The sequence below is a fragment of the Lathyrus oleraceus genome, chromosome 4, assembly GCF_024323335.1.
Source record: "Lathyrus oleraceus cultivar Zhongwan6 chromosome 4, CAAS_Psat_ZW6_1.0, whole genome shotgun sequence".
In the NCBI taxonomy this organism is placed as follows: Eukaryota; Viridiplantae; Streptophyta; class Magnoliopsida; order Fabales; family Fabaceae; genus Lathyrus; species Lathyrus oleraceus.
In genome coordinates, this window is record NC_066582.1 from 407,557,027 (window position 1) to 407,629,115 (window position 72,089).

A 72,089-nucleotide genomic window follows, 5' to 3' on the forward strand; every position below is an offset into this window, starting at 1 on the left:
GGGGTGGTAGCTAATTCCCATGGTGAGGAATTAGTGAGTGAGTCACTATGTCTCAAATGAGTGGGACTAGTGAGCTTGGTAGCCGTGCCTGGATTTGGACGGTGAGGTTGAACTATATGTTCACAAATAGTCGGTACCGCATGCATAGAGTCTCATTGCATAATAAATGTATGGCATATAATATGAATGGATGTATTCCAGTATTATATGTGTGTTGTGTGTTGTGTTGTTGATGTTGAGTATGGTTGAGTTTATATATATGCTATATGTTATTGTTGAATATGATGTTTGAACGGATACTGCCGTTGCTGAGTGTGTAGTCTGGTTAGGGTGAATTAATGTGTTAATTACTTAGCATTACATGTTGTTCTATAATGCTTGTTATATTGATTGAGGAACTCACCCTTACACCTATTTTTCAGGTAACGAGAAATGAGTTGAGTAGAAGCTAATGCTTGGAGTCTAGAGTAGTTCTTATGGGTCATGCTCTGATAGATGTAACATCGGGAGGGGATGTCTTAATTGATTTGATATTGGTTGTTGATGATTTACATGTATTGTGTTACATGTTTTACATTGAGTTGAATTTTATTCCGCTGCGAATTATGCAAAGAACCTTATTTTGATTAAATAAATGAGCATGACAGGATATTTTAATGATTTTTGTGAAATGATTGTGTGACACCCTTCGGGGCATAATTACTCTGATGAATATATTGTTATTTTAATTATAATAATTTGGGGTATTTAGAAGGGTGTTACAGGGTGAATTGGGGACGGTATAGTTTCCCAAATTGAGTCATTGAGTCGTTTTGGAAACGAAGCAATGGTTCATGGGGCGTACTATAGTGAAACAATGGTTGGGTGTTATGTTGATGGGATGTTTGGGTGGTTATTGATGGGGGGCTATGATGAAGTGATCCATATGAATCATCTGGGCTATAGACGGTTGTGGTTGCGGGCTTTGATTCTTGGTATTGTGTTTGGGTGGGTGGTATGAATCGATTGCGACGTTGGATGGTTGGTTGTTGGGTGGATGACATGAACGGGTTGCGAGGTTGGGTGTTTGGTTATTGTGTGTATGTGGTAGGTTGATGTTGTGTGGTTGGTTATTGGGTTTGGGTAGGTTCACATTGGTGTTGGGTGGGGAATTATTGTGGGGCGTACGATGACAAAGCAAGTTGGCGTGGATCCATCAAATATTGCGGCTCAGATACAAATTGTTGAGTTGTTACTGACCTAAACCATGCCATATAAGTTGAGTCGGTCTTGCACCATGGATGACTGGTTCGTTTAAGATGTGTTGTCGTCGATTCCTCCATTGACGATACATCTCTTTTGCAAAGTCTCTCCAATCAGAATAATCCCATTGTGCATCAACCTTTTTTTGATACAAATTCCCCAAACACGTGGGAGATTCTGGAATCTATTATAGCATGCCGAACTGCAGTTTGACCCGGTCACTCTGGTGCATTTCCACCGTAGTAAATCGGATCATCGGTGTCTTCGCTGTCCAAACTGCAGCATCATCATGGTTCACATCATGATCCAGACCCATATATGGCCTCCAGGTAAATTGTAAAACAATACGAAACGGTTAGATGTAAAATAATTTGATAAGTATTTTTAAATTAAAATATAGTTGTGTAGGATTATTACATCGCCATGTCCAATGTGGTCTAATAGATTGCGATAGACTACAATAGCGTGTTTCAGACACCTATTGTAGTTCATCCCCCTTACTGACCACCTTAGGTAAAAAAAAGTTAAAAATACTATTTACTGTTAATTATAATATAAAATATAATTAACTAAATGGTAAAGTGTTGGACTTACTTGGTTGCAAATGGGAACACGAATGGGTGCTCGTTTATTGGGGCGAACGACGACATTCTTGACCAACCCCAAGCTTGAAGCAAATACGCACATGAAAAAAAGTACAGGTATTCTTTTTTACAGTTTTACACATTGCACTATATAGATGGGCCAACATAGCTGAACCCCAACTATAAGTGTTTACCTTATTAATGTTATGTAATAAAGGTAAATACATTATATTTACAGAATTACTTGTACTTTCTGGAAACAAAAAATTACCAAATAAAATCATAATATAACACCGAGCTTTTATTATTTTCTCGTACTCGGTTGAATCTTCGGACAATACTATATTGACATAATGATGTTTAAGGTATTTTAAATTTATACCTTGCCCCCTTGCTTGACCAGATGTCTCTCCCTCAGTTTCGTCGTCTAACAAAGGGTCACCCAATAATTCATTGCAGATAGAGTTGTTTTGGTTAACTCTACCATTCACGGCCTTTCCATCTATACGGAGACCCAACAACATGTACACGTCCTCAAGTGTGACAGTACACTCACCAATCGGAAGGTGAAATGTGTGGGTCTTGGGTCTCCACCTCTCCAACAAAGCAAGAATGAACTTGTAGCCCATCGAGTACGAAACAATGTTGAGTAGATTTCCAAATCCACGTCCTCTAATATATGGTTCTATTAAAGTATTGTGGGGTACATATTCATGTACACGACATCTAAGACGCTTCGGATCCTAATGACAAAAAAGTAAGAAATGCAATAAGAAGAAGAAATACATAATCAACAAAGACAACTCTATAAGAAGTAAGAAAAACATAGATAACAAAGGTATAAGACTAAAAATGGAATAAGTAAAAAGAGAGAGATAACATGCAAATGCCGAGATATTCTCGAGTGTGCCTCTGTGTTCCATTAGAGGACAATCTTGAAGGTTTTCATTTGAAAATTGAGTTTCAAATCTCCTTCTGTGTTGAGATTGAAACACCAAGAATCCAAGCCTTTCCTTGATCCAATTCAACTTCTGCAAGCTTCTGAAGTCAAGCCAAGGCCAATTGGAAGCAAGATCAAGCAAGTTTCAAGCTCCTTCGAAGGTGGTTTTCCAAAATTTTCATCTCTTCAATTCTCTCTCAATTCTTCACCATTCTTTGTGATATTTGGTTGGTTGAAGTCCTACCAATGTAGGCAACAAGATTGAGTTGCTTTGAGGTTAAATCGAAGCAACTCAGTTCATGATCCTCAAAATTCAAATCCCTATATCTTTTTATATACTTGGAATTGGAGAAAATTGAGGCCAGATTCGTGATCCTGAGCATTTTCTCTTTGAAATACTGTCCTTATTTTTCATTTTTCATTGAGATGAAGTTAGACCAGTCCGGTGGAGGTCACCAGAGAAGATGACCGGAGCCCTAGCTCCGATCGTGTGTTGTCACACTTCTTGGCCATGTGATCATGTTTGAATGTTCTAATCTGGACCTTTGGTTTGAATTACCACGCGTACAACACGTTGACTTGAGTCCACCATGGAACGCGCGCGTGTGGCGATCAGATTTGCCACCTCAATTAATGAGGGAGATCAGTTGGCCCTTGTTTTTTCTTATTCTATTTTAATTTCTGATTTTATGTTTAATCCTTTTATTTTGTTTAATTCATATTAATTTCATTTTTAATCCAAAAAATATAGGACTTTCACACAAAAATTAAATATTTTTCTATTTTATATTCTGAATTAAAATTATTTTTTGGATTAATTTTGATATTTTTCATGAATTAAATGTTTTTGTGCATATTTTTAATTGTGTAAAAATACTTCTAACTTTTCGAAAATCATGAAATTTTTTGTCTAAGGTCCTTTAACCTTGTTTGACCTAGGATAAATCTCTTGGCCATTTGTTTGGTGTTTTGAAGAGATTTTAGGTTTTGACCATATTAAAATGTATTTTAATTCATTTTTAAATAGATTTTTAAGTGATTAAATGTGTAAAAATTATCTTAGGCCATTTTTAAGGTCTTGTGATGTTTGACTTTCTGTTTGGGTCTTGCTCAAGGTTGATTTGACTTTTGTTGGATCAAAACCATTGGATTTAGGGGATTGATGAAATGTACATTTCATCTTCCAAAATGAATGAATGGTTTTTATTTGATAAAATCCTCCCTTGGTTAATTTGTATTTCTATCTTCCCCTCCCCCTTCATCTTCATCCATATTCTTTCCCATTCCCTTATTTGACCAATGAAATCTCTAATGTCTTAAGGCTAATCGGTTCAGCAATAACCTTGTGTCAGATGAACCAATACAAGTATGACTGAGATAGGTCCATCCCTCTTGATCTTTTCTTTTAGTGTGTGATATGTTTTAGGAGTTTGGTTCTTCATACCAAATCTCTAACATGCGTTAACACCTAAAATTTTATTGTCCGGCCTCAGATAGTTGTGACTTCTACATAAGTCCAATTACGATTGCTTAACATAGAGCTAAATTTGACCTTAATGGCATAGCATCCTAGTAAGTGAGATTGTAAGTCTCCCATTCTTCATGGTATTGTGTGGAGACTTGACTTTTTTCCTTTCATGAGAGCTAGTGGCATACTTGTTGAATTATCCAAGTTAGCGCCCTTCTCATGGAAGATGTCTTGGTTTAAGGATTCATACTTGTGAATGGATGGTTGAGTGTTCTCAAAAGAATGACTTAATCAATTAAATAAAACACCACTAACACTTGACTAACTTTTGACTAACTCTTGTTAATATTGTTTTATTTTCAAGCCATTTACTTTATGCAATTTAAATTTCAGTCATTTATCATTCATTTCCATTTACATTCCATTTAACATGTTTATATTTATGTCATTTTCATTTTGCTCATTTGAGCCATATCTTGTGATTGTATATATTGTTTGTGCATTTTGGTTTTGTTTGTGGTCTTAGGACCTTAAAATACTTAATAACAACAAAAACCCTAAAAAAAATGTTTGGTGGATTGTTGATCTTGATCTGAACTATTGGACTTATGATTAGGCAACATTCCCTGTGCAAAAAGGACTTAACCAATGCCAACATTTTGAGACGGAGCTATTGTGAACTAAGCCTCCATCTGGTGCAAGCCTTGGATCTTGTTTGAATTCATCTGCTACCTTGTCTTTGTGCTAATTGTTATTTTGATCTTTTGTCTGATGATTTGCTTTGAGTTGATCAAGGAATATTTTATCTGATACATGAGAAGACAAAGAAGACAGCTATCTTTTGGGGTTGCTTGCTTGGATGTGGCTATCTTTATTTGATGCCTTCATATTCATGATGTATGGATGTTGCTAATTAATCATTGATTATTGCTTGATTCAAAGTCCAAAGGAAAAGTGGGTTTTCTATATGACATTATTGTCTGTTGGATTGCATCCCATTAATCAGATCTTTTCAACTCTTAACTTTTAATTTTGTGCTTAGGATAATCTCTTCATCTCCTTCCACTTCTTAAATTTCAAAATCTCTCCCTCTTTACAAAAACTTTCTTTTCTTCTGATTTCAAACTTAGACCTTACTTTAATGGTTAGAAACTTTGGCCTTATGCCAATGAATTTTCAAGTTCTTTCTTAAATCAAATTTGTAAATTAACTTAATCATATTGACTTAAAATTTCAAAAAAGACAAAAAGAACTAATAACTCCATTCAAATTTCTGCACCTTTTTGCCTTCTCATTTAAACTTTTATTAAAAGCAATTCATCAACTTTGAAATTTTTACCACGAACTATGAGGTTTTTATCCCTCATTTTTATGTTGGTACGTAGGCACAAGTCTGAAGATCTTGTCAAACATTGAAATATAATCAATAAATTCTTTTATCATCCCCACTGTTTACCAGTGATTTCTGATAAACAACAACTAGTCTTCCAAATTTATACATTTTTGGTAACTCACAGGATCGACTAGATTGATCCTAGGACATATGTCTCAAGAACTATTATTACGGTGATTTGACTCATGGTTAAGTTTGTTTCTGGTTTATGGACAACGAAAAGTGTTTTGACAACAATTCTAAACGAAACTTATGACTTTATGAACAAAGTAAATGACGATAACTTTGTAGTAAAATGTTTCTTAAAGATAACGAAAATACTTGGAAAGGGTAAAGATAAATGACTCGAAGTAAATGCTTTAAGTTTTGAGAAAGTACTGGAAATGAAGACTTGGCGAAATGTAAATGCAAAAGTAAAATGCTAAAAATAAGGGCAATTCGACAGAATAAAAGGCAGTGAATAACTTTAATTTAAATGACTTGTATGAAATAGATAACATGAACGAAACTTATGGTGTTCTTCATACATACATTTTCAGCGTAAAACTCTTTTCTCTCGCTCTGGTACTTCGAGTATATTTTTGCGAATTTCTGTATATCTGTTTGAACACCTCTTAAATCTAAAACTAAGACCCCTACTTATAACAATTCGACCCTAACGGCCTCTACATAGATGACTGCCACGTTCGACTTTTCAAGCATTGCATGTCTCAGATGTTTCCACGTGTTGGTCTGACGAAACTGCTTCATTTAAATTTCAAATCTTCCCGCTTAAGGCTTCGACTCTGTCAAAACGCCTACGTCGAAGAGAGCTTTGTGGAAATCCAAAATCTTCTATGTCTCAGGTTTCGACAATAAAGAATTGTTCACCCACGAAAAGAATGAAACAGCTTCGACATAGCCATCTTTTATTTATTCTCCAAAATGCAAAAATTCCAAAGAGCTTCAACTATTTGTCGAAATCACCAGTTAACAAATTGCCCCCAATAAATGTCTATTTCGAATCAATGTAGAAATGAGCATTTTTTGTAATCACCAGATTTCGACCAGAGACCTTTCATAGACGTAAAAGTCCACATTTGTTAGTTAATCATGATTAACTTTTTCAAAATGTCTCATCAGAACGTGTGCGCAGTGATTTGTCATCATGAATTTCAACTTCCAAGAAAATGAAAAGTAATCCCTGTACCCTTTTCTCAGAAAAACCACCACGTGGCCCACTACCTTGGTAAAGCGTAACCAGTCAACTTCGTAGGTTGATACTATAAAAGCTCACTTGTCATTTCTTTCTTTCTTTTTACGAAAATCTCCATTTTCCACCTAAGTTCATCTTTTACAACTTCTTTGAAAACGCTTCTTCTTCCCTAAAACCCTAATCCTTCAAAATCTCCAAAACCCATTACAATGTCTTTTGATAAACAGCAAAAGCAATCAAAGAACATCAAAGGTGCTGGATCCTCTAAAAGTTCTGCTTCTCAGAACATTCCAACTAGCACAACCGTCACTGTTGGGGATCGGGAGTACATCACCGTTCCAAAACTCATGAAAGAACAAAAAGCAATTTTTGTTTCTCAGGTAATCGTTCCTTCCTTACTTTCTGGAAATGCTTTAGGGTTTTTAGGCCCACTAGTTTCTGAAGAACACTTAGAGAAATGTGCGAATTTTTTCCTTGTTACCATAATACCAAACCCATAGCCAACAAAACCGTTTCCTCCATAAATAATGAGGATCCAGTCCAAAGAGAGGTCTTTCAACTGGATTTTATTATTGATAGTTTCAGACCCTTTCGATCTTGTCCAACTCTAGACAAATCCTATCTAGCTTGGTTAACTAAAGTTGAGAAGAAGAAAACTTCATTTTGGAAAGAATTGGGTATTTTTGACCTAATCCAGATGTCGAAACTGGGGTTTAGTTACTGCCAGCCTTTATTATTATCCAGCCTATATTTCTGGGATAGCACATATAACACCTTTCATCTCCCTTGTGGAATGATGACTCCTACGCTTTTCGACGTAGCTGCCATCGCTGGACTTCCTACGACAGGAGACACCTTCGACCCCTACCAAGACTGTGAAAACTTGATTGACTTCAATGTCAAGAACGCTTCGTTTAGTACTTACATTAATCTATATCACGCTGATGGGGAAGAAGTTTCTGATATAGAACATATAGCATTCTTAGGTTTATGGTTGTCTAAGTTCTTCTTTTGCTGCAAATCTCTGCAAGCTGCAAAGAGATTTTTAACACTCGCTAACTAATTGCATGCTAGTCGAAGAGTGTGTTTGAGTGAACTCTTATTGGCTAGTTTGTATGAAAGTCTAGGATCGGCTAGTGCTAAGTTAAAGGAGTATGAAGCTGGTACTAATTTATTACTATTTGGGCCTTATTGGCTTCTTCAATTGTGGCTTAACGCCACTTTCGAATCCTTTTTACCAACACGACAAAACGTCGATGAAAGTGCCCCAGAGATAATAAATCGAAGCATTGAGGGCACCAGACTCCTTCGACTGACTCCAGCTGGTGATGTTGACAACTTACAAACTTCCCTCACCAAATACACCTTGATGTTCTCGAAGCGTCACCATTTCCTTCCTTCGATGGCTCCTTTCGCCAGTCGAACCCATGGTCCTTCCTGGTTTACTGCCTCGCTCGAAGATGCTGCGAAGAACACCAACACAGAGATCGAAGAGATATGGCGTGCCTTCCTCTTACCAAGGTTGCTTGTTTCTAGGATCCTGCCAGTAAAGAGTCATGTGTGTCTGTTGGCTTATCAACCTAATTTTGTCTCTCGACAATTTGGGTTGTGTCAACTTATTCCTGTTTCTTTATTCAAACGAAAGCACGAGATCTGCTTTGCAGGGACTGAATGGAGCGCTCGAGATATTGCCATCCACAAAGAATTCCATGCAAATTTTGCTGAATTCCAATTAATAGCCTATCAACCGTCGTTCTACTCCACCAGTGGTTTTGCCACTTGGTGGACAAATTTCTATTCCCAGAATATGTTTTCTACTGCTGAAATCAAAGAACGTCTAACGAAGGCCTTTTCATCTTTATAGGAAAATGTCCACAAGGGTAAGCTTACTCATTCTGAAGAAATCCAAGCATTCCAAAAGTACTTTGAAACTGTCTATAACCCAACCGACCTTGTTCGAACCGTTTGTGAAGCAGCCCCAATTTTAAAAGAGAAATTTGAAAAGCAAATATTCAAAAGAAAATCTCTTAAAGCTATAAAACCTGAATTTAAATATGATTTGGCCTTTGAGTGTGAACCACCCAAATTTCCAAATTTACCCAATGCAGATTTTGCTTTGTCATTTTTCCCCCTTACCCAAGCTGGTTCATATGTGGGGACATTTTTCACATAATAAAAAATGACCAACAAAAACCTGCCAAAAGAGTAGTTGCAACCAAACATACCTTAGACAGTTTCAAAGGCTTCCTTCACTTCGACTTAGATGTAGTGAGAATTACTTCTCCGACATGTGAAAGTGTGGAATGTTTGGATTTCTTGGTTTTACAACTCTCTTTCATCTTTTTGCCAATCTTTTAAACATTTGCATGTTTCGACTAACTCACATTCTTCTTTAGTTGTCGAAAGGAAGGTGGCGAAGAAAGAGAAGCCTGCGGAAAAAGCTAGTTCGAATATTGCTTCTAAGCCAACCACCTCTTCAAGCCAGGGAGTGCCTTCTCGTGCTGCTCCAGAGAAAACGAAGAAGAGTTCAAAGATATTACATCAAATAACTTCTTTGTCTCTTTCTTATTTTTCTAACTATGTATAATTTTCTTTTTCAGAGTAGTGGCAAGCCTCCTTTGACGCCCAAGAAAAGAAAAGTCTCCATTGCTAATATAATTCTTGTCGAAGATGATGAAGAAGATACTCCTCCGACTCCACTGAAGAAAAAGCAGAAAAAGAATAAGGCAACAGTTGCCCCTTACCAAACAAATAAACAACAAGGCGTCGAAACCAACATTCTCCCTCCTCTTCCAAAGAAAACTCAATCCCAACCCTCTAGTGGCGCAGCGCTGGAGCATATTGGGAGCAATGCTTCTAATCCTGAGGCTCAATAGGTAGACTTCGACCTTGAGTGTTTTATCTTTCGACAAATTTACGCTTTATTCTAACACTTTGCTTTCAGGACAAACCCAACACTCGCCTCATTTCTACCGCCAATCAGAGTGATCCTTCGAGCGGCATGAATTCATCTCCTCCTCCGACAATCAGCGGTGCTGTCCAAAACAAAGGATCTTCGACCGGAGCTCAAAATCTTGAAGCAGATAACGCCCAAAACGAAGAAGAAACCTCTTCCCCTGGTGAAAAAGGTAAAAGAGATTCGAAGCAAGTTGACGAGAAAGACTCAACAGGGAAAGAAGATTCTGAGGATACTCCTAGCAATTCTCCTGCAAGAGTTGTGTTCCCTTCAGATGATGCTGATGAGGATGATCAGGATTCTGATGAGATTGAGGGGTATTTTCAGGAAGATGAAGACATGAATGTGGGAGAAGTTGATACTGAAGGAAATCAAACTAGAACTGGTGATGCCAACGTCGACACGGTCCCAAATCCAACTAAATTTCGACCATCCATCACCCAGACTTCACCTATACCACTTATTGAGGAGGAGAAAAAAGCTTTAAAACACAATGATCCCCTCAAGTATGTGAGGTTAATGATGGCTCAAAGAGAGTCTTCTTCAGAGCAAAGCATTTCTGGAGCTTCAACCCATTTTGGTGCTAGTGCAAACGAAGCATCACATGACGAACTCCTTCAGCAGGTGAAGAAGGCAGTTTTTGATGTAGACCTCTTAGAAGAATTAAGGAATAATGTGGGAGCGAGCTTTAGCATAAAGAAGCTGATAAGCAAGATTAACATCGCTGCTTGCCCCACTGATATAGGTGAAGCCCTTATCGACATTCAGAACCTAATTGATCAAGTTTGTGCTGAATATCATAGGGAGGTGGATGCCAAAGCTAAGCTTCTATCAACTGAAAAAGCTCAAGCCATTGAGTTTGACAATGCCCTTCGAACTTCACAAGCTTCTGAGGAGTTAGTCGCTTCCAAAAAATCAGCCCAAGCAGAATTTGACACTTACACTGCTTTGATACGTCTCTGGGAATCTCATATTGCAGAATTGTAGAAGAAGATTTCTGACGCTAAGGCGAAGCAGGCTGCTATCTAAGGCTTGGATAGTACTGAAGCTGATGATCTGGCGAAGCAGAGCGTAGATCATGTCGAAAAGGCTACTGCTATGAACGAAGATATTGCACGCCTCAGAGGGGTTCAAGCGGCTGTTCAGTATAAGATTGGCTTGGCGAAGAAAAAGTATGATCGGATGAGGGCCACTATTCCTTTTTGATTTCCACCTGTATTTGTTCTATTCGAATCTTGTTCATTTGTAATTTGATTAAGACGAAAGCCATTTTGGCAAAGTTTGGAGTTTAAATATCTTCACCATTTTGGCCATGATAGTTCTTTGCTTGCTATGTTGCTATGATTTTAACTTCATGCATACATGGTTTATACTTATTTAAGTATTTCCCATTTACTTTTAGGATTCTTCGATCCTCTATTAATTCTTCTATTTCGTATGCATTATTTGAAAAGGCTTTTAAAATTCGAAAAGGTCATTCCTAATGTGGAGACCATTTTCCTAATGCTTTATTCTTTTGATCCATAGGTAATATAACTTTCCAAACTAAATTATTCAGAGTGAAAGTTTTACCTTTGACCCTCTTATTGTATGCCCTTGCTACCCTCTCCTTCTGTCTTCTTAATACTTCTAACGCATGCAACCTTTCATCGTCCAAATCCACCAGCTCATTTATCATCATTTCCCAGTATAAGTCAGATGGAATTTCTCGTTGTCTTTGGATTCTCACTGATTGCAAGTAGATTTCGACAGGTAATTCTGCATCATGTCCAAATGTAAGCTGGAAAGGTGTAGTGTTAGTAGATTCTTTAGGGGAGGTTCGACAAGCCCAAAGTGCTTGATCTAAAGTTTTGTGCCAGTTTTTTGGCTTCTTCCCTACGTGCTTTTTGATTAAGCCAATTATTACTTTATTGGCTGCTTCAACTTGCCCATTGGCTTGAGCATAATAGGGTGTGGATGTTAATAATTTGAAACCCATCTCCTTTGCAAACTCTTGCATCTTTCGACCAGTAAAAACTGATCCTTGGTCTGTTGTTATGCTTTCTGGGATTCCAAATCTATATAAAATTTGCCTTTGAATGAATTCGATTATAGTTTCTTGATCCACATTTACTAAAGGTACTACTTCGACCCATTTAGTGAAATAGTCAATTCCTACAAGTATGTACCTTTGTCCTTTGGATGAATGGGTCGAACTTCCCCAATTAGATCTAATGCCCAACCTCTGAAAGGCCAAGGTTTAATAATTGTATGAAGCTCACTTGCAGGAGCATGTTGAATTCCTGCATGTATTTGACATTCTTGGCAACCCTTAGCAAACTCTATACAATCTTTTAACATGGTGGGCCAATACATTCCATATCTGAAAAGCAGCCATTTCATCTTATGGCCTGCCTGGTATGCTCCACAGGCTCCACTATGTACACTAGATAATGCCAAGTAAGCTTCGTTTTCTCCTAAACATTTCAACAAGATCTCTTCAGGGGTTTTCTTGAATAATTCATTCCCCATCAAAACATAAGATAAAGCCTTGTACTTGTTTTTTCTTTCTGTATCTGTCGAAGGGTCCTTAAGATAATTAATTATTGGATTCCTCCAATATGTATCCATTAAGGTATCAATGGCCAATACTTTAAACTCCTCTTTGTTAGCATATCCTAACTGAGTGCTTTCCAAGTCTGTCGGAGACAATCTGGCAGCCATTGCCTTTCCTCTTACTTCGACAAGTTCTTCTAGCTTCTCTTTTGAAATTCTATACCCTGAAGCTATTTGTGCTAAGTCATTAGCTTCTTGGTTTTTTATTCTAGGGACATGTTTTATGTCGATATATTCGAATTTTTTGAGTAACCAATTTGCAATGACGAAGTACATAATCAAATTTTCTTTTATACATTTGTACTCCTTCGTTAGTTGCTTGATTACTAATTCTGAGTCTCCTTTAATTTCGACCCTTGTTTCCCCCAATTCCAACAAAGCCTCAAGTCCTGCAATAAGGGCTTCATATTCTGCTTCGTTGTTAGAACAAAGGGGACCTTCAATTTTATATTTGAGTTTTGTTGGAATTCCGTCAGGAGAAATTAACATGATCCCAACTCCACTTCCATCCTTATGAGTGGAACCGTCGAAGAATAATCTCCAAGGTTTCAACTCAACTTGAAGTTGAGGATTTTCGACCACTGCATGGTCTACAATAAAGTCTGATACTATTTGTCCCTTTATTTCCCTTAAGGGCATAAAGGTTAAAGAGTATTCAGTGAGTGCCAAAGCCCATTTGCCAATTCGACTGTGCATTATTGGCTTAGATAACATGTACTTGATGACATCAAAATGTGAAGAGACGTATAAATCAATAGGTTTTATATAATACTTGAGTTTAGTACAAGAGAAATGCAAACAAAGACACAACTTTTCTATTGAAGTGTATCTAGTTTCTGCATCATTTAAAACCCTACTAAGATAATAAATGGCTCTTTCGATGCCATCTTCATTCTCTTGTGCCAACATGCTACCTATGGTAGTGTTGGAAGCTGATATATACAGTCTCATAGGCTTCTTTCCACATGGTGGTTCCAAGATAGGAGGATTCGTCAGATAATGTTTGATCTTGTCGAATGCTTTTTGATGTTCGTCATTCCTTTCGAACTTCCCTTGTTTCAAGCATAGGAGGGGAGAGAAGGCTTGAGTTCAACCACTTAAATTTGAAATGAATATTCTTAGGAAGTTGATCTTTCCTAATAATGATTACAATTCTTTCTTGGTTGATGGTGCTTTGGTCTCCATAATAGCCTTCGTCTTGTTCTGATTGATTTTTATCCCCTTTTTATGGACCACAAAGCCCAGAAAATCTCCAGCCTGCACAAAGAATGCACACTTAAGAGGATTCATTTTTAAGCCATGTTTTCTCATTCTTTCGAATGATTGGCTTAGATGGGTTAGATGATCCTCATCTGACGTAGATTTTATCACGATATCATCTATGTACACTTGCATAAATGTCTCTATATAATCATGGAATATAGAGTTCATTGCTCGCTGGTACATTGCCCCAGCGTTTTTTAGACCAAAGGGCATTACTATCCACTCATAAGTGCCTATTGCCCCTGGACATCGAAAGGTTGTTTTAGAAACATCCTCTTCTGCAATGAAAATCTGGTTATAGCCAGAATATCCATCAAGCATGCTGAGATATTCATAGCCTGTGGCTGAGTCAACCAGCATCTCTACCACAGGCATTGGATACTCATCTTTAGGAGTTGCTGCATTTAGATCACGAAAATCTATACACACTCGCAAAGAGCCATTTTTCTTGATAATAGGAACTATATTTGCAATCCAATCGACATACCTTGTGGTCCTAATGAAATTGCAACAAAGAAGTCTTTCAACTTCTTTTTTGATCTTTGAGAGGATCTCTGGGGCGAATCTCCTTGGAGTCTGCTTGATGGGCTTCTTGCCATCTTTGATAGGCAACTTTAATTCGACCAAGTCCCTCTTCAAACCAGGTATCTCGTCGTAGTCCCAAGCAAAGCAACTTTGTTTTCTCTTAGCAATTCAATTACTCTTACTTTCAACTTGGGGTCCGGTTTAGTGCTGATGTAGGTGATTCTTTTTGTACTCCCATTTCCGAGATCAATTTCTTCAAGAGGATCTTGCGCTAACATCTTCGCACTTGACGTTACTGGATCTTTTTTGAATCCTAGAGGCTCTTCGTCTTAGATGGCATCTAACCTCTGTTCTGTTGGTTCCACGGGTACTTGTTCGTCAGGGGGTTTTGGTTTAGAGTACTCCCCAGGTCCTGTATTATAGATTTCACCATATGTGGCTTTCTTAGCCATGTTTGTTATCTCGGCTTCGAGAGTCGCTTGTCTTTTATTCTCAGCCATGTAGGCCAAAATCTTTTCGAGAAAAGAAGACTCAGTCATAGTACAGGTCTTCATCCCAGCCTGTTGGCCGTATTTCAGATGATTCCCCTTCTTCTGGGTCTCCCATAATCTCCCTATCCCACTGAAAGCCATTTGGGTGAAGAGTCAAGAAGTATAAGGCATTTTTATTTGGGGCGTAGCCTTCTTCCGCTAGGTAGCATAGTCCTATGTGAGCCAAGTTCCTATCGAAGTTTCTCTTGTCTACATGGTTTACTTCTGCCATGAAGTAACTTTGGTCAGCTTCAACATTCTCTACCATTCCATCTTCTCTCCAGATGGATATCCTCTGATGCATGGTCGAAGGGACTGCCCCTATTCCATGTATCCATTCTCTCCCTAGTAGTAAGTTGTAATTTGCCTTCACGGGTATTACCATGAACATTGTTGGTCTTGTGATTGATCCAACAGTCAGATCCACTTGTATGACACCCAAAGTCTGTCCTATCTTACCCTCATAATTTGACAATACCATGTTGTGAGGTTTGACATCAGCGTCGAACATACCTATCTTTTTTAACATGAATTGGGGCATCAAATTGACTGTTGTTGCTCCGTACACCAGGACTTTATTCACTCCCACCTGTCCAACTTTGGCCCTAATGTATAGGGGCTTGATGTGACTCTGCATCCCTTGGTGAGGCCTTTCAAAAATAGCATTCTACTCTTCGACAACGCCACTATTGAGAACATAGTAACACATTGGTTGATGCTTCGCCATCTCCACAGCATCCGCTTCCTCATTATCTTCAACCTCCGTCTCCTGGTTATATTCATATGGCAGGACTGCGACTACATTGCAATTCATATTAACAGAAGACACTCTGTCGGACTCAAAGTCGTCAGTGAGCATTTCCTCCTCTCTTACTTGTTCCTTATGAACTTTCTGACTTATGTTTTCATCTGGAAACAACTTCCTTCCTATAGGTGGTTTGGTCGAATCCATGACATTTGGGGGAACCTTGACGATGTTGGATTCTCCAGTCTCTTTTAGATTCATCTTTTTTCAGCCTTCCTCATCCTCTGATGTCTTCTCCACTGGGATCTTGACATAGGATTTTTTCCTTTGTAGTTCTCTAGCCTGATAGCCTCCCTCTTGGATGCCTGGAACTATTTTCTATACGCCTAAGAGGTTCTTCCTCCATCCTCAAAACTTCTCCACTTTCCTTTCTTTGGTCCCGCCTGAGACCATTTGTCCTCAGGGACTTCTGTTGGCAATTTAAACATAACTTTTTTCGCTCTTGGGTGAGGGCTGTCTGGCCTCCTAGGTGCTCCCCTCTTGTCAAAGTTATACATGTTTGGGTTACCTCCATGTCCGTCCCAACCTTGGTCATATGGGATTCTTTCGAATGCTTCAGCTAATTCTCTGTTGTACACTGCCCCACACCTGGGACACATCAAGCATTCTGTTTCATACTTGTAGCAACGCACGATGAAACTAAGAAGGTTTTCTCTTGGCATGGGATACACCTTCTGTAATTGGCTTTCCTTCCTCCAGTTTCTCTCAGTCTTTGTTTGTTGCCATCTCTCGTAATCCTCAGCCACCCTTCGACATATCCTGATGTTGCACCTTGGGCACAACAACATGTCAGCATTCCTTTTGTGACATCTCCAAAGTTATTCACGCAGGCTTTCGTTGGCTTTGGGATATCTAAACTTCATCCCCTCTTGCTCCATCTTCAGACATTTCTCCACTTCCTCCATTTCTGGGGGGGGGGGGGGTTGTTTCAGATCCACCATGTTGACACCTAGACTGGCGCCATCGGTGATTGAAATTTCCTCGAATTTCTTTCTTAGGCCCTCAGTAGCCTTAGTTGCTTTCCCTTTGAGACCTTCAGTGGCCCTTGGTTCGACGTTAGCAACCTATTTACCTTTGACAGAGATTCCAAAGGAAACATCGTTATTTAGGCCATCAGTAGCCTGCTTTCCATCCGGCGCATAGCCTTTAGTTCCTGTTGCCTTTACAACCTCTACTTCCCCTATGTCAATCATGTTGATTTTGACAGGTTCAGCATAGTTTGTATCAACAATGTTGAGGGGATCAACATCAACCTTCATCTGGTTCTTTCCTTTGTCAGCGAACTTGAGGCGGCCATCCCTGATCGCATTCTGAATAAGATCCCTGAAAAGAAAGCATTATGAGGTTTTATGGCCTAAAAAATTATGATATTTATAGAAGCCTCTTTTCTTTCGTTGTTCTAACAGAGGAATTTTGGTATTAGGAGGCACTATCATTTGGCCATCTTTTACTAATAAATCAAAGATCTCGTCACATTTGGTAACATCAAATGTGTAAGTCTTTTTGGGAAATCTATCATTCTTTTCAGTTTCGACAAGGTTCCTGCCATTCGAAGGTGTAAGTAATTTGCAGGCATAAGGTGGTGCTTCTTTTAATTCAGCCAAATCCACTTCGAATTCCTCAAGACCATAAGGGTCTTCAGAGATTTCAGACTCTCCGTTTTCGAATTTGACATAAGCAACCCTCTCTTTCTTATAATTCTTATTTGCTCTAGCCTTTTCAGATTTTAAGCGTTCGACCTGTCGAACCCTATCTGCTAATTGGGCCATGTCTCTTAGATGCTGGGTATCTAACTTTTTCCTGATGGAATAGTCTAAACCTCCAGCGGCCATTTCGACCAACTCGTGTTCAGGCACTATTGTAAAGCATCTATATTTCAACAAACGGAACCTATTCAGATAATCATCTATAGGTTCGGTGAACTTTCTTTTGATGCTAGCTAATTCCTTAAGACTTATCTTAGTTTGGCCCATGTAGAATTGTTCATGAAACAATCTTTCTAACTGGGGCCAAGCATCTATGGAATTTGGTGGCAAAGTTGTAAACCACGTGAAGGCGTTCTTTGTTAAAGAACTGGGGAAATATTTCATCCTTAGGTTCTCACTGTTCGCCAAATCCCCTGCCTCAGTCATGTATCTGGTTATGTGCTCTATAGTGGATTCACTGGTGTCCCCTGAGAATTTGGTGAACTTAGGGATTTTACAACCCCTTGGTAATTCTATTTGTAGGACATATTCTGATAAAGGAGAGGAATAATTTGGCCGTCAAAGTCCTGTATTCAGACCATTTTGGGCCATGATTCTCTCTATCATACTAGTTAAGTCATTTTCCATCATGTTTTCCCGCCTGACCTATGAATTACTTCGTCTGCATCCTGGTCTCTATTAACCATTATCACTCTCCTAGGTTGTTCTTCAGGGACTTCCCGTCGAATTGGCTGTTGTTCCAATCTTGACCCCATGACTCTTTCGTCAGGGGCTTGCCTTGGTGGTAGAACCTGATCTATAGTTGGTTCTTCTCCCTGGATTATAACCTGGTTTGGACTGCGTCGAACAGAAGACTGTGGGGCGCCTAGGAAATCTGTTATGCGTCCCATCTGCGCTGACAGTTGTTGGTATGTTTGGGCATTGTCAGTGTTAGTCCTATTCACATTCTGTATCAGGGGAGAAAAAATGGTATTCATTTCTCTGGCCAGAACTCCTACCATATCATGGTTATTGGCATCCATTTATTGTCTAAAGGCTGCCTGGTTATTCGTTGTAAGGGTAGGTAATAGGGTGGGGACTCCTTGTGACTAGGTATTTCGACCTACATGGTTCATGCCAGATCCAGAATTTTGAATTGGCGAAATAACCGTATTATGTGGTTGAGTATATATGGAAGAATTGTTTTGAAGTCCCGCCATGGCAGTAGATGGCATTCCATATGGGTATTCTCTCAAAGGCCTAAAGTTCTCGAATCCTGGTGGCCTAGGGGTTGAAATTGCATGAGTGTCTGATACGCCTGACATGATAGGCATTGTTGTCGAATTATGCAAGGCCATGGATCCAGATGTTGGTATGGCCTGTGCATTAGGGATCTCAGTGGATACATCAATCGAATTTGCTCTGATTGTGCTTGTTCCCTGGGGAGGGAATTGTTCCCCTTGACTGGTTGTATTAACCATCTTTTTTGCGTTTTTTTGTTGGTTATAGGTTGTGAATTGTTGGCTATCCTACCACTTCTAAGGATCATACAATACTAATTTTTAAACCAAAATAATAACAGTAATTTTGTATTGTAAAAGTAAAACAAACTATTGTAATTAACAATTCTTTTGACAATGTCCCACTGGGCGTGCCAATTTGTTTACCAGTGATTTCTGATAAACAACCGCTAGTCTTCCAAATTTATATATTTTTGGTAACTCACAGGATCGACTAGATTGATCCTAGGACATGTGTCTCAAGAACTATTATTACGGTGATTTGATTCATGGTTAAGTTTGTTTCTGGTTTATGGACAACGACAAGTGTTTTGACAATAATTCTAAATGAAACTTATGACTTTATGAACAAAGTAAATGACGATAATTTTGTAGTAAAAGGTTTCTTAAAGATAACGAAAATACTTGGAAAGGGTAAAGATAAATGACTCGAAGTAAATGCTTTAAGTTTTGAGAAAGTACTGGAAATGAAGACTTGGCGAAATGTAAATGCAAAAGTAAATTGATGATAAAATGCTGAAAATAAGGGCAATTCGACAAAATTAAAGGCAGTGAATAACTTTAATTTAAATGACTTATATGAAATAGATAACATGAATGAAACTTATGGTGTTCTTCATACATACATTTTCAGCGTAAAACTCTTTTCTCTCGCTCTGGTACTTCGAGTATATTTTTGCGAATTTCTGTATATCTGTTTGAACACCTCTTAAATCTAAAACTAAGACCCCTATTTATAACAATTCGACCCTAACGGCCTCTACATAGATGACTGCCACGTTCGACTTTTCAAGCGTTGCATGTCTCAGATGTTTCCACGTGTTGGTCTGACGAAACTGCTTCATTTAAATTTCAAATCTTCCCGCTTGAGGCTTCGACTCTGTCAAAACGCCTACGTCGAAGAGAGCTTTGTGGAAATCCAAAATCTTTTAAGTCTCAGGCTTCAACAATAAAGAATTGTTCACCCACGAAAAGAATCAAACAGCTTCGACACAACCATCTTTTATTTATTCTCGAAAATGCAACACTTCCAAAGAGCTTCAACTATTTGTCGAAATCTCCAATTAACACCCACACACTATTTTTTCTCAAACATCATTTATACCAAAAACATATGCACACATAAAAATGGGCTCCCTAGGAGTACCTAGGACACTTTGGGTGCTAACACCTTCCCTCTGTGTAACCAACCCCCTTACCCGTAATCTCTGGCATTTTATTATTTTTGATTTGAAAACTTCTTATCTTTGGATTTTGTTCGTACTTTTCCCTTTTCCTTTGGAAACAATAAAAGTGCGGTGGCGACTCTGGTTTTATTGATGTTAAGCTTATCCATAGCTTGATGGTCATGAATTTACTGCTACACAATGTGACACAAATAGAATCAAAAGTATGGCTCAAGTAAGTGAAGGTCTCATCTACATGGTTAACACTCCAACTCCTAAGTCAGTTTAGGATTCAAGATAGTGGAAGTGAAGGTGAAGATTACAAATTGTGTACCGGAGAACCCCTTATGAAGGTATTTATACCTTGGTCCTGATAGAATAGGTTAGATAATGGGCCTCGTGCTATTGGGCATTTGGCCGGCGTGGATTAGTAGGTCCCAGGTCCGACGTGAAGTTGTAGATCTGGGTCTTTGGTTGGCACAGAATAATTCTCCCCAATGTAACACCTCAAAATTTGCCCTCCTCTCTTGGGACTAGCATAACATATTACATATCATTTTTAGGTCATTAGGCATTGCATATTGCATAGCATGTGGTTACATTGTGCAAGCCATCTTCCCAAGTCTGGATCAGAAGATAAGAGGTGGAGATGCAAGCTAGGGTTTCATTTGGACTGGTCATTAATCATCTGAGGATGTGGAGGTCCAAATTAGGGTTTTTGTGGTTCTCAAGGATATTGGTCTTCATCTTGATTACAATGATTCATCATCATCATCATGGTTTGACATCATCAAGTGTTGAAGTAGATTCCTTGAGATTAGGGTTTTGACCACTGGTCAACCCTAATCAGTTGCATTGGGCCAATCAGGGCATGGCTAGGAGAGGGGGTCTATGATGGATATGAGGGTCATTCCATGATTTTATTGAGGTTATTGAGGCTAGGGTTTCATCCTTGAGCCATTTCATCAGAGAATTGGAGCTCAGATTGATCAGTGCATGGCCAAATTCATCTATCAGCTGAAAAGTCAATTGTGGTCAACTGCGCATGATTTTATGGATTTGGAGGTGGAAATGAGTTGGATACACTTCAATCATGTTGGAACAAGTGTTATTTGACATTTCAAAGCTCAGGAATGGAGAAAATCAAGTCAGACAAGAAATTGCCAAGAATAGAAAGTGACTTGTAATGGAAGTTTCCAAAAATGGAAAGTTTTTGACCTCAAAATTACATGTCCAAGGAAGCTTCAAATGAAAATTTGTTCAACATGAAAGTTGTAGATCTTTTTCTCACCTTTCCAAAAAGTCCAAGAACTTGAAAATCCCATGTATGGTTGGCAAGTTATGGTCCATTCAATTTCGAAAATGACCCATAATCAAAGTGGCATAACTTCCACATGGAGTGTCCAAATTGAATGATCTTTTTATGTGAAAACTCCATTGGACATGTACTTTCATGGTGCATAATTGGAATTCATCAAAAATGGGAAATGCAAAAAGTCAAATTTCAAGTGTACAGTTAAAGATCCAAGGGCAAAATGGTCCAACTTGAGAAATAATGAGAATTTTTGAGTGGGGATTTTTGCAACACCTCACATTTGCCAATTAGAGATGGTTTGAATGGTCATAAACATCCAAGGTGCAATATTTGACCAAGTCACTTTTGAACTTCACTTGAAAAATGCATTTCATGGTATGGCATAGTGAAAATCAAAATTACACAACCAATGACCATGGGACAAGTTGCAACAGATCACACATGTCATTTTGAGAGTGTGTGAGCTGTCAAACGAGCTGTCATTGGCCTGTGGTGAAATGGCATTTTTGCCCTTGCTTTGAAAATGACATTTATGCTAATTACCATTCATTTTGGTTAATTCATGATTAGAGCTTGATTAGTTGGAAGTATAAATTCTTAATTGTAACAAACTCTGGATCAGAATCACAATTCACAAGAAATTGCAACCACTTTTCCCTCCAAATTCTCCAAAATTCTCAAGAACACACAAGAACAAAATTGGATCAAACTCTTCCAATTCTCCATCAATTCGTGTAATTCTTGTTGATTCCTCCTCCATTCATCTTCTTCCTCAACTGTTTTGGCAATTCATCATCAAAGAACCTCAAGATCGTGACTGTTCCTCCTTGGCTCAACCATGGCATTTGAAGATTTCTTGCACTAGAGGCAACTTCAAGCTAACCTGAACACTTCATTCAACATCCTGAAGCTCATACTCCATCTGTTTTGGATCCACACGCCTTGTAACACGAATTTCATCACTGACTTCAAATTAAGGTGCCAAATCGAATCTCACTATTTCTTTAATTGTTGTATGCGTTTTATAGAGTGTTTGACATAGATTATCATGATGCCTTTAGTTTTGGAAATGGTGAACCATAGGATAAGTTATGTTGATTCAAAGATTTGAGAGTAAAACCTAATTCGTTCGATCCAGGAGATTTAGGAATAATTAGACAAAATCATGTACATATTTGGACTCTACGTTCTCAGACCTTTCCAACGGATATTCGCATGATGATTTTAGTGGAGTTTTGTTGTTCTTGATATTCATGGCTTTTCTGGAAAAACGCGTGTTGATGATGAACAATTTCTGGAAATTTCACTCGTTTGATCCACCGAACCTCATTGCCATTTTTGAATTCTGTTTAGCGCCATTGTGGACCAATCAGAAGGAGCCAACGCATTAATGAGTGGAGCGTATTTACCATCGTGCCATTGGACTCAATTTAATTCATCTTAATTAAATAAAACACTTAACAAATATTTAATAAATCATTTAAATATTAGAAAAATCATAAAAAAATATTGGCTAATCAGAAAATTATGAGGATTTTTTTGTTAGTTCCCAATTTTTCCCTAGTTTTTTATGAGCATGATTTTACAAGTTGTGCATGGTGAATTGTTGACTTGGACTATAGAACTTTGACATGTGTGTATTTTTTACATGTTTTGCCATTTTCATTGTGAAATGCTCATACATTAAAAGAAATTCTTGAGATTTTTTATGCTCATTCTAGACATGTTGATGGTGATTTACATATAAAGTTTGTGATTTTTGGATACCTGAGGAGTGAGATATGATTTTTTGAATCTAGGTGTGACAATTTGTGTCACACCTAGCTAGGTCAACTTTCTGGATTTATTTGCATGACCTAGAGATGTTGGATTGGATTGAAATTTTGCATGGATGATTATTGATATGTTGAGATGTTATGTGAATATTTCTGGATTTTTCTGTGGCATTTTCAATTTGATTGATATTTTTCTTCTCTGATGGTTCATTGTGCAACCTTATGTGACACATGTTTGTATATCTTGTGTGAAATTCTCATATGGTTTTGGATGAAGATGAAATTTGGTATGCTGATTGTAGACACATTGTAGGACATCACTGTTTTGGTCCCATTCATTTCTTAATTGTTCTCACTCTGTTATGAATTTTTGAAGTGAATGCTTGTGTTGATGCTATGAATTGGCTTACATAATCTTGTCTGGATTTCTTGATTTTCATTGGCCTAGTTCCTTTTGTCCAATTGAGCTGAAAATTGACATGCTATACCTTGAATAGGTCCTGTTTAGGTGTGAATTATTTGAGGATTTTTGGAATTGTTTTGGTATGCTTTTGATTGAAGTTATTCTGTTTGGACATTGGATGTTGCATTTGACCTAGTTTGTGATGTTTTGGTCATGAAATGAATATGGTGAATGATATGAGTATGGGATCAATTGCATTTGCTTTCTATTTGTGTTAATTTGGTTTTGGTTGAGAATTACTTGCTGTTTAGAATTTTTTCTCCCTTTTGGACCCTAGGCTTGGCCTAGTGGTCTAGTTTCTCACATTTGGATTGACTTTTCAGGATGAAATGCATGGTGCTTAAGGAGAATGCTTCAAGTCAATAAAATTGAGATTGTTGGATGTTTTGAACTAACATGAATTTGTTTTGTAGGTTGTGAAGCTTGAGCTTGAGCTTATAGCTTGCACTTATGTGCATTAACCTGTGTTGCTTAATCTGTATAGTCTGACTGATTAACATTTGCTGTTTATTGTTGTCTGTCTGAGTACTGATGATACTTGATTGTTTTCAGGTACATTAAGTTGCTTACAGTTCTTTAAGAACTTGCTTGCTGCTGCTTGGTTTTTAAACCACTTGAGGTAGGACTTCTATTCTTCATGTAGTCTGGAAGACCCGGCCTGTTACTTGGCCGGGCAACTGTCTGAAGTCCCCCTTAAGAGGCGATGTTTGTGGTTGTTTACATTTGTGCCAAGCAGGTAAAGACCTCTATGAGGCAATTGGTGGATCAAAGGGATATGCAATCTATCCCCCACTATTCTGTGAGTCGTCCCTCTGCTCACACGGCCGTGTGTTGATGCATTGGGACACAAACCCAAGATCTTGTGCTGTTGCACAATCGAGTCAGAGTCTTTGAGCGTAGAAGGGTCCCTCCATCCTGGACCCACGCTCCTTTGTCTGAAGCTCTCCCTGGTCAGGGATAAGAGCTGTGAAGTCTAATCTTCACTTACCTTTCATCTGCTTCACCTTAGCCTCGTAATGGCAAGGTTAAGAGCGAATAATACCCATGTACAGATGACTTGCTTCGGCAGTCAAACCCATTGTGTGAGCCTCACTTGATTGGTTATAGTGTGTGCTATGTGAATATTTGTTTGAAATGCTTGTTTTGACCTGTATGCTTGTATGCTTGCTTTCTTCCTGGATAGGATTAGCTTGCAGTTGTGCAAGTAGGTAGAAACCTGAACGTAGGGTAATGATGCATGACAACACTAGGCTCGAGTACAGCTCCCTGGTAGTGTGTCTTCCCTTGGTTTCTGGCTAGATTTTCTTTCCCTTGAGGGGGAACTACATCGCCCTGATCCTCGTTCCAGACAAGGTATGTAGGCAGGAGACCGTGCGAGGTCTCTCCGGGCACTTTTTTTTTCTTTTTGTGTGTGTGCTTGTTATCTTCTGGTGTGTGTTTTGGTTCGGATGCCGACGTAAGTCCAGTGATTGGCTGTCGGGCTCCACGTTTGCCCTTTTGAGTGTGTTTTGGTTCGGATGCTGACGTAATTCCATCGAGTGGTTGTCGGGCTCCATGTTTGCCATCTGTTTGTGCGTTTTGTGTTGTTTGGCGTGCGTGAGCCGAACTACAGTGGCTCTGATTCTCGTTCCAGACGAGATATGTAGGCATAGGATGCGATGTCCTATCGAGCTCCCTTCTCTTAACCCCACCTGCGTTCCCCTGTGTGTGTGTGTGATGTTTAGCAACCTTTTCTTTTCTTAGAACGTGGATCCCGTCGAGTACGACGGACGTGAGGGGTGCTAATACCTTCCCCTTGCGTAACCGACTCCCTTACCCTTTCTCTTTGGTCGCGAGACCATTTCCTTTCCAGGTTTCTCTGAGCGTTTCCTTTCCCTATCTTGGGATAAATAACGCGCAGTGGCGGCTCTGTGTTGTGTTTTTATTTCAGCCCGCCGGTTGTTTTTCGCAGGATGCGACAGCTGGCGACTCTGCTGGGGAATAATACTGTTGTTGACCTGTGCTGGTCCATCGTCCCTAAGCGAGTCCTTCCTAGTGTTCTAGGATAGTTTAGGTTGTTTGTGCCGATTTATTTATTGCATTTATTATTCTGACCATGTATATTTGCATAAATATTTGCATGCATCATACTATCATGTTGCCGTCCTCTGTGCAGGTGTTTCCTCTGTTTTGGGGTGGGTGTTCTGAGTGGGGCTAAAACCCAGGCCCGAGTATACACCTAGGATTAGCGTGGTCTCACGTCGCTCACATGCCGGTTGGGCACATTGTTGCGACGTGACATACCACAAGCCGGACGAGGTTCATCTGAGAAGTGCTCTTCCAGTGGGGTTTTCCACTTTGGTTGGGTTATCTCTTTTGAGCTGTTGACTCTGGTGACCGATCATTTCCCGGATCTTTGGTTTAGACGATCTCAGGAGAGCTACAATGGCACACCCGAAAGGGCAAACCCATTGAGTATCTCTGCCCGATTGTCGAGACTATTATCCGCCTTAGGATGACCTGATTAAAATTTACCTGTGAGGGGAGGGTGATTCTTTCAGATGCATTGTTCAGATGGTGACTCAGGTGGTGACTAATGGTTTCGTAGATCAGAGTCCTATTTATAAGTCGGATTTATGGTCATTTTTTGCCGAGACGCCGGAGTGTTGTCCGTGTTATTTATCAGTGGGGATCCGTTTATTTCAGGATTCCCCGGGCCGATTCAGATGGTTTTGGGTATCTGCTCAGAGATGGTTTGGTGATGATGATGATGATGATGTATCTTTCTTCCGTTTATTTCGGAACCCTTGAGTCGGATTTGTGGTTACATGTTCCCTCAGATGGTTGTGATCGGTTCAGAGATCAGGGCTGTGATTCAGAGCAACAAATGATCAGATGACTTGGAGGATGGCCCAGTGCATTGCATTCATACATCTGCATCATTCTCATTTTTGCATTCATCTGCACCAAACCTATGTCTAGCCATATGGGGAGTATTATGGATTGAGAATCTGGTTGAGAGACATCTTGAAAGTCAGAATGTTATTGTCAAAATATTATCTGTCTCGATGAAACCAGAATCGAAAGGCAGAAGCTTCCTCATATGGATAGACGTTGCATTCATGCATATTAACCTGTTTGTTGTTTTGCAGGAATCATTGCTCGTGCTCGTAGAGTTGTACCCTTGCACTCAATCCGTCCTCACAGATACTTCACCAGACGCAATACTCCAAGACTGATGGATCTCCCAAATACCGATATTCTCGAGCTGAAGGATAAGATGAGCGAACTGATCAACATCATGCAGGGTTTTGCAGTTGGTCAGAAAGCTCTGGCAGATAAGGTCGAGAAGCTCGAGCGAGCTTCAGCTGCTAACAGTGTTGTTAACCTGGATGGTGTCTCCAACCAGGGGCTGGGTGGATCCAGAGACGGTGAAAAAAGAGCAACTGTGGGAGTAGTGAACAATGCTGGTGGGTTTGGTGCTGCTACTGGTGGTGGGCCCGGTCTGGGGCATAATCTGAAGGATAGCCTGTTTCCTCCATTCTTTGGGGTTGATGATGACAGAGAGGAAGACAGGGAGGCTGACCAGTTTTCTATGCACAACGAACCGTTCGGTCAGTACGGTGTCCAGCCACAGAACAAGGAGATACAGTTGCTGGCAGAAAAGATCAGGGCTCTTGAAAGCCATGCTACTCCGGGGTTTGTCAACATGTCCAACATGGGGCTGGTCGAGGGGATTGTGATCCCACAAAAGTTCAAGGCGCCCGCATTTGACAAATATAATGGGAGTTCCTGCCCGGAATCTCATCTGCAAGCCTTCGTCCGCAAGATCTCTGCATATACAACAGATCAAAAGCTTTGGATGTACTTCTTCCAAGACAGTCTGTCTGGAGGATCCCTGGAATGGTACACCAAGCTGAAGTCTTCTGATATCAAGAGCTGGCAGGATCTTGGTGATGCGTTCTTTAAACAGTACCAATTCAATGCTGACATGGCTCCTAGTCGTACCCAGCTGCAGGGTATGTCTCAGAAGTCAAGTGAGGGGTTTAAAGAATATGCTCAGAGGTGGAGGGAGTTGGCTGCCAGAGTGCAACCTCCGCTGGTGGATCGGGAGATGTCTGATCTATTCATGGGTACCTTGCAGGGGGTTTTTGCTGAAAGAATGGTGGGTTGTCCCGTCACCAACTTTGCAGACATCGTGGTGGCTGGTGAGAGAATTGAAAGTTGGCTGAAAATGGGGAATATCCAGGGTGGTAATGCTTCGTCATCAGGATCGAAGAAGCCATTCGGGAATGGTCAGCGCAAGAACGAGGGTGAATCGAGTGCTGTATATGCCCAGAGAGGACACGGTAGGGATCGTTACTACCAGCACACCGCTGCTGTAACCATCCCTGCTGGTAATCAGTCAGCACGACAGCAACGTCAGCCACCTCAACAGAGAGCTGGGTACCAGGTGAGGGGAAAAGGGGTTGATCGCCATTTTGATAAGCCGCCCGTGACATACGCTGTTCTGTTCAAAAAGTTGATGGATCTTGGGTTGGTTCAGCCAAGGGCGATGGTTCCGATGAGATCAGATCAGAGGCCACCCAACTATGATGAGAACGCCCAGTGCGAATTTCATTCTGGAACACCGGGGCATAACATTGAGGGCTGTAGAGCGTTCAAGAATGTTGTCCAGGATCTGGTAGACTCCAAAGCCATCAATTTTGCACCATCACCAAATGTTAATGTTAATCCCATGTCGGCGCATGGTCAGGCAGTGGTGAGTGCAATTGCTGAAGATTCAGATCACGTCTGTGTGATGGGTGAAGAGAATGACAGTAACTGCAAGTTTGATGGTTGGATAAAGCCGTGCGTACCAGGAAGCTGGAAGGATTAAAAAGATCAGCACTGACACTCGTCCGGAAGAGTAATGTTTCTTGTTTTTCAGATTTTATCTGCATGAAAGCCTTGCGTGTTGCCCGACACGTAATGGTTCATTGTAAGGGCCACCTCATGTTCATAATTTGCAACATTTCTGCATCATTAATAAATGGATGTTTTTCAGTCAAAAAACGGTGTTCCCTGTCTTTCATTTATTTTTGCAGTTTAAAAAAAACAAATAAAAATGGCAATGTTTATTTTCATTTTCCTTTTTTTGATTTGTCTTGTGCCGATATCGAACAATAATTCTCCGGATCTCGTTGATAACAATTTGGTTACACCTCTGTATGACTTCGATAGTCCGATCTATCATGCCAAAGAAGAAGGCGAAGAAGATTGTGATCTGCTGGAATTAGCCAGGTTGTTTAAACAAGAGGAGAGGGTGATTCAGCCGCACGAGGAGCGGGTTGAGATCATTATTCCAAGCACCGCCGAGGTCAGAAGGGAAGTGAGAATTAGAGCTGCTTCAGAGGCGAGTCGAGGATGGAACGGTGGTCCTGTTAAAGGAGCATATCGATACCTTCGCCTGGTCATGTCAGGATATGCCAGGGTCGAATACCGATGTTGTTGTGCACAAGCTGCCATGGAGAGAAGATTGTCCTCTAAAGAGGCAGAATGCCAGTGCCGCGTATCAGAGTGACTTTGTTTCATGATATGATTCATCGTGGAATCAAATGCTATGTTGATGACATGATAGCAAAGTCCCAAACAGAAGAGGGGCATCTGGCAGATCTGGCCAAGTCGTTTGACTGGTTGAGATAATTCAAACTGAGGTTGAATTCAGACAAGTGCACTATCAGAGTGCGGGCCGGTAAGATGCTGGGGTTCATTGGAAAAGAGGAATCGAGGTTCATCCTGCAAAAAAAAAAAACAAGAAAAAAAGAACAATAAGAGAGACGCCTGAACCGAGAAAGAAAAAAGGAGGTTCGTGGTTTCTTAGAGAGATTGAACTACCTGTCATGGTTCACATCTCATCTAACAGCCACGTGTGAACCCATATGCAAGAAAAAAAGATCAAACGGTCAGGTGAAATAATGATTGCCAAGGGGCATTGAAAAAATAAAAGAATAAGTTGCAGGAGCCTCTGATTCTGTTGCCTCCCTATGGAAAGAGACTGTTAATCTGTACTTGACAGCCCTCGAGGGGTCTACGAGGTGTATTGGGTCAGCATGACGAGTCTTGTCGAAAAGAGCATGCAATTTACCTTAGCAAAAAGTTTACCGACTGTGAAACAATACATTCACTGCTCGGGGAACTTGATGTACTTTGGCATAGGCTGCTCGCCGACTGAGACAGTATATGTTGGTTCATATCACTTTGTGGATTTCGAGATGGATCTGATCAGGTAGATTTCTGAAAGAGCCAGCAATGACCGGACGTGTTGCAAAAGGGCCGATGATTTTGATTGAATATGATATTCGATATACCTCTCAGAAAGTAATCAAGGGGAGTGTATTGTCTGATTACATCGCCCAGCAACTCGTGGAGGATGATCAACCGATGAAGATTGAGTTCCCTGATGAGGACATCTCGAGGTGCTCTAATCGAAAGATTGAGAGTAACCGATCCCGGAGGAGGGGCCTGACCCTGAATCTGAACGGATTCTGATGTCTGATGGGGAGGTTAAGGTGAATAAGCTTTTGTTGCCCGGATAACGTTTGAATGCACCGACGGTGTGGTTGTGCAGAAAATGGTAGTAACCTATAAGGATTGGCATGAGATGTTGTCGTTTGCATTACATGGGTATCGAACGTCGGTACGCACATCTACTGGGGCAACTCCTTTCTCATCGTGTATGGAATGGAAGCGGTGCTACCGGTTGATGTTCAAATTCCCTCTTTGAGAGTCCTGATGGACGTGAAGAAATTGCAAGAGGCTGAATGGGTAAGAACCCGGTATGAGGAGTTGAGCCTGATAGAGGGAAAGAGGCTAGCAGCCATCTGTCATGGGCAGTTATACCAGCAAAGGATGAAGCGTGCTTTCGACCGAAAGGTACGACCTCGGGTATATCACGTGGGTGATATGGTGCTGAAAAGGATCCTTCCTCCTCAAAGCGATCGAAGGGGCAAATAGACACCGAATTATGAAGGTCCATTCGTGGTCAAGAAGGTTTTCCCTGGCGGAGCCTTGTTGCTAACGACCATGGATGGCGAGGATTTTCCATCCCCTGTGAATGCGGACGCAGTTAAAAAATACTTCGTATAAAGAGACCCGCTGGACGAAAAGAACAAAATAGTCCAGGCAAAAATGGGCATCCCGGCGAACCAAAAAACAGAAAGGAAGGTTCGGGCAAAAATTAGGGATAAAATGAAAAAACTGTACACCCGGCAAGTCGAAAACCTGAAAAGGCGACTTGGGCAAAAAAAGGGTATCCCGGTGGACTGAAAACCCGAAAGGGCGGTCCGGGCAAAAGAGGGATTGAAACGAACAACTGCGTCCAGCATGATCGTTTGCGCTTTGGTTAAAGCATCATGGATAATACCCGGTAGGGATCAATCAGAAACGTCTTGTTCAGAAGGCAGAAAGCACGGAGAGTCTGAGGACATATGGGGTGTAACCGAGTTGGAACTCGATGAGATCACGGGTTTCACATTGCCATTAGGATAGATTTTTCCTTTTGTGCGCAATTACCTCTTTTCAGGAATTGCTTCCTTTGTATTGCTCAGTTTGAGCCACACTTTTTCAATAAATAAAATGCATATTCAGTCAAATAATTTTGTTTTTTGTTTTCATTACCGCTTTGATTGCAAAAACATCCAGATATTTTTGATAAAGAATCTTGCATTTTAAGACATACAGGTCCCTTCCAATGCATGTTTATAAGATTGAAAGCTTGAAATCTTATTCGGAAGGTTGAGTGACCCAAGTGTTGAAATCTTGACACGCCTGGGGCACGGTTTTATCTAACGTTCTGTTTTGCAGGTACTGTTAGATATTTTCACTCACTTGCAGGTTGTGATGTGGAAGCTGTTGACCAAACAAATCCCCATGGAGTCCGATCAGGGATGAGTGAATGAATGTGAAGGGATGATAAAGAGACGTTGAGACGTACGACGATCCTTGATGATGATCAAGAAGACTCTTCAAAGTCGGAAGATTTGAAAGTCTGTAGAAATTCCCCGCAGGGTCCAATCAGGGATGAGTGAATGGGTAGAGAAGTGGCGAAGAGGCGTTGAGGCGTACGATGACCTTTGGAATTAATCAAGAAGACTCTTCAAAGTCGAAAAATTGGAATTTCTGTATAAGTCCCAGGAGTTCGCTCTCCGTCGAGCGCGGAGCGATTGGGAATACAAGATGATGGAGCAGAAAAGGTCCAGACGAGTCTGGGAGTTCTCAAAAGTGGAAAGCTGATACGAGATTGGGAGGTGGATACCGTGGTTCGACGAGTCGACGGGTGTTCTGTGCCGACTTTTCTCATTTCCCCAACGAGGTCCCCAAGCAGAGATGAGAGGACCAATTCCCAGCAGATCTGAGGTCTATGGTTCCCCTTAGCCGAGTCGTGATGGTTATCCTCGGCAGGTAAACGATGTTTCCTCAGCAGCCAGGTCTGAAGGTTGCTATTCCCCGAGTGGAGCGGGTTTCAATGAAATATATCTCCAGCAGTGTTCATCCTACCAGTGGATTGGACAAGTTTCCGTAGCAGGCCGATATCTGCATCCCCAGCTGGGTTGATTCTACCTATGGATTGCATGGGTTGTCCCCAGCGGAGTGGTATTCGTTTTCCCTATCAGGGTCAGGATGGTTATCCCCAGCAGGTGTCAGATCGATGCTTCCCCAGTTGCCAGGCCTGGAGGTGGCTGTTTTCCCAGCGGAGCTCTCTGTGAGCATTTCCCCAATGAAGTCGTGGTATCTGTGAGGTTTCCCCAAAGCAGGTTCGGGATTGATATCCTCAGCAAGTCGAAGACTGTTGTATCCCCACAGAGCGTTGGTGGTGCTTATCCCCAGCAGTTTTTCGAGTGGATCGGGTGCAAAGGAGGTTCTTCCCCAGCAAGGGTTGCCTTATTCCCAGCAGCAGTGCTATTCCCCAGCAGGGTGGAGATCGGAGTATTGACGAGTTCCTCAGCAGAGTGTCTCGTGCTTCCCAGAAGAGTCCCTTGAGGGGGATATTTTTTTTATGCATTCATCATGTAAATAAGCATAGCATGTTGCATAGAAAAATAATAAAGCGCGTAGCATTTCCATAATTATGGAGCATTACGCAGAAAAAATCAATCATGCATCATATTGCAAGCACAAGCTAGTCTCAAGCCGTGGTTACCGTTTGAGAGGTGGTTTTACCAGAAGTAGAGGTGTTACTCCGAGGAGTTTGGCCTCATGATTTGATCAAAGGTATTTCCCCAGTAGTGCGATACTGGAGGAGTTTTTCCGTCGGGCAGAGATGGAAAGGTTACGCGATCAGCGCGATTCAAGCCGTGGTTACCGCTTGAGGATTGGTTTTGCCGGACAGTGAAGACGATACTCCGAGGAGTTCAACAGCGGGATTTTGAAGCAGCAGTATTTCCCAGTCATTGTTTAGTGTCTGGTCGAGCTTTCTTTGGTGTCAGTAAACATCATCATTCGATGTCCAGTAAACGTCGAGTTATTTCCCAGTCATTGTTTAATGTCTGGTCGATCCTTGTTTGATGTCCTGTCAACATCCTTGTTTGATGTCCTGTCAACATCCTTGTTTGATGTCCTGTCAACATCATTGTTTGATGTCCTGTCAACATCATTGTTCGATGTCCTGTCAACATCATTGTTCGATGTCCTGTCAACATCCTTGTTTGATGTCCTGTCAACATCCTTGTTTGATGTCTTGTAAACATCATTGTTTGATGCCTGTAAACATCATTGTTTGATGCCTGTAAACATCATTGTTTGATGCCTGTAAACATCATTGTTTGATGCCTGTAAACATCATTGTTTGATGCCTGTAAACATCATTGTTTGATGCCTGTAAACATCATTGTTTGATGCCTGTAAACATCATTGTTTGATGCCTGTAAACATCATTGTTTGATGCCTGTAAACATCATTGTTTGATGCCTGTAAACATCATTGTTTGATGCTTGTAAACATTATTGTTTGATGCCTGTAAACATCATTGTTTGATGCCTGTCAACATCATTGTCCGATGCCTGTAAACATCGAGTTTTCTCCCAGTCATTGTTTAATGTTTGGTCGAGTTTTCTTTGATGTCCTGTAAAACATCATCGTTCGATGTCCAGTAAACGTCGAGTTTCTTCCCAGTCATTAGTCAGTGTCTGGTTGAGAGTGTTACTCTGAGGAGTTCAGCATCATGACGTAAGATCAGCAAGGTTCCCCAGTAGTGCGATACTGGAGGAAGTTTTTCCGTCGGACAGAGATGGAAATAATATCAGAAGACGTTACGCGATCAGCGCGATTCCGGGGTTCAAATGGAGAAAAGGAGATGTTGAGGCATTTTCTGGAGATGGGGTTCAAATGGAGAAAAGGAGATGTTGAGGCATTTTCTGTAGATGGGGTTCAAATGGAGAAAAGGAGATGTTGAGGCATTTTCCGGGGTTCAAATGAAGAAGGGGAAGTGTTGCGACATTTTCTGGAGATCGGGGTTCAATCAGAGAAGAGTATATGCTGAGGCATTTTCTGGGGTTCAAATGAAGATTGGAGTTGAAGATTGTATCCAGGATGAGGTCCTCAGGATTATCTTCTGTTCATGTGTCACCTTAGACTCGGGCTGAGGCCAATGGAGGTCGTTATAGGTGTCTTTTGAGGAAGAGATACACATGTTACCTTCCTTAGTGAAGGTATACCCTCTGACATGTCGCCCTCCGAGTGGTGTTGGTGTTATTTCCGGCGTTGCCAGCGGAATTATCACAAGAAGTTGGAGAACGGGGTTCAATCGGAGAAAGGGAAATGTTGAGGCATTTTCTGGAGATGGGGTTCAAATGGAGAAAGGGAAATGTTGAGGCATTTTCTGGAGAACGGGGTTCACAATGGCGATCATGAGTTGTCGTCAGGCGACTGGGGTTCAAACTGGAGAATGGGGTTCATTATGTGGCAAATAGGAGAGCGGGGTTCAAATGCAGAGATCCGAGGATCATTTGCGCAAAGAGAAATTTCGGGGTTCAAGAAAATAAAAAAAAAAGCGATTATCAGAAATCTCGGGGTTCAAGAAAAGCATAAAAAGAAAAAGAATAATAATCCCGAGCGGATGTGGCGTTCAGGCCGTGGTTGTCCCTGTGTTACCATTTGTTTTGGTATCCAGGTCGACGCTGTGATTTGGTGATCAGGCCGACTTTCTCCGTACCAAACGGATTTTTGTTCAAGATTGTTTCTTCGCCGATGCTGACAGGCGTTGTTAATTATATCCCATCAGAGTGCAAATTGTTCGTCTGTTCTTGGTATTCAATCACTCTTCATCCTGATCATCTGAAAGCCGAGGCTGTTCATATCGATAGGTTCACAGTGGATTGAATAGGGGCAGCTGTAACACCTCAAAATTTGCCCTCCTCTCTTGGGACTAGCATAACATATTACATATCATTTTTAGGTCATTAGGCATTGCATATTGCATAGCATGTGGTTACATTGTGCAAGCCATCTTCCCAAGTCTGGATCAGAAGATAAGAGGTGGAGATGCAAGCTAGGGTTTCATTTGGACTGGTCATTAATCATCTGAGGATGTGGAGGTCCAAATTAGGGTTTTTGTGGTTCTCAAGGATATTGGTCTTCATCTTGATTACAATGATTCATCATCATCATCATGGTTTGACATCATCAAGTGTTGAAGTAGATTCCTTGAGATTAGGGTTTTGACCACTGGTCAACCCTAATCAGTTGCATTGGGCCAATCAGGGCATGGCTAGGAGAGGGGGTCTATGATGGATATGAGGGTCATTCCATGATTTTATTGAGGTTATTGAGGCTAGGGTTTCATCCTTGAGCCATTTCATCAGAGAATTGGAGCTCAGATTGATCAGTGCATGGCCAAATTCATCTATCAGCTGAAAAGTCAACTGTGGTCAACTGTGCATGATTTTATGGATTTGGAGGTGGAAATGAGTTAGATACACTTCAATCATGTTGGAACAAGTGTTATTTGACATTTCAAAGCTCAGGAATGGAGAAAATCAAGTCAGACAAGAAATTGCCAAGAATAGAAAGTGACTTGTAATGGAAGTTTCCAAAAATGGAAAGTTTTTGACCTCAAAATTACATGTCCAAGGAAGCTTCAAATGAAAATTTGTTCAACATGAAAGTTGTAGATCTTGTTCTCACCTTTCCAAAAAGTCCAAGAACTTGAAAATCCCATGTATGGTTGGCAAGTTATGGTCCATTCAATTTCGAAAATGACCCATAATCAAAGTGGCATAACTTCCACATGGAGTGTCCAAATTGAATGATCTTTTTATGTGAAAACTCCATTGGACATGTACTTTCATGGTGCATAATTGGAATTCATCAAAAATGGGAAATGCAAAAAGTCAAATTTCAAGTGTACAGTTAAAGATCCAAGGGCAAAATGGTCCAACTTGAGAAATAATGAGAATTTTTGAGTGGGGATTTTTGCAACACCTCACATTTGCCAATTAGAGATGGTTTGAATGGTCATAAACATCCAAGGTGCAATATTTGACCAAGTCACTTTTGAACTTCACTTGAAAAATGCATTTCATGGTATGGCATAGTGAAAATCAAAATTACACAACCAATGACCATGGGACAAGTTGCAACAGATCACACATGTCATTTTGAGAGTGTGTGAGCTGTCAAACGAGCTGTCATTGGCCTGTGGTGAAATGGCATTTTTGCCCTTGCTTTGAAAATGACATTTATGCTAATTACCATTCATTTTGGTTAATTCATGATTAGAGCTTGATTAGTTGGAAGTATAAATTCTTAATTGTAACAAACTCTGGATCAGAATCACAATTCACAAGAAATTGCAACCACTTTTCCCTCCAAATTCTCCAAAATTCTCAAGAACACACAAGAACAAAATTGGATCAAACTCTTCCAATTCTCCATCAATTCGTGTAATTCTTGTTGATTCCTCCTGCATTCATCTTCTTCCTCAACTGTTTTGGCAATTCATCATCAAAGAACCTCAAGATCGTGACTGTTCCTCCTTGGCTCAACCATGGCATTTGAAGATTTCTTGCACTAGAGGCAACTTCAAGCTAACCTGAACACTTCATTCAACATCCTGAAGCTCATACTCCATCTGTTTTGGATCCACACGCCTTGTAACACGAATTTCATCACTGACTTCAAATTAAGGTGCCAAATCGAATCTCACTATTTCTTTAATTGTTGTATGCGTTTTATAGAGTGTTTGACATAGATTATCATGATGCCTTTAGTTTTGGAAATGGTGAACCATAGGATAAGTTATGTTGATTCAAAGATTTGAGAGTAAAACCTAATTCGTTCGATCCAGGAGATTTAGGAATAATTAGACAAAATCATGTACATATTTGGACTCTACGTTCTCAGACCTTTCCAACGGATATTCGCATGATGATTTTAGTGGAGTTTTGTTGTTCTTGATATTCATGGCTTTTCTGGAAAAACGCGTGTTGATGATGAACAATTTCTGGAAATTTCACTCGTTTGATCCACCGAACCTCATTGCCATTTTTGAATTCTGTTTAGCGCCATTGTGGACCAATCAGAAGGAGGAAACGCATTAATGAGTGGAGCGTATTTACCATCGTGCCATTGGACTCAATTTAATTCATCTTAATTAAATAAAACACTTAACAAATATTTAATAAATCATTTAAATATTAGAAAAATCATAAAAAAATATTGGCTAATCAGAAAATTATGAGGATTTTTTTGTTAGTTCCCAATTTTTCCCTAGTTTTTTATGAGCATGATTTTACAAGTTGTGCATGGTGAATTGTTGACTTGGACTATAGAACTTTGACTTGTGTGTATTTTTTACATGTTTTGCCATTTTCATTGTGAAATGCTCATACATTAAAAGAAATTCTTGAGATTTTTTGTGCTCATTCTAGACATGTTGATGGTGATTTACATATAAAGTTTGTGATTTTTGGATACCTGAGGAGTGAGATATGATTTTTTGAATCTAGGTGTGACAATTTGTGTCACACCTAGCTAGGTCAACTTTCTGGATTTATTTGCATGACCTAGAGATGTTGGATTGGATTGAAATTTTGCATGGATGATTATTGATATGTTGAGATGTTATGTGAATATTTCTGGATTTTTCTGTGGCATTTTCAATTTGATTGATATTTTTCTTCTCTGATGGTTCATTGTGCAACCTTATGTGACACATGTTTGTATATCTTGTGTGAAATTCTCATATGGTTTTGGATGAAGATGAAATTTGGTATGCTGATTGTAGACACATTGTAGGACATCACTGTTTTGGTCCCATTCATTTCTTAATTGTTCTCACTCTGTTATGAATTTTTGAAGTGAATGCTTGTGTTGATGCTATGAATTGGCTTACATAATCTTGTCTGGATTTCTTGATTTTCATTGGCCTAGTTCCTTTTGTCCAATTGAGCTGAAAATTGACATGCTATACCTTGAATAGGTCCTGTTTAGGTGTGAATTATTTGAGGATTTTTGGAATTGTTTTGGTATGCTTTTGATTGAAGTTATTCTGTTTGGACATTGGATGTTGCATTTGACCTAGTTTGTGATGTTTTGGTCATGAAATGAATATGGTGAATGATATGAGTATGGGATCAATTGCATTTGCTTTCTATTTGTGTTAATTTGGTTTTGGTTGAGAATTACTTGCTGTTTAGAATTTTTTCTCCCTTTTGGACCCTAGGCTTGGCCTAGTGGTCTAGTTTCTCACATTTGGATTGACTTTTCAGGATGAAATGCATGGTGCTTAAGGAGAATGCTTCAAGTCAATAAAATTGAGATTGTTGGATGTTTTGAACTAACATGAATTTGTTTTGTAGGTTGTGAAGCTTGAGCTTGAGCTTATAGCTTGCACTTATGTGCATTAACCTGTGTTGCTTAATCTGTATAGTCTGACTGACTAACATTTGCTGTTTATTGTTGTCTGTCTGAGTACTGATGATACTTGATTGTTTTCAGGTACATTAAGTTGCTTACAGTTCTTTAAGAACTTGCTTGCTGCTGCTTGGTTTTTAAACCACTTGAGGTAGGACTTCTATTCTTCATGTAGTCTGGAAGACCCGGCCTGTTACTTGGCCGGGCAACTGTCTGAAGTCCTCCTTAAGAGGCGATGTTTGTGGTTGTTTACATTTGTGCCAAGCAGGTAAAGACCTCTATGAGGCAATTGGTGGATCAAAGGGATATGCAATCTATCCCCCACTATTCTGTGAGTCGTCCCTCTGCTCACACGGCCGTGTGTTGATGCATTGGGACACAAACCCAAGATCTTGTGCTGTTGCACAATCGAGTCAGAGTCTTTGAGCGTAGAAGGGTCCCTCCATTCTGGACCCACGCTCCTTTGTCTGAAGCTCTCCCTGGTCAGGGATAAGAGCTGTGAAGTCTAATCTTCACTTACCTTTCATCTGCTTCACCTTAGCCTCGTAATGGCAAGGTTAAGAGCGAATAATACCCATGTACAGATGACTTGCTTCGGCAGTCAAACCCATTGTGTGAGCCTCACTTGATTGGTTATAGTGTGTGCTATGTGAATATTTGTTTGAAATGCTTGTTTTGACCTGTATGCTTGTATGCTTGCTTTCTTCCTGGATAGGATTAGCTTGCAGTTGTGCAAGTAGGTAGAAACCTGAACGTAGGGTAATGATGCATGACAACACTAGGCTCGAGTACAGCTCCCTGGTAGTGTGTCTTCCCTTGGTTTCTGGCTAGATTTTCTTTCCCTTGAGGGGGAACTACATCGCCCTGATCCTCGTTCCAGACGAGGTATGTAGGCAGGAGACCGTGCGAGGTCTCTCCGGGCACTTTTTTTTTCTTTTTGTGTGTGTGCTTGTTATCTTCTGGTGTGTGTTTTGGTTCGGATGCCGACGTAAGTCCAGTGATTGGCTGTCGGGCTCCACGTTTGCCCTTTTGAGTGTGTTTTGGTTCGGATGCTGACGTAATTCCATCGAGTGGTTGTCGGGCTCCATGTTTGCCATCTGTTTGTGCGTTTTGTGTTGTTTGGCGTGCGTGAGCCGAACTACAGTGGCTCTGATTCTCGTTCCAGACGAGATATGTAGGCATAGGATGCGATGTCCTATCGAGCTCCCTTCTCTTAACCCCACCTGCGTTCCCCTGTGTGTGTGTGTGTGATGTTTAGCAACCTTTTCTTTTCTTAGAACGTGGATCCCGTCGAGTACGACGGACGTGAGGGGTGCTAATACCTTCCCCTTGCGTAACCGACTCCCTTACCCTTTCTCTTTGGTCGCGAGACCATTTCCTTTCCAGGTTTCTCTGAGCGTTTCCTTTCCCTATCTTGGGATAAATAACGCGCAGTGGCGGCTCTGTGTTGTGTTTTTATTTCAGCCCGCCGGTTGTTTTTCGCAGGATGCGACACCCAAGATCCATCGGAAATTTTTAATGACGGGGGAGAATTTTAGTAGTAGTGTCCAACCTTAAAGGATGTTCATCTAGGCGTCGGCTGGCATGCGTCGCTTTGGTTTTGCCAAAGCGTGATGCGAACATCAACATTAAATGCAATCTTATTATTGAAATGTTTCACCATTTTTTATTTGATCTTCGACCTAAAAAGGTGTGGGGTGACATGACACAACTTTCTATGTACTCGAGTACACTTGAGTATGGTTGTCTTCCTTAGATGAAATATGACCGCCAGTTTACCCTTATTCTTTGCTTTTGACCCGATCCATTCGATTTCCTCTACATATATAAAGATGGAGAGAGATCATTGATAAACTTTTAGCCATCTTGTAGACTGATTTTACCTTGTCTCTTTGAGTTTTTCACTCTTATCTGAGAGCACTCGCTTTCCAGAGTAATTATAGTTGTAAGTATTGAGTACGAAACCTAAGGTGAGAGGTGAATTAGGTTTCTGTAAATATCTTCGATTTTTGGGTGATAGTTCGTTCGTTCTTTATTTTTCTTGATTGATTGTGACTTTAAATGTAAGTGCATAAAAATAAAGTAAAGAAGGTAAAATGACATAGTGATATATCTTGGTTCCCATTTCCAACCAATGGTACTCCAGTCACCTCACACCCTATGAGAGATTTTACCATCATAGAAATCATTACATCCGAATCACCCCGATTTCTTAACCTTTCTACCAATCAATCACCAAGGCACCCATCCCACCTTGTGATTTTACAAATTCAGAGAAAGAAAACCTACTTCTTCATCAACAACCTTGATCAAACAATCCCGGAGTCAAGTTATAACAATTTGATATGAGTTACAAGTGAATTTGATATGGATATTTTTGAAAATTTCTAGTAGAATATATACTCCTTCTCTTTTAAGTATATTACAATTCAAATATTCTACACTTTTACGTGCTCAAAATAATTTTAAAAATGATATGAAAATGATTTGAACAAAGTATCTTGTTTAAAGAAAATTATGAGAATAAACAATGCAAAGTGTTTTCATTTTATTTTTGAAATAGGCGTAATTGAAATTATAAATTTGATTTCTATTTATATGACACAAGCATCCTTTTATATATCATGGTAATGTTTGATATTTCATCAAAAAAATAATTGTAATGGTTTGGGAAAAGCTGGTGTTACAATGTTTTAGAAAAAATTAAAAAGCTCCAGGAACAATAGATTGGTCCTTGATGTCAATCTATTGGTTCATTATTTGCAATGTTAAAATTTTGAAAAATAACACAAGACAATCGATTAGTTCAAGGCAACAATCAATTGGTTCATTTGTTTTAACGTTAAAATTTTGGAAAAATAACATAGGACAATTGTTTGGTTCAAGGAAACAATCAAATGGTCCATTGGAGAAAATTGATTTTCTGAAATGATGAGTTTGAAACAATCTATTGGTCCTTGATGTTAATTGATTGGTTCTTTGAAAATTTTGAATTTTTTTCTAAATTATGAAAAATGTTCATAGGACAATCTATTGGTTCATTCATGTTAATAGATTGTATTAAAACTAGGTTTGATATTTTTCAAAGTGAGGATCAAATTTTAAATGGTTGAAATGCAAGAATGACCTTGAGCACTTAAGATGTGTATATGAACTGAATTTCATATACTTTTGTTTATGATCCATTATCATAGATATCTAAATCTTGATATAAACTTGAAACTTAAATCATATTTTTTTCTTCTTTGATCTTACTTCTTAAGAAAGTATTGTCTCTTAATCAAAACCAAGCTATGTTTGATGATGAACATCTTCTTCACTATAGTGGCACATTCAGAATCTTAAAGAATTAAAGCTTCGGCGTTTTAACTCCTTTCCTTGTTTCAACATTTTCTCCCTCATATTTCAAGGTACCTTCTCTTCTCCTCAACTTTTATTCAAGTTTTTTGTTGCATTTCATTACGATGAGTGGTAACCCTATTATCGTCGAGAGTGACTCGAAGGGTAGTGTTTCTTTGTCTTCGAAAAAGGGAATGGAGTCTGATGACTTACCGACAAGTGTACCGATAATGTTTCAGTAATAAAAATATCAAATCTACAGGGACTACTATTTAACAAGACAATATTGTGCAACATGCAGAAAATACTAAATGGGGGGGGGGGGTTCAAGTTTTAAATGCGAAAAGAAAATAAAGTGTTATGGCAGTACTGCGAAAGCGGCCAAGTTGTGTATAGAATCCCCTATTTCTCTATTTTTGATGTTCGATGCATTACATGAATGGTATCGTCACTATAACCCCACGGTGAATTAACAAAACTATTATACACAGTCCCTTGGTATATAGCTCACTAATCTATACTCGGAGTTTTCTATCCCTATTCCACCAGCATAAGCAAGATTAGGCAATGCAATAGAACGTTAATTCTTAAGCCACTACTCAGAGTTCCCTATCTCTAGTCCACCAGCGTAAGCATAACAATTGTCCCTATGTCTAACACATAAACTAATGGTCAGTATTCCCTATGTGCCCAAGTTCATATTAAAAGAGTATCTAATATAAAAAACATTAAGAACAACGTGGATGGGTCTTCTAGAGAGGAACAAAAATTAATATGACTAGTTGAATCATGGTATGTTCTGACAAAGCTCCCGACATGTTCCTTCCTTTGATGGGTAGACTATCTTTCTGCCTCGGTCAAGACAGAAGGAGGCATCAGTCTCCCAGTAAGGCTTTAACCCCTGTCATATTTCATAGGAAAAAAGATTCTAAAGTATTCATATAGAGAGCTTTGTCTGAAAGAGATTCTCTAGAAGACCCATCCATGCTCGAATACTCATGACCCTACTAACACCGAAAATGTTCATCATATAGAGTGCCAAGTGTGGCATGGTGTCGTGTCCTAGGTAAATCTCGGTGATCATCCTAGAGCTGACGTATTAGTCAGTAAGGGTTTTCGACTAATAAAGTCGGCCAATGCGAATAGGTACCATTGGGTGGCCACCAAAATAGTTAGGACTTCTTCTGTTCTGAACACTGTCGAATCTGTTACCCAGACCAACATCACGATTGGTAATTCTCCATATTGGGCGTTTATACCAATAGGTCCAGATGAGAGGGTATGTGGCTCTTTCGAGGGTTTCTTGGTTCCCATGTACGAGTGTCTTCTCACTAGGTTGGGGATGCGCCTGCGCTTATCTGATTTTGAGGTGGCCGTGATGAATCATCTAAAGGTTTCCCCCTCGCAGCTTCATCCTAGAGCTTGGGCTTTCATAATGGAGTTCCTACTTTGCAGTGGTTATAAGTCTTGGAAACCTTCATTAGGGATCTTCTTCAAATTTTTCTATGTAGCTCGTACTTCATTAGATGATGCTCAAGATCAAGGATTGATCTCCTAGGATGATTTTATAAAGAATTTTTTATAGGTGGAGCCCATCACTTCCGAGGCGCATATGACCTTTTGTTCATCATCAAATTTGGTCGTGAGAGCTCGCTCTTGTAGAGGTGATTTTTGGAAATATTGGTCCAAAGTTCATTTCTTCCGACTTATCCCTTCTTTTCACTTCTGGATAATTTCTCTGTCTCCCAAAGAAGTGAAAATGAAAGAGGATTTGCATGCATGTTATTAGGGACTCAGATGTGGAGAAGGGTTTGGTCCCGGTGAAGTACTTTCCTTTCATCAAAAGAAAAGGCAGATTAATACTCACGTGATAAGTAGTGTGTCTGAATATTTCGAGAGACAAAAAATCTTTGGTGAGGATGGAGATTCATACGCCTTTTCTTAAACCAAGAGACTTGTTCTTTTATAGATATCAAGAATCAATTGAGTCAATCATGTAGAGCTCTAGAGCTCACAAATGATCAGGGACTTACAACTGACTTGTCCGCTCCGGTGCCAGTGACACCTGTTGTTGCTTCTACTTCCATTATGGAGGCTTGGATTCCTTCTATGGTGATAACCCTGGAAGTAGCATGACTTGTTGTCTCAGTTTCGGCTCCTGAAATAGGTAGATCAGCTATTGTCGCAGTTGACTTTTCTGCTCGAGGATATTCACCTTCTCGTTCCCCTGCTAAGAGGGGTAGGGGTGATAGTTCATCTACTCCTGTTGATGGAGGATCTTCCAAGTGGGATCTCTTGGAGGAGGAAGATGAGCAGGATGTTCCTACTTCTTTCTACTGGCTTCTTGTTATTCTTCCCTCTTGGGTACCTAGCACCTCGGAGGAGTTTTTTATTGTCGCGGCTGTTAAAGACCTGGATTTTGTCTGAGGTTTATCTACGAATGACTGGTGGAGTCTTTTTGCAGATTCTTTCGATAATTTGTTTAGGGTTAGGTCCTTTGTTTTTATTATGGCTACTGGCCATGGCGATGTTCTGGGTTCTAGAGAGCTCATGAAGGAACGAGATGAGCTGAGGGAGATATGTGAAACCCTTGAGTATAAAAATTCTGATGCTTGGAAGGAATTGGCTGAAATTTAGGTGAATGCCGGTGCTCTTAGATTTTTGCAGAAAGAGGTGGATTAGTACGACGTACCGTCCATTTTGGCTGCTCAGATAGAGAAGCTGAAGGTTTCCCTTATTGACGGGGTGAAACGTTGTAAGAAGGTTTATAAAGATGCGGCAGAGGCGTAACAGGCGCTCGAAGTGGATTGAAAAGATCTTCAATAAAAGAAAGATGATGGGGCAATGATTTAAAGACTTTCAAGGATGGGGTTATTGTTGCTCGATACAAATCCCGAGAATCCCTTCAACATGGAGTAGACTCTGTGTGTAGAGTCCGAGATTAAATGTTAAAGTAAGCTCGATTGTTTTATCATGGTCTTACTATCACTGCCAACCAGCTGGACCCTTTAGAAGTTGCTTTTGAGTAGGATAACGGAAGCGGTCCTAGATCTGAGGAGTCGAGGGATGACTTATGAGCATCATTTTGTTCTCTTTATTTTTTGTTTGTTCTTGTAATATTTGATAATGCATTTGTTCCTCGGTTTATAAAAAATATTTATTATGCTTAAGTGTTTGAGTTATTACCTTTAGCATGCTTGTACTTTTTGGTGTATAATTGCTCTTTATTTAGTTGTCGCTATTATCCTATCGGGATCTGAGGGGAGATAGGGATTTGCTTGGAATCCTGCAAGTTGTATAATGTTTTTACTGTATAAAGTAGTAAGTTATATTTGTTTAAAGAGTAAATGACCTTAGGTTTTGTACAGATCAGTGTATGGTTGTTTTTCTTCGGAAGTGTGTTGTGTTAAGACACACATGTTGTCTCGATAGTATGCCGAGGTAATAGGCTAGATTATGAGGGAGTGCTCTAGCTATGCGTGAAAACATGTATTTCTTTGACAGGGGTATTTGAATGTTGTATTCGGACGTGCAAAACGTCTTTGATAACACCCCTTGGGGGATTGGTTGTTGTAGTTAGACGTGTAAAGCGTCTCTAACAGCTCCCCTGCATTTTAAAGATGCACGAAGCATTGTAGCGAATTGAGTGTTGTAGTTAGGTGATTGAAGCGTATTCGACAACACCTCTGAATTATGAAGACTTACTAGGCACTATGGAGAATTGATTATTGTATTTGGGTGCTCAAAGTGCATATGATAACACCCTTGAATTCTGAATATGCACGAGGCGCTGTGAGGGATTGATTATTGTATTTGGGCACTTGAAGTGTATCCGACAAAACCTTTGAATTCTAAAGATGCAAGAGGCACTTTGGGGAATTGATTGTTGTAGTTGGGAGCTCAAAATGTATCCAACAGCACCTCTAAAATCTGAAGATGGATATCAACTGTATTTGTTGTTCCTCGATTCGCTGCAACGTGGGTTCGTGTTTTGGTGTCCTAAAAAGGGGACAATGCAAAAATCAGAATAACAATGTATATATGTATTTAATTTCCCTATTATATAATTAATTTAAAAATACATTAAATAAATCTTGTTGTCGGGCATAAGTATGTACCAGACGCTTTCCCTCATATGTGATATCTGGTTGGCTTGATGCTTGGCTGACTCTGAAAGCAGAGGCCTTGGCTGGTGAGAGGTATGGCCTCTATTGTATGCGTTTGGGTCTTCTTCCCAAGGTTAAGGTAGACTGATTTCTTCGAACCTAGAGCTTCTTATGCATGTCTGAAATACTCGATTGTCTGACCGAAAATCGGGGGACTCTGACTTGTTCATTCCCTTCTAAAACAAGATCTGAGAGCTTCTGTAGTAAATTTGTCCAACTGTTGTTTTAGACAATGGTCGAGTACGGATACTGACAGGTGTTCTTTCTCCGGTGCTTAGGGTTTTCCAAGTTGGGCATCCCCGGTGGCCCTCTTCTTTGATATCCGAATGATGGATGCTTTGGGTGCATCTAGTGGAAACCCTATAGTATCCACATGATGCACTTCGTCACTTACTCGGTGCATGGTGTAAACTATGAACTTGTGCCACCCGGGCGCCATTAACTATGAACTTGTGATACCAACCTGAGGTCGAAAACAAGACCATCCCAACCGGAGCAAAAAGCATTGGTACCTTTGTTTGGCAAGGATTCGATGAGGATCGAGTATGGACATCTTGGAGATTAACTTCAAAGGTCTACACAATCCTAAGGTCGGGTAGAATTCAATTTCCCTACCGATCTTCGTATATGTTGATGGAGTTTTAGGCCCGAACGATGGAGAGGTAGCTGAGGCGGTGCCCGACTGGGCCACTTATGGCGACATCCTGCATTTTTCCTGGACACTATTGTTTTTTAGATCTAAGGAGGCATGGATGGAGGAATTTAACAGATCGCATAGATCCGCAGAGGTTTGGAGTCTGCACAAATGTTTCTTCAACGTTAGATCGGAGTTCAGTGGATCAAAACAGCGCAAATATGAGATTTTGGCTTCATTAAGACTTCCATTTCTTCGCCTAAGACATTTTTTGAGTTCAAATATGTGCATCAAATGTAGAATCATGGAAATCATAAGAATCGGAAGTCAATTCCCACAAACAACGCCATTGTTCCGTTGTAGAACTAGAAATGATGATGATTACGGAAACTACGGTGAAACGAAGCTTCTGATGCACTACGTTGATGTGACACCATGGATCAAACGTTACGATCATAATTCTTATTGAACCAGAGATATTGGTCTTGATGCGGTTCCGATATTCGATGTTGTTACCTCCGATATTGTGGACTCATAGGGGGGGGGGGGGTAACAGCATGATTAGCTCTATAATTCCTAAGTCTGTTAGGGTTCTAGATAGTGGAAGTGAAAATAGAGATTAGAGATTGTGTACCTGAGAACCCTTTACGAAAGTATTATACCTTGGGCCTGATGGAGTAGCCTGGATAATGGACCTTGTGCTATTGGACCTTTGGTCAGCGTGGAGTAGTAGGTCATGGGTCCGGTATGGAGTAGTAGGTCATGGGTCCGGTGTGGAGTAATAGGTCTTGAGCCTTTGGCCGACACGAAACAGAATCTAAGGTCAACCTTTGATACGCTGAGACTGATAATGCCTACCACAGGCAGGTGGTAATGTTGGTTATGGTCAAGAATGCCTGCTACGGGAAGGTGGTAATGCTAGCTATGACCAGTAATCCATGCTACTAGCAAGTGGTGATGCTGGCTATATTTCTTTATGGGTGCTCCTATTACGGTCCACAATGGCCATTACGGTATGAACGTAATGGGCTCGTGTTTTTGTACCATAGACCATTCTCTTTAGTAGTCTTCGCGCACTTGTTTCCATTTTGGCTCCAAATTGTCATAGTTTGTTCTTCTTACATGAAACCTAGAGAAAGCACGCATACGGTACTAAAAATGCACAAGAATAAAGATCAAACTACTAAAATTCAAACATAAGATACTTATAAAAATCATTCAAAATGTCACCGATTAGTTATTGATATTTATATATCAACAATTATTTTAAAAATAACTATTTTTTTTATCTATTCTAATAGTTTCTAGCTCAAACTATATTAAGGATAAAAAGTTTCTAATTAAACACTGTATTTAAACAATAGGTAATTAGATATTAAACATTGTATTTAAACAATAGGTTATTAGATATCTTCTTATTATTCTCTTATTTTCTATCGATGAGGGTTGTCTTGATTGTCGCAAGACGTGCTTGAATATATTTAGGGAACATAAAGTTCATTGTAAGGAGCTTTCAGACTTCAAATACCGACATGACTTTATTATTATGGATGTCCTATTATATACGATTCGGTAGGTCAGAGTATCTATCAAGAAAGTGTGTTTCGACAATCAACATGTCTTCGTATCATTTGTCTTTGATATTTTTGGTTTCCTAGCACCAAAGATAATGGATTTTTTAGAGAGAGTTAGGAAACTTATACATACCAATGTTGTGTCTCCTAGGTCAATGGGTATAATTTTTAAGATGATTGATTTCGCAATCAAGAAATGACTAATGAAGAAACTTATTGTCCATTTGTCTTCTATTTATGTATTATATATATATATATATATATATATATATATATATATATATATATATATATATATATATATATATATATATTGATAAATATATTCATATTTAATATTTATTATATATTTTTTTATCAAATAGGCTAATTGTTGAAATTCACCCATTAAAGTGAGATATCAACTTAGTTGTTTTAAGGGGACTATGATATTATATATTTTTATATTGTTTTAGTTTGACCATCAAACTTTAATATATAAATGAATGTCTTTGTACCTTTTTCATAACATAAATGGTAATTGTGAGGACACCAATTATAAATATAATAAAAGTGAAATCTAAAATAATATTTCTTTATCTGTGCTTACCATAGAAGAAATACATTGAAATAATTTATTATTTTAAGATTTTATAACAAAAAAGGTTGAAAAAATAAAATTGTTAATTACATTTGTAGAAATGTACATGGTAAGAGCACACTATAAATATAATCATGGACCTTCAATAAAAAAAACACATCCAACCATATCATAGAATAAACATGGCTACTCTCGTTGCTCCTGAGCATTTTACTCCAGAAGATGATGCTATTGTTCTTTATAAGGCAGTCAAGGGTTAGATATTATAATTTAAAATTTATTACTGTTAATCTCTAGTTAAATAATTGATTAGTTTATGTTTAAATTTATAGGGTGGGGAACCGATGAGAGTGCTATCATAGCTATAATGGGACATAGAAATGCTACTCAAAGGCAACAAATAAGACAAATTTACGAAGACATGTACGAAGAAGATCTCATCAAACGTCTTGAATCAGAACTATCTGGTAATTTTGAGGTATTATATTTGTTCATAATAATTATTAGTTAATAATAACTAATAGTAATTAACAAGAGTGTTCAAACTAATTATGGTTAATTAACTTGAACAGAAAGCAATGTATAGGTGGATATTGGAACCTTCAGATTGTTATGCTGTGTTGGCAAATGTAGCTCTTAAGAATGTTTCCAGAGATTATCATGTGATTGTTGAAATTGCAAGTGTTCTCAAACCTGAAGAGCTTGTGAATGTGAGGCGCGCCTATCAATATCGATTCCACCATTCTTTGGAAGAACATGTCGCTGCACATACCTCCTCCGGCTATTTTCGTCAGGTAAAGTCACGACACTGGCTATTTTATCTATACAGGGTCTCCAAAAACTTGAGACAGAGACGACTCGGTACATATAAGTAATTTACATTCTTGAATGTACTATTTGATGGTTTGTTTTGGCAGTTTTTGGTTGGACTGGTGAGCTCCTTTAGATATGATGGTGATTATATTCATCCAAGTTTGGCAAAATATGAAGCTGAAATTCTTCATGAGGCTATCCAAAACAAGAATGGTAACCTTGATGAAGTTATCAGGATCCTTACTACAAGGAGCAAGAAACAACTTAAGGCTACTTTCAACCGTTACAGAGATGATCATGGCTACTCTATTAGCAAGGTTTGAATTAAGCGCTTTATAAATAAGTACTTACTATGTCTAAGCTGTTTCTATAACAAACTTTGTCTTTGCAGAGGCTGTTGAATGAAGAGTCTGATGACTTCCTTAAAGCTGCTCATGTTGCCATTCGTTGCATTGATGACCACAAGAAGTACTATGAAAAGGTAACACTAACAAACACTACTTAAAACATACACCAGATACATTGATCGTTAAACGAACCAAATTACGGTACCGTTTGATTGATGATAGATTAATTGATTTGTGTTTGATTTCATTCATGTAGGTTCTTCGGGGCGCGCTGAAAAGGATAGGAACCGATGAAGATGAACTAACCCGCGTGGTGGTCACGAGGGCTGAGAAGGACTTGAAGGACATCAAAGAGCTGTATTATCACAGAAACAGTGTTCGTCTCGAGGATGCAGTGGCCAGTGAGATCTCAGGAGACTACAAGAGGTTCCTTGTTACTCTTATAGGGAGAGAATACTAAAGAACATGTCTTCAAATTGTTTTCAGCTTTGTTTTTAAATGACTATGGTAATAATACCATAGTAATAATAAAGTTTCGTTGTCATTTCATATTTTTATCGCACAAATGAAAGAATTTCTATTCAAAATTACGATGAAACTCTATTAGGATAATATTTATTCGGCTACATTTTCAAATTTTTTTCTTCAGTGACAAATAATAATACAAGATCAAACAAACATAGTGTAGCATCATCAATATAAATTTGAACACGGATGAACATTACAAGCAACACAAAATAAAAACTCAAATTTCATCTTGAAAGAAACCACCATTATCGAAAGTTTTTTCTCTAATTATTCTCACCAATTAGCCTCCTCTAGCAATTAGGGTTAGCAAGAAATCCTTGTAGTTTCCTTTAGCAGTCTCTTCAATTTTCTGAGGCAAAGAAACTCCATATAACTTTTGATACTCAGTTTTTATATCCTTCATATCAACATCAGCTCTAGTAATTATCACACGAGTAAGTGATTTCTTTACATTCTTATCCACATCAATTTTCAATGATGCATCCAAAACCTACATGTATAAAAAATATATGCATTACATATATAATTAAAATAGAAGTAGCCACTTTAAGAGGACGTTGGATTTTGAGTTTTTAAATTTGGATTACCTTGCTAAAATATACTTGTGGAGTGCAAAGACATTGCACAGTCTCTTTAAACCTTAAGTCATTAAGATCCTAACAAAAGATAGTGAAGTTATAATCACAAATTGAATCTCATAAATTCTAATGACATTATGGTGCATCAGGACCGTATTAGACCCTTTTGAATGCGTGTAAGGTAGGTTATCGTACATGGTCTAAAATTTGTCAGAAATGTCTGATAAAATAGTTTTCACGGTTAAAATATGATTAAATAGAATATAATTATTTGGTCATAGTTGAATCGTCGTCAACCTATACATGACTTTCAAAAACTTAACACGGCTTTGTGAAACATGATTATAAAAATGTTTATAATACCTCTTCAAGATTCTTGCCAGATATTTCTTTATAGTGTTTGGAAATTGCTTGAAGATGTAGCTTGCTTCTTGTTGCCAAAATCCTTATTACCTCATCATCCTCAATGATTGGCTTCTTTTGATCATTTTTAATGGCATTGGCAAGTGTTTTAGCTTCTGATTTTGCAGTGTCATCTTTAACCTTTGATCCTTCGTATCTATAGGCACTTACAAGTGCAACCAAGAGCTTTTTCCAAAAGTAATAGGAGTTAATTAGATGATATTTGAAATAACAAAAAGTAAGAGTGATCAGAAGAGGGTGTTTGTACCTTTCTGTCAATGCCATGGATGTGAGAGGCAACATCTTCTTCAATGGAGTGATCAAAGAGGGAATGATATGCCTTTCTAGCTCCCAAAAGCTCCTCAGAAGATCTAGTGCATGCAATCTCAATGAGGACATTATATGAACTTGGCCCTTTCTTTAGAGCCTCTTTTGCTAAACGAGCATCTCTTTCCCAAGGGTGCATGCTCCAAAGCACCACTGCATTCTGATCATTACATTCAATAGTCAAAACATATGAAACCACAAAAAAAAATTATGAACTTTCTAATTTATGGTTCCTTTTATTTTATTATTATGGTTCAATCTTCTACTTAATTATATAAGATTATAAAAAAATTGTCACACTTGCAACTTGCAATAACGTGTTATTAAAATACATTTTATTTTATTTAATTGTCTTCTAATCTAGTTAATTAATTAATTAAAAAAAATGACTATTAGTCCAGAAAAATAGGAGGGCAAATGATTTTTAATTAATTGATTCCGTAAAATTGATTCGGATTAAAAATAAGTTGAAGGTAAATGAATTATGTTTGAATAAATTTTTTTAAAGTAAATGAATAATATATTTTAATTTGAAGCATAATAAATTTTGTAAAATATAATCAATTCTATTCAACAATAACATAAAATCAATTTCACATATTCATAATTAATTTTATGAAACCAAACATACATTAGATCTATAGTATTAAATTTTTTAATAAAACAAATAAAAAACATGCTGGTTGATATGAATTACATTAGAATTTAAAAATTTTGATGTGATAAGATCTGATTATATTTTATTAGTTTGGATGTGAACACTCTAAATGAGACTAGCTTATTTTATAAAAAATGTGATCAAATAAATATTTTGTGACAGCAACTTTTATGTTAAAATAATTACTCTTGCAATTTAATTCTTTTTTGGTTGACTTCATCACAAAATTGTTCTTTCAAATAATAAACTAAGGACAATGTATAAAAAAATTTGCCAATTTTATTTCTACATATTCATGATAACGAAATTTAAAAAATTCAGAATACATAGAAGTGATTTAAATAATTGAATTATTTTTTTAAAATTCTCAAATAAATTATTTATTTTTAATAAAAATAATTATTAAAATGAAAATTAAAAATTACAAGAAAACAAAAACTTCAACATCTGACTAATAGAAAATCAATAGAAAAAACAAATCGAAAAAAAAAGTCATACCTTAAAACGCACAAACTCATGTTTGAGAAGACGAACATGGTGATCATTCCATTTCTGAAATTTTCTTTCATGATCTTCAACAAAGAAATTTGATGTATTTTTTCTATATGTTTCTCTCTCCACAGGATCCCATTTTCCCAATATTGTTGCCAGTGATTTCTCATCCACACCATGTCCTGAAATTAATATTAAAAAATTAAGATAATAATATGTGATAATTTAATATGATACTTCAAAAGTTGAGAAATAGAGAACCTGAAAAAGCTTGAGTTATAGCTTCTAATTCTTGATTGAATGCCATAGCGATTGTGTGAAAGTTTGATAAAGGTGAGACAATATTGTACCTATAAAATAGGATAGTTGTGTTATGTTCAGTGAAAGGTGTGTTTCATTTTATAGGGCCCTACAAGGCTATTTTCGTCATTTTGTGTGTAATAATTGAAAAGAGTTTATGACTTTTGACCAATCAAGTATGAACATGTCATTTATCTATGTCTCATTGCATTTTGAAATATTATTTTTAATAAAAAATAAAGTTTATTATTTATTTGGTATTCGTTGAGTGGTTTAGATCAATTTTAAGAGCTTATTTGATCTAAAAGTAATTTACTTATTAGTTTTAAATGATTTCAAAAAAAAAAATATGATTCGATGATATTCAATTTCATATAATTTAATTTGAATTAATTTTTGAATATTCAAATTACACTATAATCTTTTATTTATATTAATGATATAAAAATATTATTAAATAATAGATGTCAAATAATATATAATATACAATATATTAAAAATTAAAATTAAAAATAAGAACGAACAATTATATTTGAAACAAATGAATTTTTAAAAATTAATTATTTAATAAATAATATTAAAACATATTAAATATAAACAAATAATAAATTAATATAATATATTGTTCGATTTGATTGTGATCAATTTTAAAAATTCAATTTAAAATTCGACTAGATAGGAGTGATTCTTATAAAATAAAATACAAACACATTCAAACTTATGCGATAATTTGTAATTTTAATTTTTTTATATTAATTTATAAATTTTATTTTGAATTGGTTTGGGTCTAAACTCTCATAACTTTTTTATAAAAAATTATGATATTATTTAATAAGATTTTTATTATATTATTTTGTTATATATTTTCGCTAAATATGCCGGTAAATATTTGGCAAGATCTAACAATTGAAACTTTGATGACTTTGTAAAATGTAACATGAAAAACAACTATATCCATTATTAATTAATGTAACAGTTAAATACATTATTCAAATATAATGATGCGGACAAATGAAATTGAAAACTCTAATTAATTTGTGATGGTTATATTATTATGAAGGTAACAGCAAAATATTTAGTAAAAAAAGGTAACAGAAAAATATTTAAGGTAAAAGTTATACCAAAAATATAAACTTCAGTTATAATGGTTGTTAAAAAGGAAATTAAAAAATAAAGTGAGATAGTTAATTGATTGTTTTGTGCAGTTGCAATCATGCCCCTGATCCCTTAATTATGTGCTTATATGACTCAGACCACATGGTTGCTTTAATTTCTGTTATGACCACTTCAAAAGTTTGAAATTAATAATTGATTTAATTTATTTCATTTACATTATGATATTCATCCTCTTGCATTTATATTTAATTTTCATAAATAATAAACTACTTTTTGTATTGCATTTATTAAGAGATGTGAACCCATACTCTGACCAAATTCCATAGGTTTAGAGTTTTTTTTTTTTTAAACTTCGTAAAGATCCATTTCAAAGGTCTTTTTAAAAATGAGGGTGAAGATGTTGATCTTCTTAGCTAGTGGCATAAGTATTTTTAATTTTTTAATTTTATATTGTTTTGTTTTGTTTTTCAAATGCTTCTATTCATTATTAGGAATATTGTTAAATGTAATTTAAATGTAGTGTATTTAGTTTGAGTTTTATTTCATTTGAATTTGTATTTGACTTTGGATTTATTGTATATAAATTCAAAGTTAGTTACCATTGTAATATTTTTGAATTTTGAGATCCGAGAAATAAAAGTTAGTTACATAATCAATATATATATATATATATATATATATATATATATATATATATATATATATATATATATATATATATATATATATATATATCCATCTTCTTCTTTTGCATCAATGGAGTTTTGTTGTTAACTCTAACAATTGGTATCCAGATCTCCGGTTTTGATTCATAGGGAAACACGAGTGTACATGAGGTGCGTGATTGATTTTGTTCCTCAAATTTGCGTTAAATTGAAGATCAAAATTGAAGAGAATCATATTGATTCTCAGGGATTGGGAAACACGGGGTTTGGTGAGAACTTGGTGGTTTGCACAAGAACAAATATGAATAGAGAAAACGGTAGCTTGAATACAAAGTTTCTAGTATTCGACAGAAAGAATTGGAATCAATGGTCGATTCAGATGTGTGTGTTGTTTGGCGCTTAAGATGTTCTTGATCTCGTCAATGATGGTTACACGCAGGTTTCTGAAAATGCAACAGAAGCGCAGAGAAATGAGCAATGTGAAACAAGGAAGAGGGATCATAGGCATTGTTTTATATCCATTAGTGTGTGGATACAAAGGTGTTTGAGAAGATTTTTGACTTGATGACGGCGAAGGGAATGTAGGATACACTTGTGCGGTGTTATGGTTGTGACACACCAGTGAAGAAAGAAAATTTGTAGTCCCTATGTGTAATACCTCAAAATTTGCCCCCCTCATTCATGCATTCATTTTTAGGTCATTTAACATTTCATATTGCATTTCATCATGTCAATCGGAATTAGATCCAAGAAGCTTGAATATCATCCAAGACACTTTGTGAGTCCTATCTGGGTGATCAGTTAACACAAGGGAATGGCTTGAGATACTTCCAACATGTTCAAATGGGGTCTATTCATCATTCAAAACGCTAATCTCGAAGGAGCAAAAGTCTGTTCCTGAGCTGTCATGCTCGCTAGGCGAGCAGCGTGGTTCGCTTAGCGAATCTGAACTGTCATGCTCGCTAGGCGAGCAGATTCTTCGCTAGGCGAAGCGCACGCGTTTTTGAAAAAATATAACAGCAGAGTCTTGGACTTGGACCTCTCATTTGAGCCCACCAAGCCACGAAAATCAGGTTATAAATTCTAAAGTTTCAGTGGAACAAAGGGGAGAGAACAAAGAGAGAAGAGCTAACAGAATTCAGAGCAGCCTCCAGAGACTGAAGGGAACTCATCTGCAAAGAACCAATTCCCTCTCACATAAACCCTAAGATTGTTTTGTAAACCAACAGTGCAGTTCAATTTCTTTCGATCTCTCCAGTTAGGTTTGCCCTATTTCGTTTACTTTATGTTTTCAATCTGAAATTTTCGAATGTATGAGGAATTATGGTTGAATCCGGGAGAATGGGTATAGTTAGGTTTTTCCTGTGGATTTAGATATACATGACTGTGTAGAACAATGCCTTGAATGTTTGATCACTTAATTTCTGAAACCGTACTGTTATCAGAGAAGAATCCAAAACCCGCAGGCGTTCGCTAGCCCATCGCTAGGCGAGCCTGCGGCGACACTTCGCTAAGCCTTCGCTAGGCGAAGCAGTAGCGATCGCGACAGTAACTTTTTTTCTGTTTGCTCTCCAATCTGTGTTGTGTTCGTTATGACATGCTTTCTATTGCATCTGTGCACTGTTCACCTGACACTGTTGTTGCTATGATTCTTCTGTTTGGTGCAACTCTTGATTGCACCCCATCTTGTTATCCTAACTTGTTCGTTGAGTTTTTGTGAGGGCTCACATGACTCTTGAAGAGATAGCTTGCTTGGTATTCCATTTTATTTGTGGGATACCTGTAGCGGTGTATTCGTCACTTTATGATTTATTGATTAAACCAAAAGCAAAGCATACAAAGAATCGAGTCGCCACCGCACTTTTATTTATCCAAAGGATTGGCTAAAAAGCGAACAAAAGCCTAAGAAGTTTTACACATAGAAAACTAATGAAAAAGATCAGAGAATCTGGGTAAGGGGTAAATTACGCAATGGGAAGGTGTTAGGCACCCAAAACGTCCTAGGTACTCCTAGGGAGCCCTTTTCACACTTGTTGTATAAAAAAGTTTATTTGTTTATGACATATTGTGCAAACATGATTGGGAAGATGAAAAAAGAATATACAATTTATTATTTTTGTGTTTGAACGGATGAACCCGTTGCCTACGTACCTTCCATGAAAGGTAAGGATCAAAATGCCGTAGTTCGGCTAAAAAATTTCCAAAATATGAGTGGGTTCATTTTAAAACAAGAGCACTAAGGCTTTTCATTATCAACGGGAGAAAACTCAACCAAGACCAACAATCCACCATGCAAGGATAGCTTCAACATACTAGTGAGGGGTTAACCCTATAATAAGTATGGAAGACTTACAATCAACTCACTAAGGATGTGGTGAGATTTACATCAACCACTATGATAATTGAAACCTATGGCTAATGTATGAAAACATATCAACAATGGACAAAGCCACAAAACGATTGAATGAGTGAAGTTAATTGATTATGAGTATTCACAAAAGGATGGCCAAAGTATGATTAGAATTCAATTCAGAAAGAAGTATTAAGAAAAGTGAAGTTTGAAAAATCAAGGACTTAAGGTCCAGGTTTCTGATTTGAAAAAGACATGAAAATGTTTGCACACTATGTATTTACAAGTTTCAAAAGTCAAGAAGTGAAAAGGGGTTTTGAAACAAAAAGGATGTGGATGAAGGAGTGTAAAACTTCCTAGAAGTTCACCTCTTGAGATCATATAGAAGATGATTCAAGTGTGTCCTTTGGAATGAGGCAACAGAATAAGTAAGCAAATGCAAAGCAGGGTGATACCGGATGCCATCAATGGACTTATACCAATCTCACAAACAAAGGCGGATACCGGATACCAATCAATGGATTTACAGCAATCTCCTAAAACAAAACAATGATACCGGATGCCAATAAATGGACTTATTCCAATCTCACAAGGCAAAACAAAACCTGGATATCAGATGCCAATAAATGGACTTATTCCAATCTCATAAGGTAAAACAAAACATGGATGTCAGATGCCAATCTATCTGGGCTTATACCAATCTCCACAGGATGATCACAGGAGTACAAATGCCAACAACATGGACTTACAATTGCACCCTCACATACAACAAACAAACAAAAGCACTAAGCAAAGAGGACATAAGTGGCCAATGAAATGGTCTTACACTCAATCCCTTCCAAATCATAGGAACAATGGCCAATTAATGGACTTATAGTTGATTCCTCAATGGACAAACAAAGATGTCACCAAGATATGAAATGATGATCATGCAATAATGAACAATTAATGATGATAAATGCACAAGGCACACAAGCAAGCATGCACAAATGAATCAAGCAATCAATCAAACAAAGTCAATTAGCACCCACTATATACAAGCAATTTGGCTCAAGCAAGGGTTAGACTTGAAAGTCAACTGGAATGGGGTAAGTTGTGCTCTTAACCTTAACATTGAGAGTTAAGGTGAAGCAGATGAAAAGGATATGAGGGGTGTGCCTCATGGCTCTTATCCCTGGTCAGGGAGAGCATTGAATATCAGAAGGTGTGGGAGTTCAGAAAGTTGGAACTCTCTCCACAAGTTAATGACTCTATAGATCTTGGGTTAAGATCCACAATGCATCAACATGTAATGTGAGCAAGGGGATGACACACAAAATAGTAGGAGATGGACTACACATCTCTTTTATCTACCAATTGCCTTATCAAAGGACTTTTCCTGCTTGGGGACAAAGATAAACAATCACAAGCATTGCCTCTTAAGGAGGACTTCAGACAGGTGCCTGGCCAAGTAACAGGCCAGGTCTTCCAGACTACATGAAGAAGAGAAATTATACCTAATTGGTTAAGCAACCAAGCAAGTTCAAAATGAACTTAAGCAACTAATGTACCTGTGGAAACATCAAACAAATCAGTATACAACTCAGATAAACAACCAACAGTTAATGCAACAGACAACCAATATAGGCAAAGGCATAAGCCACAAGTCAATCCCAATTGAATCAACATCAACCTACAAAACACACATTAGTGATCAAAAGCAAATATCAAATGCTCTCAAGATGAGGCATCATCAATTGTGTAACTTGCATGTGCAACCTGAAACAAAGCTTCAAACATGAGTGGCAAACCACTAGGACAAAGCCTAGGGTCAAAGGGGGAGAAATAATTCAAAACAGAACATGAAAATTGACAAGAATCAATATTAATCAAATAATAACATCATCCAAGTTGTCTCATGTTAATATCAATTACCAAAAGAATTTCATAATCAAAACATGTCAAGATAGGCAAGTTGAAACCACATCGAAGAAACAGAATGATCAAAGGCATATTAATTCCATAATGACTCAATAAATCTCAAGAAAAATCATGGCTAAATAGAACACATCAAATGACCTACACACCAAAAATCATGGCATTTGGACAAGTATAAGCAAGTCAACTAAATTCATCAAGTCATGGTAAGCATAAACAAGCTCAAAGGAAGCACAAATTGATACATCAACTTAAGGCAATCCTAAAGCAGATATGACAAGTGATAAATGACTCAAACCAAAACCAAGACAAACTTCAATGTGTCTAGAAAACATGTGCAAAATTTCAAGTTCATATGATAAAGCATAAGCATTTCACAAATCATCTAAGTTCAACACTCATCAAAAGTCCAATTATGACCAATCAGCAAAGAAAATCTCAAACAAATTGGAAATAGATCTAAAAATTCTACAAAAATTCATGATCAAACCTAACATCCAGAAGTAGTATCATGCAAAAATTCAGATCATTTGGCATTTATTTGGCAAGGTAAATAAAATCAGCAAGTTGGACAAGAAATGGTGTGACACACATTGTCACACCTCCATTAATCACATCATAACTCATTAACCAGAAATGCTAAAAATTCAAATTCTATACCAAAAGATCATGCAAAGTGTCTAGTTTATGCATGTCAATTTTCATGTTCATTGGATTAACCATCATCATTTCACAATCAAAATGGCAAGCAATGCACAAGATAACATATGTATGAACATACCCTAGGCAATTTTAAAATCCAACCGAGCACAAATTCTGGAAAAAATCCCCAAAAAATAATAGACATCATGAAGATCATTGTGCAAAAATCCTCATGTGATTTAGATAATTAATCATGGAGATATGATTTTTTGAAGTGGAGAAAAAATAAAAAAACATGGAAAGGCATGGTATGAACATGTGAGAAATGATGAACTAAAAATGCATATGGCCAAATGTGAAACTGCTGGAGTGGGGAATCAATCCGTGTATAAATTTGAATTGAGCGTGCCACTTAATGAAACACTCCGTTTCATTAATTAGACGTGGCAAGGCGCTTCAATCTGAGCCAATCATATGGACACGCACGCATGACACGGACCAATGCATGAGCATTAACAAGAAACCACATGCAAAACACGCTAATGCAGATCAAACAAGTTCTGGAAAATGAAAACCTAGATGTTCATCACATATTCATCGTGTTCATCATCATCAAGATCCAACATGCACAGAAATTCATCAAACGTATATCATTGGACTCGTCATTTAACATACATCATCAATCCAGCATTAATTTCATCTAATTCAGCACACATCAAAAGAATCGAGCAAAGAAAGTTTCAACAATCAAACTTCAAATCATGATAACTAACTTAATACTGCATGAAAATTCACGATCTAAAGCTCAGCATAACCTATGTTCAAAGATCTACAAGATGCACATGATTATTTCAAGAATTAGAGCATTCGAATTCTAACCTCAATGAAGATGCAGAAGTTGATTTGCTTGATTCAAGGCCTCAAATGCGAAAACAGATGCTCTACACTGCTTGGCTAGATGAATGGATGATGAAGAACAGCTCAACAATGCTCAATCTCTCTTGAAACTTCAATTTCCATGGTTATGCACAAGCTTCAACAGTCACGATTCTTGCAGAATTCCTCAAGATCCAGCTTCAATAATCTTCAACAATGCTTGTTGATGATGCACAAACCAAGAAACAAGCAAAAGAGATGAAGAATTCGATGAAAAAGTTGAGAGAATTTTGAGAGCAAAACTTGTAGATCTGAAATTGTGAGGTTGTCTTAGCATTTTCTGTTATGATTATGGTTATATATCATCTGCTAATGAAGCTGGTTAATCATGATTAGGCTAATGCAAAATGGATTAAGTAAAATGAAGTGTTATACAATTTGGCCAAAATACCCTCACATGTGCATGGCATGCTACAGTGCTCGTTTTTCACTTGGAACAAGTTTTAAAATCTGTTTGGAGGCAAATGAAATTGGTTAGAAGTGAATGCAATGCATAGTTTTTCAAATTGCTACTTTCCCTCCAAAATTCAAATAAAGTTCAAGTGAAAAGTTCAAAAAATTTGCAATGAGAATTGATGATATGTGATGCATGATTATGATAATAGGGATCAAGAGAGAAATCTCCAAAAAGAACCACTTGAATTGGACATTTGGTGCAAAAGTTATGTAAGCTTGAAGTTCAAAATTTATTGGCAATGATTGATCCATAACTTCTCAACCACAAATGAGAATTTCATGTTCTTGGACTTTTTGGAAAGGTGAGAGCAATATCTTCAACTTTCATGTTGGACAAAATTCCATTTGAAGCATTCTTGATGATGTAATCTTGAGGAGAAGACCTTTCCATTTTTGGCAGTTTGAAATTACAGGTCACTTACTATTTTTGGAAACTTTTCATCTGACCTCAAATTCTTCCATGTTGATGTTTGACATGTTAAATGAGACTTGTATGGACATGAATGAGGTCTCTCTAACCATCTCCCACTTTCAAATCCATGATTTAATGCACAGTTGACTTGTGTTGACTTTTCTAGGGTTTCAGCTGACCTAGCTATGTTCTGATGAAATTCAAGCCTCTTCCACTTGAGATCTTGATTCAAAATGATGTCATGGTTCATATGAACTCTTGTGAATGATCAATGGTGCCCAAATTCTTCAGAATGGCCACCATCTATGGGCTCAATGACTGCCTTTGACTGGTTTGACCTAATGTTGCTTCATCTGCAAGTAACAAGGTTAGATGACAATATTTTTGTACTTTTGGGTTAGTAAACAAATGAAAAGCAATGATATGCATATGCAAAACATGCTTGGTGATCAAGAACCACACTCAAGATACAATCCACCCACAGGGAAGGAGGCAAGGTGTACAATGATCCTTGAGGCAATGATATGATATGATATGATAGGATGAGGTATCTTAGGGACAAAATTGGGGTCTTACAATACCATTTGAAGATTTATTCTGATTGCTTTGCTGACTTGTTTTCTTTGATGGTGCCAGCTCGAGAGATCTCTGGGTTTCTTATTTCTTTAGCTGTTATTACTTCGGATCTTTATCCGTGTGGTAGATCTCTTGATCCTTTATCTTTCCCGCATTTTACCGCTTTCTTAGCTGGAAGACCTCAATAGGAGGCAATGTTTTCTTTTGTTTGTTTACTTTTGTGCCCAAAGACCTCCCTGAAGAGGCAATTGACGGATAAAAGGGATTAGTAATCAATCCCCCGTTATTCAGTGTGTCGTTCTTTATGCTCGCACTACGTGCTAATGCTTCAGAACAAAAACCCAAGATCTTTTGTCCGGTCAGTCAGTGGAGAGGGTTCCACCTTTCTGAATCCCCACTTTTTATCATGAGCTCACCCTGTCCAGAGTTAAGAGCTATGAGGTCTTATCCTCATTACCCTTTTGATTTGCTCCCCCTGACGTTCAATGTCAGTGGTTAAGAGTCCATTTGATTACCTATTCCATGGCTTGTTTGTCGAGGTTGATATGACCCCTCTTGACTAAAGCCCTACCCATGCATGTTTGAGCCCCCTTGTTGGCGTGTTTACTTTATGCATGTTTGTTTTGTATGGTGTGATCGTCTCCCCATAGGATTGCTAGGCTTCGTATAGTCTCTCGTTTGCGTGTCAATTAAGGTAGCACTGTTCCTTCGTCTAGGACTTCCTTTTTTGCATGAGCATTCCTAAAACCCAAACAAACTCATTGATTTTTCTTCTCCTAATAACACGTTAACTCCTTCTACTACAGGCGAGTAAGTCTCCAAAGGTCGAGCATCTGGTAGATTGCGTAGTAACGTCGTTCATCTAAGAAACACAACCCTTAACCCGTAGTTAGTCAAACTACGGTTTGCTCTGATTCTCATTCTAGATGAGATACGTAGGCATAAGACACGATGTCTTAGCGAGCACACTCCTCTTTATCCCATAGGCAGCCGAGCTACGAAGACTCTGATTCTCATATCCAGATGAGATACGTATGCAGTGGATGCGATATCCGTGCGAGTCATTTTCTTTTGACCCCCTCTTTTAGCAAATAGTACATTAGATAAACCCACACCCTTTAGACAAGAACAACAAAAGTGGATCCCGTAGAGTACTACGGATGCGTAGGGGTGCTAATACCTTCCCTACGCATAATCGACTCCCGAACCCAAGATTTGGTTGCGAGACCTTGTCTTTTCCTTTCCTTTTTCCAGGTTTACTTCGAGCGTTTCCTTTCCCTCCTTTGGGATAAATAACGCGCGGTGGCGACTCTTCTGTCATTTCTTTCTCGTCGGTTGTTTTTTCGCATTTCCTTTTTCAGGTTACAACAGCTGGCGACTCTGCTGGGGATAGTAGTTTCCCTGAGCGAGTCCCTCCTAGCTTTTGTAGGTTGTTTGTTTATTGGGTGTTTATTCTTTTGTACAGTTATTTATTTTTCAGCATTTACCTGCTTTATTGCATGTGTACATATGACTGCTGTATCTGTTGGCTCTGTTGGTTTGTTTGTTTGTTGGGACGGGATGTTCTATGAGAGATAAGCCCATTACCCAGGATTGAGTATACACACAGGTTTTAGAGTGGATAGTCATGAGGCTTGCGTGGCGTGTTGCTACGTTAAGTCGTTCATGAAGACCCACACCCAGACGAGGTTTCTTTTGGATATATTCTGTCCTATGGGGGTTCCATAACGACATGATGTTCCTCTAGAAATCGTCGACTCTGGTGACCATTTCCCGAGAACTCAGTCGAGGCCTCTCCTCCGAGACGCGTTTATGTTAGCTCTGGTGGGCGCATTCTCGCTGATCAATCCGAGGACCCCGAGACGGGGAACTTGCTATTAGGATGTCCTGTTGAGGGGAGTCAATGGAGGTCTTTTATCCCGTAATAATGCCAAACCTTCAGTGGCAAACGTATTATTCGCGACTGAAGGGCTGAAGTTGACGAACTTCTGTTCTTAGAACCTACTAGTGAGGGGCGGGCTAAATTCAGGAAACCTTAACCTCCAACTAACCCGGTTTTCTGGAGCAGAGTTCTGATCTTGTATTTCATTCTTCAGTGGGTTTCTCTTCAGACAGTGCAACCTGACAGATGTTCAAGCAGATCCAGCAATCCTGATTCCCATGTCACTGCACTGCATCACATCGTTTTGCATTCACATCATTGCATCACATCATTTTTCATTCATATCATTTAACACATGTTTATCTATTCCCAGGGGTTTATATCTTCTTCTTGATTCTAGTCGGGGTTTTCTTCTTACACCGTTTATCAAATGTGAGACTGGAATCAAGGGGCTAGAATACCCTTTGGAACTGATAAACATGTCATTGCATTTACATATCCATCAGCATGTCTTGCATAGCAGGTACTGGCATAGTGTTCTCAGTTGTTTGGTGTTCCACTAGCAGGATAGCTGACTCAGGAATTCACCGGTACTGTACCCGCAGAAACCACCAGAGAGTAATGGAAAGCCTACAAGTAGAGCTCGCCGAGATGAAGATCCGCATGAACCAATTCATGGATGTGGTTCAAGGGGTGGCTCAGGGACAGCAAGAGCTCAGGAAGATGACGCAGAGGAATCCCGCCACTACTCAACCAGAGACGCTGTCTGATCCTCCAGCTGGAGAGGTTAACGGACCCAGTGGACCGGGGCCTACCCCGATCCTACATGTCACCTCCGGTCAACAACCCGTCCATGATGACCAGAAGGATCAGTTCCCCTTGCTTCAGGAAGACTTTGGTATGGGTCATGGTATGGACCCTATGTTTCGAAGACTGGAAGAGAGGTTGAAGGCAGTGGAAGGACAGAGTCCTCTGGGAGTAGACGTTGCTGACTTGGGATTAGTCCCAGGCGTGAGGGTTCCACCAAAATTCAAGGTCCCGATGTTTGACAAATACAGTGGCAACTCTTACCCAAAAACCCATGTGCAAGCCTACTTCCGTAAAATGGTTGCATACTCTGACAATGAAAAGTTGCTTATGTACTTTTTCCAGGATAGCCTAGCTGGGGCATCCCTGGAATGGTATATGAGGCTGGACAGAGCCCACATCCGCTGCTGGAGGGATTTGGCTGAGGCTTTCGTGAAGCAGTATCAGTATAATGCAGACATGGCTCCAGACAAAACTCAACTTCAGAATCTGTCTCTTAAAGGCAATGAGTGCTTCAGGGAATACGCTCAATGCTGGAGGGAGACAGCTTCCCGTGTTCAACCTCCTATGTTGGAGAAGGAAATGGCTAACATGTTCATGAACACTCTGCCCGGACCTTATTTGGAGCGCCTGGTGGGTTGCAATGCCTCCAACTTTGCTAATGTAGTCTCTACCAGAGAGAGGGTGGAGAATTACCTGAAGACATACAAGACCCAGAGTGGAGGTGGATCTTCATCAGGGGTGAAGAAGTCGTTCATTCAGGGACAGAAGAGGAGATAAGGGGATGCAAGTGCCATATCTTCTTATCAGAACAGGGATAATCGGAGGAATGACTTTCAAAACTATCATCAGCAGTCGTATGTTGCGGCTGTGACAATTCCAGCTGCAGCACCACTACAACAACAACAACCACAACATTAGCAAGCTCAGTACCAGAAACAACAACCGGGTAACAGACCCGCCTATCAACAGAGGCAAAGGATGATGGACCGGCGTTTCGACACTCTTCCAATGTCGTACGCTTAACTACTTTCTAGTCTTCAACAACTACAACTTGTGCAGTTACGCACTCTGGCTCCTCCCGTTGGTAGACTTCCGATGGGTTACGACGTCAACGCTAGGTGTAGCTTCCACTCTGGAGCACCTGGCCACAATATTGAGAACTGCAAAGCTTTTAAGCACGTAGTTTAGGACCTCATAGATTCAAAGGCCATCGACCTTGCACCGGCTCCGAATGTCGTCAACAATCCCATGCCCCAACATGGTGGTGCAAATGTTAATATGATGGAAGGGGAAGCCAGATCCGTCAAAGATGTGTTGAAGTTGAAGACTCCGCTGTTGGAGATTAAAGAACACTTACTGAAGGCCGATGTTTTCCCCGGTGGTGGGAAGGGTTGTTTGGATTGTGCTACACAAAGCAAAGGTTGTCTGAAGCTGCAGCAGGGTATCCAGACCTTGTTTGACAATGGTATCCTCCAGGTTGAAGATTTGTCTGTCCAAGAGTCTGTGGAAGGGGTTGAGGGAGAAGTGTTTGAAGATGCTACTGATGAATTCGCAGATGTTGTTCCTACTGATTCTGTGATCCATGATGATGTTGTCGCTGATATTCCAAACATGGCGTTTGATTCTGATGTACTTGCTAAACTTGATTCCGATGTTTCGGATGTGTGTACTTCAACGCCTCAGACTCGTCAGGGGCCGATTACTTTCTCCAGTGCGGGCGTCATCCAATATGGCCAGGTCTCTGCGGTCAACGATGAAGATGGGGATAGTGATTGCGACATCGATAACTGGGTGCGTCCGAGGATCTCGGGTGAAGTCATCAACAATTGGTCTTCTGAGGAGATTGTCCAAGTCACTTTTCCAGAGGAGTAATTTTTCTTGTTTATTCATGCATATCCAAGCCTTACGTTCCGCCCAAGGCGTAATGACTCATTGTAGGGCTCATCTATGTGGATACCTGCATTTTTTATCATAAATAAAGGACGTCTTTTTGCATTCAAATATTTTGTTCACTGTCTTTCTATTTTTGCAGTTTTCAAAAATCAAAAAATATTTGGCAATGTTTTGTTTAGTTTTCACTTTTTTCACACTCATAAGCACATACCATCACTCGTGCAGATGCACACCACTGGATCCTATTGATAACGGTTCTGCTATGGCTCGCTTCGACTTTGAAAATCCAATCTTTCAAGCTGAAGAAGAGGGTGATGAAGACTGTGAACTCCCTGAAGAACTTGCCAGGTTATTAAAACAGGAGAAAAGGGTCATTCAACCGCATCAAGAGTCTGTTGAAGTGATTAATCTCGGCACCGAGGACGCCAAGAGAGAAATCAAGATAGGGGTTGCTTTGGAAGATAATGTGAAGAAAGGGCTGATTGAATTGCTGCAAGAATATGTTGACATCTTCGCTTGGTCTTATCAGGACATGCCAGGGCTTGACACAGATATTGTGGTACACCGTTTGCCTCTCAAAGAAGGTTGTCCTCCGGTCAAGCAGAAGCTCAGAAGAACAAGACCAGAGATGGCTGTCAAGATAAAGGAAGAAGTGCAAAAACAGTTGGATGCAGGGTTTCTAGCAGTCACAAATTATCCGCCATGGGTTGCAAATATCGTTCCACTGCCTAAGAAGGATGGAAAGGTACGGATATGTGTTGACTACCGGGATCTGAACAGAGCTAGTCCTAAAGATGATTTCCCATTACCTCACATCGACGTTTTGGTGGATAACACAGATCAGTTCTCGGTATTCTCCTTCATGGATGGCTTTTCTGGCTATAATCAAATTAAGATGGCACCAGAAGACATGGAGAAGACAATATTCATAACCCCAAGGGGCACCTTCTGCTACAAGGTGATGCCATTTGGTTTGAAAAATGCCGGAGCAACATATCAACGAGCGATGGTGACTCTTTTCCATGATATGATTCATCATGAAATCGAGGTTTATGTTGATGATATGATTGCCAAATCTTAGACGGAAGAAGAACATTTGGTGAATTTGCAGAAATTGTTTGAGCGATTGAGAAAATTCAAGCTGAGGCTTAATCCGAACAAGTGTATTTTTGGGGTGAGATCTGGAAAATTGCTGGGTTTTATTGTTAGTGAAAAAGGGATTGAGGTGGATCCGGCCAAAGTGAAAGAGATACAGGAAATGCCTGAGCCAAGAACAGAGAAACAAGTCCGTGGTTTCTTAGAGAGGTTGAACTACATTGCAAGGTCCATCTCTCACCTAACAGCCACGTGCGAGCCAATATTCAAATTGCTGAGAAAAGATCAGGCTATCAGGTCGAATGATGATTGCCAAAGGGCTTTCGAGAAGATAAAAGAGTATTTGCAGAATCCTCCTATCCTCATGCCTCTGGTCCCAGGGAGACCGCTGATTATGTATTTGACAGTACTAGACAATTCCATAGGTTGTGTTCTCGGTCAACACGACGAGACAGGTAGGAAAGAGCATGCCATCTACGACCTGAGTAAGAAATTCACAGATTGCGAGTTGAGATACTCGATGCTTGAAAAGACATGTTGTGCACTTGCATGGGCTGCTAAGCGTTTGAGACAATACATGCTGACTCACACAACCTTATTGATCTCCAAGATGGATCCAATCAAGTATATATTCGAGAAGCCAACTCTCACCGGAAGGGTTGCTCGTTGGCAAATGGTACTGACAGAGTACGATATCCAGTATATATCCCAGAAAGCCATCAAAGGGAGTATTCTATCAGACTATCTTGCTCAGCAGCCGATTGATGATTATGAGCCGATGAAGTTTGATTTTCCAGATGAAGACATCATGTTCCTCAAGATGAAATACTGTGAAGAGCCAGTTGTTGAGGAGGGACCTGATCCAGACGAAAAGTGGACTTTGTTGTTTGATGGGGCTGTTAATGCCAGAGGAAGTGGAATTGGCGCTGTCATTACTACTCCAAAAGGTGCCCACGTGCCTTTCACCGCTCGTCTGACTTTTGAGTGCACAAATAATGAAGTTGAGTATGAAGCTTGTATCTTGGGTATTGAGCAAGCCATTGATTTGAGAATCAAGACTCTGGACATCTTCGGAGATTCATCTCTAGTGATCAATCAAGTGAATGGTGATTGGAACACCCTCCAGCCTAATCTGGTCCCTTACAGAGATTACACGAGAAGACTATTGGCTTTCTTCACAACAGTAAAGTTGTATCACATACCTCGTGATGAGAACCAGATGGCAGATGCTCTTGCCACTCTATCCTCCATGATCAACGTGATTCGGTGGAACCACGCTCCCAGGATCGATGTGATGCGCCTCGACAGGGCCGCGTATGTGTTTGCTGCTGAACTGGTAGTTGACGACAAGCCCTGGTATCACGACATCAAGCGCTTTCTGAAGAATCAAGAGTACCTTGCAGGGGCATCCAACAATGATAGAAAGACTTTGAGAAGATTGGCAGGCAGTTTCTTCTTGAACAAAGACGATGTGTTGTATAAGAGGAACTTCGACATGGTTTTGCTCAGATGCGTGGATAGACACGAAGCAGACATGTTAATGCAGGAAGTTCATGAAGGCTCCTTCGGTACTCATGCCGGCGGACATGCAATGGCTAAGATATTGTTGAGAGCGGGATATTACTGGATGACCATGGAATCTGATTGTTTCAAATATGCTCGGAAGTGTCATAAATGCCAGATTTATGTTGATAAGGTACATGTGCCGCCAAATCCTTTGAATGTGATGTCTTCGACGTGGCCTTTTGCTATGTGGGGCATCGATATGATTGGAAAGATTGAGCCGACCGCCTCCAATGGGCATCGCTTCATCCTTGTTGCCATCGACTATTTCACCAAGCGGGTCGAAGCAGCATCGTTCGCGAATGTCACCAGACATGTGGTTGCCCGTTTCATCAAGAAAGAAATCATTTGTCGCTATGGGATTCCCGAAAGAATCATTACTGATAATGGTTCTAATCTCAACAACAAAATGATGAAGGAGTTGTGCCAGAACTTCAACATTCAGCATCACAATTCTTCCCCTTACCGTCCTAAGATGAACGGTGCTATTGAGGCGGCAAATAAGAACATAAAGAAGATTGTGCAGAAGATGGTCGTTACGTACAAAGATTGGCATGAGATGCTACCCTTCGCCTTGCATGGGTACCGTACTTTAGTACGTACATCGACCGGGGCAACCCCTTACTCCCTTGTGTATGGTATGGAAGCAGTCCTACCTGTTGAAGTGTAGATTCCTTCTCTAAGAGTCCTGTTGGATGTCAAGTTAGACGAAGTTGAATGGATTCGGACAAGGTTCAATGAGTTGAGTCTTATCGAAGAGAAGCGAATGGCAGCCATTTGTCATGGGCAGTTTGTAACACCTCAAAATTTGCCCTCCTCTTCTTGGGACTAGTTTGACACATTGCATTGCATATTTTAGGGCATTGGGCATTGCATTTTGCATATCATATGGAAGTAAGAAAAGTCATCCTCCAAAGTCTTTTTCAAGAGATAGAGAGGTTAAGAGATTCAAGCCTGAGGGTCTTATTGAATTGATGATCAACCATCTGAGGGGTTGGCAGTGCATTAGGGTTTCATGATCCTTCAATGGTCTTATGCATTATCTTATTGCAAGGATATGTTACCATCATCATGGTTATGTCATCCTCAAGGGGTTCATTGTTCATGCTCAGGTTCCTTTGGATTAGGGTTTTGACCTCTAGTCAACCCTAATCAATTGCATTCTTCTAGCCAGGGTTTCTCAAGGAGAAGAGGTATTCTATTGAGATGGAGATCACATGGTTATATTGAAGAGCTTATTGGAGCTAGGGGTTCATTTCTGAGCAAATTCCTCAAGTGGTAGAGGCTCAAGCTGATCAGAGCATGTCAAGGTCATCTGAGGACCTATACAGTCAACTGTGCAAGAGCTGAGGGCTTTGAGGTGGGGAAATGAGTTTCAACAATTAAATCAAGTTCAAAAGAGGTTCATTTTTCATTTCAAACATCAATCTTGAAGATTTTGAAGTCAGGGCAAAAGTTTCCAAAAATGGAAAGTGACCTGTAATTGAAAGTTTCCAAAAATGGCAAGTTTTTAGTCCATATTCAACTTGACTTTTCAACATCAAAGAAGCTTCAAATGGATTTTTGGTGAACATGAAAGTTGAAGATATTTCTCTCCCCTTTTCAAAAAGTCCACGATCATGATCATATGATGAATGGTTGAGGAGTTATACTCAAATGATCATAAAGTGTACATGGAGGTTCAACATGCCATAACTTTTGATCCAAAACTCCAAATTGAGCCACTCTTTTTGCAAAATGCTTGTCTTGACCAATATTTTCCAAATCAACCATTGCATTGCATGAAATAAAATCACATGATCATTTATCCATGCATGTATATTTTGGAGGGAAAATGGAGAATTCAAATTCTATTGATCATACATGAAAAATACCAATGCCATTATGATCTTTGGGTGATTCTAAGTGACTTTGAGCCATGCATGTGCACTGTTCACGTGTAAAAATCTCCAAGCACCTCACAGTTGCATTTTTGGTCATACACCTCATTTCTCATTAAGTTTCCATTAGCCAAGCCTAATTGTAATTAGCATGGTGATTAGTGAATCATATATAAGCTTAATCCTAACTGAATTGGATCAGATTACACATTCTAGATCTAGAAATTGCATTTCCCTCCAAAAATTCTCTCAATTCAAACTTGAATTTTCTTCACATAACTCATCAATATTCTTGCATAATCATGTTCACAATGCTTCATTGAGTATGAATCAAGGCTTGGTTTGAAGGAATTGGTGCGGAAACGTGCATACTCAAAGCTTGAAGATGAAGATGGTGTTCTGAAATTTAGCAAGATCCAAGCCTTTTCAAGTGATATTTCGTGCATAAAGCTTCACCACAAGGTTGATGGAGGAGATCTGGAGCTGGAGGAAGCTTGAATCCACTGTTTTTTATCACTGCATAACAGGTTGGTGAAATTTCGATCGTCTTATTTTGCCTTTCCATGTACATGATATTGTAGATCTCGTCTCACTGATGATTCTGATATGAATATTGTTGAATTTGGATGAGAATTGAATGAGTTATGTCAATTTAAAGTTTGGATGTGAGAAATGTTTTCAATCGATCCGCTTGATTTATGGACTTTTAGGCTTAGTAATCATGATATCTGTGATCCACGTGGAAAGACGGTTCCAACGATATAAATTTTGTGAAATTCTGCAAAAAAAATTGGTTGCAGCTCCGCCTGGACGGTCGGAGAAGACGGTGGAAACCACCGTCCACCGCCGTCCATTACTGTAGCTAGG

At 39.0% G+C, this 72,089-nt stretch overlaps 3 protein-coding genes across 3 annotated transcripts; 1 reads left to right on the top strand and 2 right to left on the bottom strand.

The window, feature by feature from the left end:
• Positions 1 to 11,258: 11,258 nt before the first annotated feature.
• On the bottom strand, positions 11,259 to 12,649 carry LOC127137740 (uncharacterized). The gene is made up of 2 exons (XM_051064166.1): positions 11,947 to 12,649; positions 11,259 to 11,821 (listed from the first exon to the last, which is right to left on the bottom strand). The coding sequence occupies exons 1-2, from the start codon at positions 12,647 to 12,649 to the stop codon at positions 11,259 to 11,261; spliced, it is 1,266 nt and encodes a 421-aa protein (XP_050920123.1).
• A 36,088-nt stretch (positions 12,650 to 48,737) lies between these two features.
• LOC127075724 (annexin-like protein RJ4) lies at positions 48,738 to 50,334 on the top strand. The gene is made up of 6 exons (XM_051017185.1): positions 48,738 to 48,839; positions 48,917 to 49,062; positions 49,157 to 49,378; positions 49,502 to 49,714; positions 49,789 to 49,878; positions 50,001 to 50,334. Exons 1-6 carry the CDS (start codon positions 48,767 to 48,769, stop codon positions 50,202 to 50,204), a joined length of 948 nt encoding a protein of 315 aa, XP_050873142.1. The 5' UTR covers positions 48,738 to 48,766; the 3' UTR covers positions 50,205 to 50,334.
• LOC127075725 (annexin D4) lies at positions 50,311 to 53,098 on the bottom strand. The gene is made up of 6 exons (XM_051017187.1): positions 52,991 to 53,098; positions 52,736 to 52,911; positions 51,521 to 51,739; positions 51,214 to 51,438; positions 50,860 to 50,928; positions 50,311 to 50,762 (listed from the first exon to the last, which is right to left on the bottom strand). The coding sequence occupies exons 1-6, from the start codon at positions 53,034 to 53,036 to the stop codon at positions 50,553 to 50,555; spliced, it is 945 nt and encodes a 314-aa protein (XP_050873144.1). The 5' UTR covers positions 53,037 to 53,098; the 3' UTR covers positions 50,311 to 50,552.
• Between the last annotated feature and the right edge of the window lie 18,991 nt (positions 53,099 to 72,089).

Coding starts and splice junctions, on each gene's coding strand:
- LOC127137740 (XM_051064166.1), bottom strand. CDS start 12,649: ATGTACTTCGTCATTGCAAATTGGTTACTCAAAAAATTCGAATATATC. Junction 11,822..11,946: donor CATTCATCCAAAGGACAAAG/GTACATACTTGT, acceptor TTGGAATCCCAG/AAAGCATAACAACAGACCAA.
- LOC127075724 (XM_051017185.1), top strand. CDS start 48,767: ATGGCTACTCTCGTTGCTCCTGAGCATTTTACTCCAGAAGATGATGCT. Junction 48,840..48,916: donor TCTTTATAAGGCAGTCAAGG/GTTAGATATTAT, acceptor TTAAATTTATAG/GGTGGGGAACCGATGAGAGT. Junction 49,063..49,156: donor AACTATCTGGTAATTTTGAG/GTATTATATTTG, acceptor TAACTTGAACAG/AAAGCAATGTATAGGTGGAT.
- LOC127075725 (XM_051017187.1), bottom strand. CDS start 53,036: ATGGCATTCAATCAAGAATTAGAAGCTATAACTCAAGCTTTTTCAG. Junction 52,912..52,990: donor TATAACTCAAGCTTTTTCAG/GTTCTCTATTTC, acceptor TATTAATTTCAG/GACATGGTGTGGATGAGAAA. Junction 50,929..51,213: donor CTGGCAAGAATCTTGAAGAG/GTATTATAAACA, acceptor ATCTTTTGTTAG/GATCTTAATGACTTAAGGTT.